The 69,748-nt window shown below is 49.5% G+C and overlaps 3 protein-coding genes across 15 annotated transcripts in view; 2 read left to right on the forward strand and 1 right to left on the reverse strand.

The window, feature by feature from the left end:
• Window positions 1-4,073: 4,073 nt before the first annotated feature.
• On the reverse strand, window positions 4,074-25,246 carry MRPS5 (mitochondrial ribosomal protein S5). 2 transcript variants are annotated; one of them, XM_062209858.1, is made up of 12 exons: window positions 25,019-25,246; window positions 22,410-22,490; window positions 19,217-19,354; window positions 17,639-17,764; window positions 16,072-16,305; window positions 14,452-14,486; window positions 11,873-11,963; window positions 10,736-10,782; window positions 10,235-10,292; window positions 9,542-9,604; window positions 6,608-6,744; window positions 4,074-4,417 (listed from the first exon to the last, which is right to left on the reverse strand). In XM_062209858.1, the coding sequence occupies exons 1-12, from the start codon at window positions 25,074-25,076 to the stop codon at window positions 4,193-4,195; spliced, it is 1,293 nt and encodes a 430-aa protein (XP_062065842.1). In that variant the 5' UTR covers window positions 25,077-25,246; the 3' UTR covers window positions 4,074-4,192. The 2 variants fall into 2 exon arrangements, with proteins under 2 accessions (XP_062065842.1, XP_062065843.1); XM_062209859.1 differs by lacking the exon at window positions 25,019-25,246 and adding an exon at window positions 22,743-22,776.
• An 8,100-nt stretch (window positions 25,247-33,346) lies between these two features.
• On the forward strand, window positions 33,347-59,317 carry ZNF2 (zinc finger protein 2). Of its 8 annotated transcripts, none has more exons than XM_062209868.1 (6): window positions 33,353-33,405; window positions 34,483-34,572; window positions 51,965-52,035; window positions 54,385-54,511; window positions 56,889-57,002; window positions 57,486-59,317. In XM_062209868.1, the coding sequence occupies exons 3-6, from the start codon at window positions 52,003-52,005 to the stop codon at window positions 58,487-58,489; spliced, it is 1,278 nt and encodes a 425-aa protein (XP_062065852.1). In that variant the 5' UTR covers window positions 33,353-33,405; window positions 34,483-34,572; window positions 51,965-52,002; the 3' UTR covers window positions 58,490-59,317. The 8 variants fall into 8 exon arrangements, with proteins under 8 accessions (XP_062065857.1, XP_062065853.1, XP_062065858.1 ...); XM_062209871.1 differs by having other exon boundaries at window positions 33,386-33,405; window positions 34,487-34,572; XM_062209870.1 differs by having other exon boundaries at window positions 33,401-33,418.
• A 5,197-nt stretch (window positions 59,318-64,514) lies between these two features.
• ZNF892 (zinc finger protein 892) overlaps window positions 64,515-69,748 on the forward strand; it is a 10,552-nt gene continuing 5,318 nt past the window's right edge. Inside the window, exons 1-6 of one of the 5 annotated variants that reach the window (XM_062209862.1) lie at window positions 64,515-64,591; window positions 65,181-65,236; window positions 65,325-65,440; window positions 65,615-65,788; window positions 68,466-68,568; window positions 69,080-69,166. In XM_062209862.1, coding sequence (XP_062065846.1) covers window positions 68,484-68,568; window positions 69,080-69,166 — 172 coding nt within the window. In that variant the 5' untranslated portion in view covers window positions 64,515-64,591; window positions 65,181-65,236; window positions 65,325-65,440; window positions 65,615-65,788; window positions 68,466-68,483. Of the gene's footprint in view, window positions 64,592-64,895; window positions 64,976-65,180; window positions 65,237-65,324; window positions 65,441-65,614; window positions 65,789-68,465; window positions 68,690-68,714; window positions 68,827-69,079; window positions 69,167-69,748 lie in introns of those variants that run through there. The other 4 variants (XM_062209861.1, XM_062209863.1, XM_062209864.1 and 1 more) reach the window with 4 other exon arrangements.

Here is a 69,748-nt window from a genome sequence, read left to right on the forward strand (position 1 = left end):
GGTGCTTCTTCCTGGTCTCCCATGTGGGTGCAGGGCCCAAGCACTTGGGCCATCCTCCACTGCACTCCTGGGCCACAGCAGAGAGCTGGCCTGGAAGAGGAGCAACCGGGACAGAACCGGCGCCCCAACCAGGACTAGAACCTGGAGTGCCGGCACCGCAGGCGGAGGTTAGCCTGTTGAGCCATGGCGCCGGCCCCAGTTACTATAGCTTTTAAAGCCTATTCCACTCAAGACAGTTTTTAATTTCCCCTTTTAATTTTGGCTGCTTCTCATAGTTTCTTAGAAGTATGTCATTTAGTTTCAAAATACTTGAATTTTCCAAGATATTCTAATTCAAACCCAGTGTGATCAGAAAATATGCTTTCTCTGATGTGAATCCTTTTACATTTACTGAGACTTGTCTCATGGCCCAGAACACAGTCCACCTTGGAAAATATCCTGTGAGCCTTTGAAAGCAGTAAAGATGTCATTGGTGGTGGAGCTCCTGTAACGCCAATCAGGCCAAGCTGGATGGTGTTCAAGTCTTCCCTCTTCTTACCAACTTCCTGTTTGTAGTAATTATTGACAGAGGGATATTAAAGCCTGATTAATAATGGATCTGTATTTTTCACTGCAATTCTACCAAATTTTCATGAGTTTTGCAGCTCTATTTTTAGGCACCTAAATGTTTAGGATTGCTGTGCAGTCTTGATGAATTAAGCCTTTCTTAGACAATGGCCCTCTTTCTCTCTTGTAATACTTTGTCCTGAAATCTACAGTGTATGATACTCACACACATTCCTGCATTCTACTAACTGCTGTTAGCATGGTTTATTATTCCAGCCTTCCACTTTTAATCCAACACCACTAGTCTTGACAGTTGCAGCGGGTCTCTTGTAAGCACACAGCTGGGCCTTGCTTTTGTCACTGTGTTCCATCTACTTGAGAGGCAGACAGAGAGAGAACACATTCATCTGCTGGACCGCTCCCAAATGGCCACAATAGCCGGGGCTGAGCCAGACTGAAGCCAGGCCCCCAGAACTCCATCCAGGTCTCCCCAGGATTTCAGCCAGCACCTGCTGCTTCTCCCAAGGGTGCACAATAGCAGGAAGCTGGAACTGGAAGAAAAGCTGGGATGTGAACCCAGGCAATATGGGATGCAGGAATTCCAAGTGGTAACTGAACTGCGACCCAAATGCCCCCTCTGTCAGTTACATTTTAGATATTTAAATTAGGCAAAAGGGTAAAAGCAATCCTTTATGCGTATAATGGTGACTACCTAGTTACTGTTGCCTGTGTTCTTCGTTCCTCTGTGCATGTCTGGGTTTCCATCTGTATTCTTCTGCTTGAAGAATTTAACGATCTGTGTAGTGCCAAATCTGCTCATTAAATGCTTGCAGATTCTATGCAAAATCCTCCATTCTGCATTGACTTTAGAAAGTGATTTTCAGCACGCAAAGAATTCCAACTTGGCAATTCTCTTCTTTCAGTACAACAGCCACCTCCTTGTCCATGATTTTGCTTGCTAGTTCCTAGTTACCCACTCCCAACTGCAGTCCAAAAACATTTAAGAAACCACTTCAGAAATGCACAATTGATATAAATTTTAAATAGCTTTTATTACACTATAGTTACAATTGTTTTATTATTATTGTTAATCTCTTCCTGTGTCTAACTTGTAAATTAACCTTTATCAGGCACATTTGTTTAGGACAAAACACGGCATATAACTGGTTCAGTACTGTCAGAACCAGTACTGTTTTTTTTTTACTGTTTTTTTTTTTTTGTTTTTTTGTTTTAAAACAAACCTTCATTTATTTGAGAGGTAGTTACAGAAAGAGGGAGAGAGGGAGAAAGAGGTCTTCCGTCTACTTGTTCACTCCCCAAATGGCTGCAATGGCCGGAGCTGCACCAATCCAAAGCCAGGAACCAGGAGCTTCTTCCAGGTCTCCCACAAAACTGTAGGGGCCCAAGCACTTGGGCCATCTTCTATTGCTTTCCTGGGGCACAGCAGAGAGCTGGATCAGAAGAGGAGCAGCTGGGACTCATATGGGCAGCAGTGCCCATAGGGGATACTGGCGCCATAGGCAGAGGTTTAGCCCACTACACCACAGTGCAGGCCACATGTATTCCTATACTGATCATTGTTCTAGAACAGTTATTTGGACACACTTATGTTCCAGTGTGGACATGCTTTTAAGCACTGTGACTTGGGGCAGGAGCTACATTCAGTTCCACCACTAGGGTGAGACGCTCCTCAGCACTCTGTGTCACCTGGGTCACGTCTTCCACGGTCCTGAACACGGACCCTCGTTCCAGCTCCACCATGTCCTTCTCGTGTTTCCCCGTCTCGGGTACTTTCCTCATGGCCCTGCAGCTTCGTGTGGAACGAGCACTTGCAGGAACTCTGCAGATCCCACTGCCCTGTGCAGCTCTCGTCTAAGGCGTTCTGTGAACACACATCACCTTGACTGCCCTTGACTCCTGACTCCGTGTCAGCTCAGGCAGGCCACCAGGTCCCGGAGCCAAGACATTCTCCAGGGACTAAGAAGGGAAGTTTGTTTCCCTTAAAAGGATCACTGTCCTTTGTTCTCTCAGGTTCATTGTCTTCCTGTATGTTAGATGTGGAAGGGAGGAGGGAAACCTAGCAAGACAGAACACTTTTAGATAACAACCGTCTTATTCTGGCAAAATAGGACAGAGGAAAAATGGAGCCCCTTCCTCACCTAATGATGTCACGGGCCGAGAACTCTCACCACCATCCCGCCTGACGTGGCTTCTCCATAGCCTGGTGCGTCACCGGGGCTCCCTTGCCACCTCCAGGCAGAACAGTACCAGTGGAAGTCTGGAGAGCAGCTGAAACAGGGATCCTGGACCCCACCCACCGTGCCACTTAGGCAGCACACTGTTCTACAACCAAGGCACTTAGAGGCCCGCTCAGAGGTTCCAATAATTTCTAGATTTCATAATGATGAAAATATCCCAGCTATGCCAAAATCACTTGTCACACTGAGAGCCAGGGAAGTTCCACTGTGCATGACGACACATGTAAGGGCATCAACACCAAGGTGACAGGTGTCTGAGCTGTATGACAAGGGCTTCAAGGAGCCCTCAGAAAGAGGCTGCAGCAAGCCATTACTCACTGTTGAAATCATAATAGAAAAGAAAATCTCGGCAAGGAAATGAAGACATAAAGCTCAAACAGAAATCTTAGAACTGAACACACAATCGCTGATACATAAATACTGAACGGGGGGCGGGGGGGGGGGGGCTCAGAGCAGAATGGAAAGGGTGAACTGTGCACGTGAAGATAAAACGGCAGAATTACTGAACCTCAACAGCAGAAAACAGATGGGAAAAAATCAGCAGAGCCGCAGGGGCTGGCGGGCTGTTTCCGAACTCACACGTGTGTCACCACTGCCCCAAAAGGAGGCTATGGATGGGGATGAAAAAATCTGCAGAAATGTAGAATAATAGTGAACTCCACAGAATGGGAGGAGACTTTTACAGACTATATATTGAACAGGGGACTTGCATCTAGGATATATGAATAACCACCGCAACTCATTAATAACACAAATAGCCCAATTTTTAAGATGGGCAAAGGATCAAATAGTAATTTCTCAAAACAACCAAAAAGCAAATGAAAAGATGCTTAACAGTATTAGCCATTAGGGCGATGCAAGTCAAAACCACAAGGAGGCAGCACTCCAGACCGAGACGGCAACACGTGGAGAGGAGCTAGAGACAGCCGCACACACCACCAGTGGGAACGTAAAATGGCACAGCCACGGGGGAATGTCCGGCAGTTCCTCAATGTAGTCGACTTAGCAGCTCTGTAAATGCAGTTAATATTTATTCATTTCGGATGAGTTGGTATTTATATATATATATAAGCTATATATATATTTATATATATAAATACATATATATATATACAAGCTATAATTATTATTGTAAATAATGATATATATTATTATTGAATGGCCAGACCATTAGCCCTAATTTGCTAGTTTAAATGAACATATAAAGTAGTTTTCAACTGAGATATGCACGTAAAGTTCCCATCACACTGACTAGCATATACCATGTGCTCCATAAGCCAAAGACATTTATTTTCAACAGAGGAGTTAAGGTAAGCGATGCCCTCCCCCTGCCAAGGGGTGAGAGGCTGAGTCTCTGCACTGGCGCTGGCACACAGGCCAGGAGGAGGCTAGGTGGCAGCTCGCTTTAAATTCGACCACACAGAGCGCTTCAGCTCCTGTGCGGCCTTCACTTCTTCCCAGTCCAGTTTGATGTCTGGAACCTCATCCTCGGGCTCTGGGTCCTTTCTCAAGGCCCCCTGCGGGGAGGCGACCACAATGGGCAGAGGGCCACATTCTTCCCGGAACTCCACAACATGCAGACCCTTCTTATCAGCCAGCTGTTGATGCGTTTCCTAGGCAAGATGGAATTGAGAACACCAGTTAGGTCTAGGAAGTACGTCCACACTTGAAGAGCTGCAACTTCAATCAGCCAGGGGCAATGAGCAGTAAGGGTGAGAAGAGCCCGCGGGAATCTCAATATCACTTCAGCTGACGCCGACAACGCACTGTGCGGCTCAACCACAGTAACTGCTTTGGGTGGAATTGCCTCGGACCTACCTCCCCATCCCACTCCTGGGATGGACAAAGGCCTGGGCCTCTGATTTCTCAACTTACAAACTCCTAACTACATGCCATGCTATGTCCAAAAGTGAGCATGAATGTCACCAAGCCCCTAGAGCTACCTTCACCACGCCCTCAGATCTACCCACCAACTGACAGGGAAACAGGGAGAGAAGACACTGGGGGCGCCGCAGGCACTCAGTCAGCACCATGCTGGGAATTCTGGGATAAACCACCTGATTTTTTCAATTTAAAAAATTGCAAGAAAAATAAGGGAAACCACAGATTAAGAGACCTAAAAAAATTAGCAAAAGCTTACAACATATTTACCTTTGCTGCAAATAGTGTAGAATTTTTAAAATCTGATAAGTAGATCGTTTGCATAAACACTGATAAGACATTCGGTGACACTGCGTTACTGTTAGCTATTTTTGGCATGGTAACAGTACCGTGGGGGTGCCTTGTAACCTTTATCTTTTACCAATACATACTGAAGCACCTGTGCATGAAATAGAGTGATGGCTGAGATCTGGCTCAAAATAGCTGAGCCTGAGTAGGAGTGGTGAGGAGAAACACAACTCAATCTGGGTCTCCCACGTGGGTGGCAGGCACCCAAGGACTTGAACGATCATCTCCTGCCTCCCAGGATGTGCATTAGCAGGACACATGATCAAAGTGAAGAAGCCAGAACGCAAACCAGGCACTGACATGGGATATGGCACCCCCAGCAGCAACTCTACCACTAAGCCAAACACTCACATAGCACGGCATTTCAGAAGAGACGATACACGGTAGTTACATCAAAAGGCTCAAAGCACCATCAAAAAGCAAAACAAAACAAAAAACACATAAAACGTATCTGCTGTATCATAAATACGTACTAACAACTTAGTCACATACATCAGTTAGAACTCTAACAACAAGCTTGAATTCAGAAGTGCTTTGAAGGGTGTTTTAGATTAGTATTTTCTTGAATTTCTCTATTTTAGAGACATGTAGTTAAATTTTTCCTGGCATCATTTCATTCAAAAACAGCCATCACACTCTGTACACGTCAGCCAGCCTGGGGAAGGCCTCCAGGAACAGGCCTCCCCTGCAGGGCAGGCGGAAGGGCTGCTCAGGAAGGGGCTACAGTCACTGTCCTTCCCTCTGCCACCGACTGACCGTGCGCCAGGCCCAGCCTGAGGTGGGCAAGCTGGGCAGCAGCCCCGGGCTCCCACCTGTCAGGGGAGACAACGCGGCATATTCAATGTTCACAGCTCGCTACCGACTCAGATGTCAGCGGGGACCAGCTCCGCAGGTAACGTGGGATCTGACCGCTTCTGCCGTGCAGGTGCCCTGAGGGCTTTCCCCTCGCCCCTGACTGAAAGGGCTACAGTAGGAAGGGCCTGTCTCTTCCTACTTTATGTTTCCATAGTGCTGGAGCTCTGCCACAAGTATGTGTTCTTTCTGTGAGAAGCAGCAGACTGGAACAACCACCTTTTAAAAAATACTGAATTTTGTGGGGCGCATGTTTGACGCAATGGTTTGTTTAGATGACACTTCAGAAGCCCGCATTCCACATCAGAGTGTCGGCGTTCAAGACCCTGCTCCATCGGATTCCAACTTCCTGCTCACGTGCACCCCAGGAGGCACCAGGCCTCTGCCACCCACATGAGAGAACTGGGTTGAGTTCCTGCCTCCCAGCTCTGGACTGGCCCGGCTCTGGTTATTGTAGGTGTCTGGGGAGTGAACCAGTGAGGGGAGATCTTTCTCTCTCTCTGCCTTTCAAATAAATTTTTTAAAAACTTTGAAATATCAAACTTTGAAGCTTCAAACACGCACAGAGTACCGGTTTCATTAACTAACTCTTCAGGGGATGAGACGAACCAGATGCAACCACAGAGGGCAAAGAAGGCCCCAGTCCTGCAGGGGGCTCGGCAACATGGGGGTCTCAACACATACCACAGCCACACTTGTTTCAGACCCTGAGCCAAGGTTACCTGGCGGGAGAGCCCCTGGAAGAGGCCCCGGGTGAGGTTGAGCATGTTGACGGACCCGGAGACCTTGGCGTACATGTCTTTAATGCCAATGAGCCGGCAGATGGTGATGATGGCCCTGTGGCAGCGGAGGCCGTACCCTGGAAAAAGGGGAGAACCGAGTGAGACACCCACCACTGGCTTCCATGTGGCTTCCGCTCTGGGTTTGGGGAAACCGGTTCACCTTCTGGCTTCACCACTTCCCACAGCGTGACCTTTGACAACTTATTTAAATGGAATGCTATAGGGATCAAACAGATAATACAGATATTCTCTTGAACACAGTTGGCTAACAAATAGGGCTGTGCCCAGGCATAGCAGATCCTGAAAATCCCTGGCACCAGGCCCCCATCCCTGAGGACGCAGGGACACCTGTGCTCCCCTCCTTGACTGCTCGTCTGTACTCCAGGGATGTTCACCTCCTCCCCCGGAAAACGCTCCTGGTTTCAGTAACACCCCCTCTCCTGGATTCTCTCCTGCTCCTCTCCTTGCTGACTCTACCATGTGGATGGTCTCTCCTCCAGCCACCTGTCCTGCTCTTGAACCCCTGGAATCCCCTCTCCAGAAGAGCTCTAAAAACAGACACCAAGCACTTCGCTCCCCACTGAAGCCCTCCATTCTCACTGTTCTCTAAATTAAACCCTCCATTCCTGAATCCTGCCCACCTCCTTGACCTCCCTCTTCCTGCTGGCCTTCTGTGTTTGAGACCTCCCTCAGCTTCTTGGCTGTCTCTCACCTTCTAGGCCTCATTCGCATGTCTCCACCCCAGGGTGGCATCTCCTCTGTAGAAGCTAGGCTCCCTGAGGGCCAGGACACTGCTGGTTAACTATGGCATCCCCAGAGCCTAGCTCAATCTCCGCCAACATGGCAGGGAGGGACGGAGAGCAGGAGGCCCCAGGTTCAGATTCTAACATTGTCATTTGCCAGACGTGAGACTCAGCAGATCTATTATTCTTCATCACTCAGTATCTGTGTGTAAAGCACTTGTACGGATACAAGTTTATACCATATTCTCACCCACACCTGTCCCTTCTATTTGAAAGCCAATTAACTGGAGACTCCATAGCTATGCCAGATCAAGCACTGGGGACTGCAGAGGGGAGCTAAAGGCAGTTAACAATGGCGTTTCTTGTTCTGCTGTGTGCAGTTGCCCACATACAGAACCGAGTCCACGTGTGCACACATGCACCCATGTGCAGATGGGCACTGCTGCACACACACCGAGAGCGGCCCACAAGAAAGGGGTGTAGGGCAGATTCTGGAAAGACCTGGGAGGCGGCTCTTCTCTGCTGCTGCTCGCTGGATGACCCTGGGCAAGACCCCCTCCTGTAACCCCTTCTTGGCAGAGCTGTGGTAAGCATGAAGGGAAAGTATGTAGAATACCAGGCACCAGACGGCGGGGGACTCTCGTGAATGGTGGCTGCTGTTTGGCACATACACAAAGAGCCAAATAACAGTGACCCCGGTCCTACGGTCATTAACATACAGGCTGGGACTATGTAGAACAACTCTTGTTAAACAAAAGGTAAATCGATGCACGTGTGTGGACTGGTACAGGAGACACGCTGCAGTGCTGTGTGAGAAAGTGAATATGGTCCCATACCCACGGAAGAAGCGTTCCATGGTGGGACGTCTGGGAATGTCCCTCAGGAGAGTCACAGGGTACAGCAGTGCAAGTGAGACATCATGTGCTTACCAAGACACACGATGTTTTTTGCATCTGCCACTTGGCACCCTTTTTGAAGAATTATTATCTCCTCACCGAAAGGCACAGGAACAGGGCTCAGAAAACGTCTACTTGTATATTTATATAGGAAATGTCTATAAATGTCTGCTTAAGCTTCAAAATCAGGATATTCAACCCCAATACGTAATGCTTTAAACTATAAACCTGAAAAATGCAACTCTGATTAGATGATAGATCAAAAAAGTAACTCCCGCAATTAAATTAAAATTACAGATGTTCAAAAATCATTCAGATATCATTCAGTGCAAATGAACACTGTCCAACAGATATATGTAGTGAGCCATAAATGGTAGCTCTATATTTGTATGCAATTTAAAATTGTTCTCATGAATGCATTTTTTAAAAATTAAAGTAAAATTAATTTTAGTAATAGATTTTATCAAGCTAACAGGTCCACTTTTTAAAATGTACTCAATTTAATAATATTTCTTAGATATTTTATGTTCTTTTTTTCACACTAAGTCTTTGAAATCTTATGTGCATTTGATGCTTATGCATCTCTCTCAATAGCAATTTGAAGTGCTCAGTGGCCACGCTGGCTCCCAGATACCACATAGGAAGCACAGGTCTAAGACTGATGTCTAACTGTTCAACTCAATATTTTTTCTGGTGACAAAATGAATGGCTTGTATCAGGCATTTGAATTTTAAAGTTCTATGAAGTCAGAACATTTAAGAGTCCTATACCCAGAGTCTACTGGGCATGAATGCCACAGCCCTGTGACCCTGAGCCCTGTCTCTACTCGTCCACCAGACAGGAAGGGCCCCTCTGCTCGCCTGCTGTCCAGTCGATACTTGGTGATGAGCACTGAGTGGCTGGTACTGAGTACGCTATAGGCAAAGAGCCGTCTGACAGCGTCAGCGAGTGAATGCTCTGGGAGAACTCCTTGGCGGCGGTTCCCCACACTGTGCTCCTCCCACCTGGAACCACCCTGAAAGGCGCTTGTGCTCACGGGAGCCTGTGTAGCACGACTGTTCCATATTTCCCCAGGAGCCTCATCCTTCTGAAGCTTAACTTGGGACTTTTCATTTCAGTGTTTTCAGGATGAGTTTAAGTGAAGGTGAGCAAAAACGGAGGCGGGAGGCAAGGATGAAACTGCCACAAGTTCTCTACTCTATCTTCAACAAATAGTCATGAGCTTTTCACATTACCTCTGGGTTGCTTCTTCATCCTGATATGTGTCCTTTTAAATCTTAAAGAAATGTCATGGAATACTGGAGGAAGAAAACATAAACACAAGACGGATTAAGTGTGCGGCTTTGACGCCCGTGCAATTATCAAAAATGGCAACACATGCTATCCTCAGCGGCCAGCAGCCAGCAGCCAAGGAAGAATGGCACACTCCCACACACTCATTTCCTAACTCTCCAGCTGTAGTTTGTTTCCAGCTTGTCACATATTTCTAAGAATGCAATAACAAAGAAGCACAAACAAACCCATAGAGATACACTGCCACACATATTTACTTTTGCAAGTAAAATCCTGCACATTTTTAAAAGAAAAGACAAGACCAGGGAACTGGCACTGTGGCAGAGTGGGTTAAGCTGCTGCCTGTGATGCTCTTGTGGGTGCAGGTTTGTGTTGTGCCTGCTCCACTTCCTATCCAGCTCCCCGGTAATGGCCTGGAAAAAGTATGGGAGATGGCCCAGGTTCTTGGACCCCTGCCAACCATGTGGGAGACCTGGATGAAGCTATTGGCCTGGCTCAGAGATGGCTATTGTGGCCACTTGGGAGTGAGCCAGCAGATATAAGACCTCTTTCTGTATCTCCCTCTCTTTCTTTAACTTTCAAATAAATAAATGTATCCTTAAAAAAAAAGAAAAGAAAAAAAGACTAACACTCACTTGTATGGTCTTCGTATCGTTCTATGTAATGCAAATAGTGAATTGCTTTGTTTTTAGCCTGAAAGAAAGAAGGAAAAGTTACTTAAATCTCTTGTCGAAATTGCCATTTTCACAGATTCCAAAGTACTTTTTATAAAATATAGTTCACCTATGCAAAGATTTTAATATATACTTCTAAAAGATAGTTATTTTAAAAAAAAAGTAACCACAATATCACAATCACACCTTAAAAATGAACAATTCCTTAGTATGCATGAACATGCGGTCAGTATTAAAACATACACAACTGTCTCATAAATTTAGTATGTAATCACAAATCTGATAAAAAATGATGCAAAAAAAACCAGTTGTTTCTGAAACAGCTTTTTATGAGATAATCTTTGCCAGCAAGCCTCATGGGAAAGTTGTGGACAAATAATGATTTTTCTGCAATTCCCATGGTGTCTAGCACATAGCTTATTGATCTTTTACTGGGTGCCTACAAAGGAAAAATGTACCTACTTTTCTGAAAGCATCTATTCGTTCAGTGGCTTTCCCAACAGCAAAACCTTTAAAACAAAGAGCAAAAGCATGAGAAAGGAGACAGAGTTAGCATGGAATGTGTCTGTTACCACAGCCCAAGTTTCAGCTCCTGCAATGTTTCAGAGCACTTCATGTATCTACTTCCTACCAAAAAAGGGCCATCCCAAACCGATGAAGGTACAATACTTGCTTGTAAAATGGTGCCCAAATTCTCACAACGAAAGAAATAAACACATCTTTTAAAAAACTGGGATTGTGTGCAGGCTTATTTAAGGTCTCCCTCTTTCTTTCTTTTTTTTTTTTTTTTTTTTTACTTAGCATGAGTAGTTTTCTCATTTTAGCATACATGCTGACAAAGCAGTACTGTAATTTTCCACAGTTCTTTGAAAGCTATAGAATATTATTACACTGTATGGCTATACTATTTTTTAACCATGAATCTATTGAATACTTAGTGCTTTGTCCCCTAATTTTTCTCTAGTGCTCATAATACAATAGTGTCTCAAGCCTTTTAAAACATCCAGTGTTGGGGCAGGCATCTGGCCTAGTGCAGGGGTGGGAACTTCTGGCCCACAGGCCATATAAGGCACGCAAAATCATTGCATCTGGCCCTACCAAGGCAACCACAGGCAGGACTCAAAATTCAGTTAATCTATAGCAGGCTAATTTTTAAGTTGATAATTCTGTACGGCCTGTGAATGATGTTATAAATACCGAAGACGACCTTGGCAGAAATGGGGTTCCCCACCCCTGGAGTGGTCAGAAAGCTGGTTAAGATGCCTGTGTCCTAGACTGGAGACTGCTGGCCCTGATTCCCAGCTCCAGCTTCCTGATAAAGCAGACCATGGAGGAGCAGATGATGGCTCAAGCGACTGGGTTCCTGTCACTCACGTGGGAGATGTGGATTGTTCTGGGCTCCAGCCCAGCTGTGGTAGGCAGATGGGGAGCAAAGCAGTGGATGGGAACCCTCTCTGTCTGCCTGTTCCAAGTGAATGTAGGAGGATTTTTGTTCTAAGAGATTCCATAGCTTACCATAGGTTAAACCACACTGGTTAAAGCTGGTTCAAGCCCCAGCAACCCCCCCCCCCCAAGCCCATGTACCATCACACCCCTCACCTGCAGCCCCCTTTCCATTCCCCACAGCGACCAGCACCCGGACGGACTTCTTCCTTCCTTCCTTTGCCGTCATATTAAAAACGTTCCTTACCTAAAAGACAGAATGTCTCTCTACCATCACACCTTCATAAAGCTCTGAAGGGACCTAGCTTATTCTCTCTTGCACACACGCGCGCGCACACACACACACACAGCGACTTGGCAATTACCCTCCAATTCCGTGAGTACAAACAATAAACTTTCTCCAAAGGAAGCCTCCCCCAGACTGCTTCTTCAGCAATAATGTGAAAAAGACTTTCTCTTCCTATTTCACAGAGTTATTACAAGGCTCAACTGAGATAACCTCACAAGGAATGTGGAACTATACAACTCAATATATGTTATCTTTATGAATGTACCGCAAGCAAGAAAACAGGTGCTGACTGAATTCTGAAACCATTTACTACTGAAAAGACATGTTCCAGTATCAGAGATGTGAAAATTATGAAAAACTGGGCATCCTGGAAAAGATGGAATACAGTCTATGGAAATAATTATACAGAACTGCACCTTGGTTAAGGAGGCTCAACTGAGAACAGAAAATCTGAAGTATCCGCTCCGTATGAACGAGAGGAAAATCCGAGCTTCCTGTCTATTGTAAGGCAGGAGCTATGAAGCTGCCAGTAGCACGGCTCACGCAGCAGCCAGCTCTCTGGTTCTCAGTGGCCCCTCTCCCATAACATGGGGTTAAGGGAACAGGGAGCTGGAGTCCACTCCCGTGGATAATCGCACGGGAAATCACTCACATGGTAAGAATTCTTCAAAAGGATTAACTTCCAAAACCTATAAGCTAGGATACCAATGATGTAAAAGGACACATATTTTAAATTCTAGAATGCAATGATATTGATCAAGCAGGGTATGATAACACAAATTCAATAATTATTCCACAGGCATTTAACAATTTAAGCAAGCAGCACCAGCTCAAGAGGAAGCTGACTGTTTTAGGTTAATGCCCTAAAAACACTGAAGACAGGGAGCCAGTTTTGAGGGTCTACAAGCAGCCACGCGAGCCTGCCCCATCAGGAACTGAACAGCCACCATAACACTGAGCTTCCTACTGCTGCTCCTACTCCTCCCAATCTCTGCTCCCTAAATACATTTAGTTTACAATTCACAGATTGCTAATGCTACTTAGCTTTGGGAACAAAGAAGTTGAAACAAATCTCCAAATTTTGCTATAAGCCTTACACTGGGGTCACCTTGCCATTAGACCTCAATTTGGCAGTGCCCCTGGAAAAGGCAGCAGTGGGGCCAGCACTGTGGTGCAGTGGGGTTAAGCTGCAGCCTGCAATGCCAGTATCCCACACTGGAGTCCTGGCTGCTCTGCTTCCCATCCAGCTCCCTGCTAATGTGCCTGGGAAAGCAGAAGATGGCCCAAGTGCGTGGGCCCCTGCCACCCACGTGGGAAACCCAGATGGCGTTCCAGGATCCTGGCTTCAGCCTAGACCAGACCTGGCCATTGCAGCCATCTGGGGAGTGACTCAATGGACAGAAGGTAGATAGGTGGGTCTTGGTCTTTCTCTCTCTATCCCTCCCTCCCTCTCTGTCACTCTGCCTTTCAAATAAAATACACAGGTCTTTAAAAAAAAGTTTAATTTTAAAAAGGGCAGCAGTTATAACAGTCAATATCAATAACTAAAATTAGTTTCATTATTCCCTTATAGAAATCGGCTCTGGGGCTGGCGCTGTGGTGCAGTGGGTTAACACCCTGGCCTGAAGGACCAGCATCCCTTATGCGCACCAGTTCGAAACCTGGCTGCTCCGGCCGGCGCCGCGGCTCACTAGGCTAATCCTCCGCCTAGCGGCGCCGGCACACCAGGTTCTAGTCCCGGTCGGGGCACCGATCCTATCCCGGTTGCCCCTCTTCCAGGCCAGCTCTCTGCTGTGGCCAGGGAGTGCAGTGGAGGATGGCCCAAGTGCTTGGGCCCTGCACCCCATGGGAGACCAGGAGAAGCACCTGGCTCCTGCCATCGGATCAGCGCAGTGCGCCGGTCGCAGCGCGCCAGCCGCGGCGGCCATTGGAGGGTGAACCAACAGCAAAAGGAAGACCTTTCTCTCTGTCTCTCTCTCTCACTATCCACTCTGCCTGTCCAAAAAAAAAAAAAAAGAAAAGAAAAAGAAACCTGGCTGCTCCACTTCCAATCCAGCTCTCTGCTGTGGCCTGGGAAAGCTGTAGAAGATGGCCCAAGTCCTTGGGCCCCTGCACCCGTGTGGGAGACCCGGAGGAAGCTCCTGGCTCCTGGCTTTGGATGGGCGCAGCTCCAGCCATTGCAGCCAACTGGGGAGTGAACCATCGGATGGAAGACCTCTCTCTCTCTCTCTGCCTCTCCTCATCTCTCTCTGTGTATCTCTGACTTTCAAATAAATAAATAAAATCTTAAAAAAAAAAAAAAAAAAAAAAAAAAAAGAGAGAAATTGGCTCTGGGCCTTGAAAATAGTTATGCATCAAAGGCCTGCCCCAGAGATACTGCCCTACCCCTCAACCCCACCCCTGCCTCCCCAAAGGCTTAAGCAGCTATTTAATTCAGCATGCCTACCTCCAGTACCCGGGTATCAAAATCTTCATACGTTTCTGCAGGGAGAGAAGAAACAAGTACACAGATAAAGGTATCCGTATCACCAATGGATGAAGGCATTTTCCAACACACGTGCCATCACAGACTGTCAAGCGAGGGGCTCAGGTCTTTGGGTGCCACTGTCAAAGCCACCCCCTGGACCCCATCATTACTGAGACTGCTCTGCCAGTAAGTTCATAAACTCAGCTACTGCCAGCCCGGCCACGCCCTCCTGCCACCCGCGCACTCACTCTCTTGGGCTGCCAAGGCGACAGTCCTCGCAGCTCACCAGCAGCCCCAAGACCCTGGCCACTGTTTTCCCTCTGGTCCCCGGGGGTCCTCATAGCCTCTCGCACTCAGCCAAGGCACCAGAGTCCTACAGTTCCACCAGAGCCTGCCAATCTCCTCAGCTTCTCACCCCTCCCTCCCTGCACCCCACTATCCAGCCTGGACTCCAAGCAGCTCTCTGGCCACGCCTGGCTGCTGGGGGCAAGAAGTGAAACACAGCACACACTTGGGCCACAAAAATTCGTGGTGCCCAGTTCCACCGGGGCCTCCCCACTGTCTGCTGGCTTTTCTGTTCTCTTACTGGGTCTCTCTCCGCTCACCACAGCAGCTATTTCATTTTCTTTTATTTTTCAAAGCTTTTTATGATAGACAATGTCAACTGTACAAAAATAGGACAGCAGAATCAAAGTCTGTGTACCCATCAGTCAGCTTCAACAAGAATTCACCCAGGGTCAGTTTTTGCTCTAAGCTCCGCCCAGCTCCTTCCCCTCTGTGTAATTCTGAAGCCACTGCCAGCTCCCCCACCTCCACACCACAGAACTTTCCAGGGGCCAACGTCACCAATGCCCTCTCTCACAGCTAACTGAAGCCACCAGGCAGCACACGATGGCCACCTGTTTCCTGCCAACACAGGCTCACAGGAATCTGTGCCTGCCTCTGCTAACTCACACTCCTAGGCCCTGGGCCGGCCTCGCCCTCCGCCAGGCTGGCCCTGTTCACCTGCATCTTGTTGTCTCCACCTCTCCCTCCCTCTGGAAGCCAAACTGTTGTCCACTTCTTCTACTCACTGGCAAGAATGGGCTTTCCAGATGACCTTTACTTTTTAACACACTCAAGAGGGAGAAAAACTTTTATTTATTTGGCTTAAAGATCACCACCTTGGTTTCACGTGCACTTTTATGAGGCTTAACGAGAGCTATCAGGTTTGTTGACTTTTGTTACTGCAGACAGCATTCGCAAGCCCTGAGATTCCAGAGGGACCCCTTCGGCCAACTGTGTTGGGAAACCTGCATCCCATAGGCAGCTCCTCCAGACCCGTAATGTGCGTTACCACATTTAAGGCTCCGAGAAGCCACATGATAAAGACTCTGAGAACCCAGTGTCTGCCAACTTTTTGGGAGACTACTCAGTCATGAGCCTCTAGCATTCCATAAGGTGCCGCTGAGATAATACTGTGGTCAATTATCTCAAAGATGCACAGATCATCTTTTGGAAAAAGGTAATCGAAACGGAGAAGCAAGTAGTATAATTTCAAGAGAATTCTGAACCACAAGTACTCTGTCACAAAGCCAAGCAAAACCAGAACTCTGCTACCTCCGTTGGGACCAGGGTCAGGGGGCCCAAGACTGACGCCTCCCCACGTGTTGCCGCTCCATCCTCGCTCCCGTTTAACCTTCGTCTTCCTCTTGCGGTCCCACTCTTCTCTCTGCTGGATCATGTCGGCCTCCACCCTCGCCTGCTCTTCCTTGGTCCTCTGGGTAATGGTCTGCACTGCTCCATTTTTCATAAGAGGCACATTCAGACCAGGCCACAGGAAACCAGAGCGCCCTGAGGGTTCAACAACACAGATAAGTAACAATTTCTAAAGGCATTTTTTTACGTGTTAAAATGCCAGGCAATGTCACTCATACATAGACAACAAAACATTGCTGGTGAGAGAGAGCTCAAGCTAATTTGATGCCAGGTCATTCAGCACCATCCAAAATACTGTTAAATGCACCAACCACACAAGCTAGTAACTCCACTTCACAGTATCACCTAGAGAAACACTCACAAGTAAGTGCAAGGCCCACGTGTGCCGACAGGAAGTCCACGGAAACATTATTTATAAAGGCCAAAAATGCAAGCACTCTAGATCTCCATCAAAAGGGAAATGGAAAGTTCTAGAGAGCTGTGAAGTGTAATTTCCAAGATGTGATACTGAGCAAAAAAAGTAAACTGCAAGCCAGCATATATACCATATGATACAATTTAATTATTTTTAGAAAAGGGGAAAAGTCTTATTTCCTTTGGTGTATTTAATGCATATAAAAGCATTATAAATACTGATGGAAAAACCAAAAAAGGCCAGGGGTTTCCTCAGGAGAATGGGATTGGGGGAGACAGAAAGGAATTGAGGGGAGTTTAGGCTTCTCTATAATCTTTGCATTTTCTTTGGAGAAAGTATACCCACATGGTTTTTATAACTCAAAAGAAGATGCAGGTAACTCATAAGGGAAAACATCCATGTAGACACCAATGCTAGGAAGTTCAGTACAAGGTGCTTTATTCTGGAGAGACTGCTACAGCTGAAGATGGCGTGTCAACAACCACAGCACGACACGGATCAGATCAAGTACACAACACGATGTGTATTCCCCAGAAAGCACATGTATACACAGTCGTGTTCTAGGGGTTGGCAAACCAAGGTCTTCAGGCCACTTGCTTTTATAAATAAAGTCTTATTGGAAACTGCTGTGTCCATACTACCACATTTTGGCTACAGCTGTCTTTGTGCTGTCACAGCCAAGATGAGTAGTAGCAAAAGAGATCATGAAAGTCACAAAGCTGAAAATATTTACTATCTTTCTTTTGCAGAGAAAAAACTTGCCAACTCTCCATTTATTTCATCTTCCAGCATGAAGTCTAAGCTCTTGGAAGTCAGCAACTGTCACAGGAAACTCCACACAGGGACACTTAATATTCGCTGAGTAACTGGATGAATCCCTTCATAGGGATTTTTCTCCCCAGAATCCCAAGGCAATGAGTAAGCCATCCAGCCATACCCTACAGTTCTTCATGAGAAACGCTTCGATGCTTCCAGTTTGTAAAACATCCCTAAAATGGGAAGTTGGGGGGGAAGATTTTCAAAAGCACTGTAGCTTCTTATAAGTGACTTTACCTTCACCAATGATCTGACCCCTGTTCAAATCCTTTCTTCTCTTTTTCTTTGTTCTTTTGCCTCTTCCTTTTCTTGCTCCAGCGCCAGTCTCTGCTAAAGCACCTTTCCATAGCTCGTCTGCTGTCACTGTAATGAAACAGGGCTTTTAAAAATTCTATAGTTTTTGAGCAATGGTCTATGATCTCCTGTTGAATGAACAAAGCCAGAAGAGGCCAGCTTCCCCACATCACTGAGAATGAAAGCAAGACAGAATCATGGTCTGCACGTACCGCATGGTTACACTTGGAACGCCGGGGGTGGAAATCCCATTACTTTCCCCCACAAGAGATGACCAACAACTAAATCCTACTCTCTTCCCAGTAGATTTGTTTTCCTGACATTTTATCAATTGATACAGGTCTCTTCCCTGTCCTCTTTGCCTCCATTGAGATAATGAGTAACTTTCCTAAATACAGCTTTCAAAGTCCAAATGCAAGGCAATATTTTAGTCTTATCCCAGATATCTTAAGGATTTAGACTGTTTGCTATATTCCGTAAATGCCTGAAATATGTTTGCTTCAACACAAGACATTCAATTCACCTTGAACTCTCCTGAAAGTCTACCCAGTATTTGGGTAAGAATGAGTATTTAGGGGGCCGACGCTGTGGCGTAATGGGTAAAGCCACCGCCTACAGTGCCAGCATCTCATTTGGGTGCTGGTTTGAGTCCTGGCTATTCCACTTCTGATCCAGCTCTCTGCTATGGCCTTGAAAAGCAGCAGAGGATGGCCCAAGTACTTGGGTCCCTGCACCCATGTAGGAGACTCAGAAGAAGCTCCTGGCTCCTGGCTTTGGATCAACCCAGCTCCAAACCGTTGCGGCCATTTGGGGAATGAGCAAGCAGATGAAAGACCTTTTTCTCTGTTTCTCCCTCTCTCTGTAACTCTACCTCTCAAATAAATAAATCTAAAAAAAAAAAAAGAGTACTTAGGGGTCTACTGGTTCATACTTGTATGTACTGCTTGTTGTCTTTTATATTATGTATGGACCGTGGCACTGCCTAATTACGGTGATTCGTATCCATATAATGAAACTGCTCAGGGGACGGCCACGGAAAAATACACAGGACACTGCTGCGTAAGAAAAAGAGCAAACCTGGTATTTCACCTGTAGGAATAAAGGGGATTGTGGTCATTTTTTTCTATATTTACTGAATAACCTGAAATGATCATGAACTATCTTTATAATCCTAATTTCTTTTTATCTCCCTAATGCTGAATTGTGAATTCAATCCAAAGTTCATGGCCAGCTCAACTAAGGCACAACTAAACAGCGCATGGGTGCGTCTGGGTGTGACTCTAAAACAGCAGGGGGTCTGGGCCACGATCAGGTGCCTAGTGAGCGGATCAAAGGAAACCAGTGTTCTTCAAGTGCAACTGGCAGCACATGACTTCCTTCTAGGAATACCTTCAATGGCCCATCATAAACTAATCACTGAAATACTAGTTCATTTATGAAAGAAGAAGAAAAATTAAGAGACGAAAACACCTTTCCATTTCCTGTTTCCTGAAGCGGGGAGAGTGTGGCCATTCTACGTACATTTGGTGAAGAAGCTGTAGGCTCTGTGCTGCGGGCCCGTCCAGGCGCTGGGAGAAGAAGCCCAGCACTGTGTCTGCAGCGCGTGGCTCAGGCTGGCGACTCCACCGCCGTCTCTGCTTCCCCGCGATGACACCAGGCCTGTGGGCACATGGAGCACAGCTGCTGACTCACGCACGCCATGGCGGTGGAGAAACTGCCAGCACCAAGCATCACCAACAAAAACAAGTCACCAACACCCTGCACTTCTAAGAGTCAGGACAGTCTTTCTTTCGAAACTACAACAAACTGTGGCTGATAACAACATAAATGCCCATCCCAGAGAAGCTGTAGTGCCTCCACAGAACAGACACAGCTGTCCACGCAGACGACATCCACACCAGGGTTTCTACACAGGCCACTCTGGGCAAACAGCGCCCTCTGCTGTCTGCAAATGACCAGGTTAGAGGTACAAAGTGAGAGCAAAGCGCACAACAGTGAACGGAGTACCCCATTTTATGATTAAAAAACAGAACAGAAGGTAGGAGTATAGGAGTACATACAAGAAACTGGTAACGGTGGATGCCTGTACAGAAGAAATATGCATTTAAGGCTGGCTATGAGGGGCTTGCATGTTTCTAGTTTTTGGAATTCTTTTCACCAGACATGCACACGTGACTTTTAAAAGCAGCCCTATGCTGGAAGCAGGCACGTGATCAATCCCACAATGGGGGTGTCCTGTGGGGAAGGGGCCGGTGAGTGCAACAGGCAGACGCCAGGACACGGGAGCAATCCGACAAGAACAGCACGCACTCCCCAGCTCTGATCTCGCCAGGAGGCCGGAGGCTACAGAGGAGTGACGAAGGGGTGAAGACAGCTCTTGGGACAAGAAAGCTTACTCGGGAACAACAGTTATGTTCAAGTCTAAGTAAAGTTAAGAAGATAGCAACAGCTGCTCCTCGCCACAGAGCCAAACCCCAGAAAGGATCTTCAATGGCAATCAAACAATTTGGGTAAATATTAGGGGGAAAAGGTTGCACTAATTTATCAAAACAGCTACACTGCATGTAGATACTGAAAAAGATAAAGATAAGATCTTTTTAATCTCTAGCGATCACTTCACGACACCCTTTTGTTTCACAAAAGAAGGAGCACATAGGCCCATGAAGCTAGGGACTGGCCCAGGGTCATGAGCCTGCTTAGTGGATGGGACTGAAACACCAATTTCCACGCCAGATGAACTACTCAAGTGCATGGAGGCAGAGCTCAGATGACACACTGAGGTCCTCTGGACCCACTGGCTCACTTAATAAATTACTCAATAGAAGGTAGTTAGAGGGGCCGGCACTGTGGCGCAGCAGTTGAAGCCGCAGACTGCACTGGCTGGCAGCTGCTCGACTTCCAGTCCAGCTCCCTGCTAATGCGCCTAAGAAAGCTGCCGAAGATGACCCAAATCTCGAGGCCCCTGCACCCACGTGGGAGACATGGAAGAAGCTCCTAGCTTGCAGTCATTTAAGGAGTGAACCAGCGGATGGAGGATCTATCTCTCTCTGTTTCTCCTTCTTTCTAACTCTGCCTTTCAAATAAATAAATCTTTAAAATTAAAAAAAAAAATAGTAGCCAGCACCGCAGCTCACTAGGCTATTCTTCTGCCCGTGGCACCAGCATCCCACATGGGCGCCAGATTCTGTCCGGGTTGCTCCTCTTCCAGTCCAGCTCTCTGCTGTGGCCTGGGAAGGCAGTGGAAGATGGCCCAAGTGCTTGGGCCCCTGCACCCGCATGGGAGACCAGGAGGAAGCACCTGGCTCCTGGCTTCGGATCGGTGCAGCACACCAGCCGTAGCAGCCATTTGGGGGGTGAACCAATGGAAGGAAGACCTTTCTCTCTCTCTCTCTCTCTCTCTCTCTCTCTCTGGGGGGTGAACCAATGGAAGGAAGACCTTTCTCTCTCTCTCTCTCTCTCTCTCTCTCACTGTCTAACTCTGCCAGTAAAAAAAAGAAAAAAAAAAGTAGTTAAAAAATACTGCTTTTCTTCCATACGCTGGTTCACTTCCCAAATGGCTGCAATGGCTGGAGCTGGGCTGATCCGAAGCCAGGAGCTTCTTCCAGTTCTCCCATGTGGGTGCAGGAGCCCAAGCACTTGGGCCATCTACTGCTTTCCCAGGCCACAGCAGAGAGCTGGATCGGAAGTGGAACAGCCGGGACTCAAACCGGCGCCCATGTGGGATGGCGGCACTGGAGGCAGCGGCTTTACCAGCTACGCCATAGTGCCAGCCCCAGTTAATAACATTTTAGCCTATAGAGATCCAGTTGTTAAAAGCAGAAATTAACTTCAGAGTTGAGAAATACCCACTTCAATACACTGCTGCTCCCAGTAACTTTACAGAAACTCCGTTGTGATATTCACAAGAGGTGCCAGCTGCTAGCGCTAAGTCACTTTCTGAAGCCCAGCTGCAGGCTGTCGTCCACCACCAAGCGGAAGCCAGGGCCTCTTCGGGGCTAGCCCCTCCATCAGAGGCTCCTCTCGGCCGTCCTACACAATCTCCTCTAGGCCCCACAGCAGCTCAGATGGACACAACACCTGCCTCACAGTGCAGGGCAGGGTGAGCAACTCGGGCGTGAACGGCCCAACCCACAGGCCTGCCGGGATCTCTGAGTCACACGCGCCTGAGATGGAAAGGCGCCTCTGGGGGTGAACAGGAGGAGGACGACAAGCAAAGCCCAGCCCTCGAAGAGCTCCGGATTCAGGGACACATGAGGTTCCGACTCTGCTCCGCGTGGAAGACTGAGTGACCACAGCACAGCCTGGGCTCAGCAGGGGCTGGCTCCGTCTCTGTGGAGAGTGAGCGGCCCACGCTTGGTGAGCTCGAGGCCTGTGGGACGTGCAGCTACCACCAGCTTACGTCCCATCCCGCTCTTACTGGCCGTGTGATCCTGACCAGGTCACTGAAGATGCGCTTCCCCACACAGGAACGAAGACTCCCTCAGAAAAACCGCCGTGAGGACCGACCAGGACAACGTGCTTACCACCTCACAGGCGGGACTGTTCCAGCAGCGAGAGCCTGGAACTCTGATCACAAAATGCTTGAAAAACACTCGGGACTCCAGGCCCCTCCATTACAAGCAGTGCACTTCATTCACTGACACGTTTACAAACTACGGAAACCACGCTCACCCAGGATCTCAGGAGAAAAGGCAGTTGGATAAGTGAGCCTCACCATTGCTGAGAGCAGTCTTCAACGCCAAAACAGAAGCTGCTGGAGAGGTGTGTAGGGTAAGCTGCCTGGACCATAAAAGACCTGTAAATTGAAAAGAAAACATTTGAAAGATACATTTCTACATGAGGAAAAAGAAAGCCTTTAAACTGTAACCCACAAGATTAGTATGGACAGGATACAGGAAGCATGCCAACTGAATGAGTGATTTCTGGGCGCCACGACTACTGGCCAAGTGCCCGGCATCACACCTCATCCTCTCCCTTCACCCCCACATCCAACCATCTACCAAGCCCTACAGTGCCTCCTCAAACACCAGCCCACCCGGCAGCTCACCCTGGCTTAGGGCCTGCATGCTCCCGACGTAGGGCACAGGCCTCCCCTCTCAGCCGCACAGTGGCAGTCTCCTAACAGGTCTTCCACCTGCTTTCGAGCTCTCCCCTTCTAATCTGCCACCTTCCTGTAACAACAGCTTGGTCACTTCAAGCTCTGATAGATCACTCTTGGGCTCCCTACTAACTGATGAACAAAGTCAACACTCCTTGGCGCAACCTGCAATGGCTACACAGCCCCAAGCACCCACACCAGCCTCCTGTCTCATGTCTCTTCTCACCACTCTCTCTACAGGCCAGGCCGGAAGTGCAGTCTCAAACCCACTCTGCTCTTGGCACTTTTGCATCTCTGCCAGGCTCTTGTGTGAAATGTCACCTCCTGGGGACAGCTTCCTGATCCTGCAATAACTCCTTTCTCCCTCTGAGACAGAAAGTTTGCAAATCATGTATCTGATAAGGAAACTGATCTAGAAAATACAAAGAACTGTTACAGTTTCACAATGCATTCTAAAATGGGTAAAAATTTGAGTAGACATTTCTCCAAACACACACAGAGACCAATAACCATGTGAAAATCTGCTCCCTTTCCACCAGGAAAACACAAATCAAACCGGCATACTGATCCTCCGTATCCACTAGGATGGCTATAATCAAAAGCACAGAAAATAACAAGTGTTGGTAAAGAAATCGGAGCCCCCAGACGCTGTTGGGGGGATGTCCGGTACTCGGGAAAACAGCCTCACGGCTCCTCAAGAAGGTAAACATGGAGTTACAATTTGACCCCACAATTCCACTCCTAGGAATCTACACGAGAAAACATATGCACGCAACAAGGCATGGCACACAGATGCTTACAGCAATAGTAGGCACGATTGCCAGTAGGTGGACACAACCCAGGTGCTCAAGCACCGATGAATGGATAAACGCAGGTGGTATGTTCCTACTGACAGAGTCACTTGATCATGGAAAGGAATGAAGTACTAACACAGGCTACGTGGGCACAGATGAAACTTGGAAACAGGGAAGTCCACCACTGAAGAACGAATGTTCATTTACATAAGATGTCTAGAATCAGAGAGCTACGTATAAACAGTCGATGGGTGGTTGCCTAGAACGGGGCCACAGAAGGCCGCCAGGTGATGCACAAGGTACACATTTTCCTTGTGGGGGGATGAAAATGTTCTGCACTTGGGCTTACGACTGCACAGCTCTGTGAATATACTCTAAACAACCTGAGCTGAGGGGCCGGTGCTGTGGTGTAGCGGTAAAGCCACAGCCTGCAGTGCCAGCATCCCATGTGGGTGCTGATTTGAGTCCCGGCTGCTCCTCTTCGGATCCAGCTCACTGCTATGGCCTGAGAAAGCAGTAGAAGATGGTCCAAATCCTTGGGCCCCTGCACCCGCGTGGGAGACCCGGAAGAAGCTCCTGGCTCCTGATCAGCGCAGCTCTGGCCATTGTGGCCATCTGGGTAGTAAACCAGCGGATGGAAGATCTCTCTCTGTCTCTACCTCTCCGTGTCTCTCTCTGTGTTACTCTGTCTTTCAAATAAATAAATAAATCTGGAAAAACAAAAAACCTAAAACCCTGAGCTGAACACTGTCCAATGCTGCCGCAAGTGAGTTACAGAAAAGGACTCTGTGGTTTCCAGGGGGGGGGGGGGGGGGTCTTTGGATTCCAGAATTCCAGAAAGCTGGATCGTGGGCCTAGGGTAAAATGGAACAGGGAAGGCACAGATGATCACGAGGCGGGTCCTAGAGGTCAAAGTTACGCACTGCCCTTCCCCGGGCTGCACGCCCCCTGCCCCCTGCCCCCTGCGTGGCGGGCAGGAGGGTGACAGCCAAAGGTGCTGATGTACCAACCATGCCGTCCGTGATCATCGGAAACCGACACTCTGCCCACCCGACCCCAGCCGCAGGGCGGGCGCTCTGTGCTCCTGCAGCCTCGCTGGCGGCCCCTGCCTGGAACCCCACGTCGGCATCACCAAAGGAACCTGTGGGTCGCGGTCGCCGGGAGGGCGACGCCCGCCAGTTCCCATCCCCTGCGCCGAGCACGCACAAAGGAAACCCGGTGAGGGGTGTCCACTTTACCTTCGTTTTACAGGCAAGGGCCGCGCAGCCCAGAGAGGGAGCGGATGCGCGCAAGGTCACACAGCGGGCTCGGCGGGATGGCAGCCCGGTCTGAGGAGCCGGGGGCTCTCTCGCTTCCCTCCCCTTCCCAGGAACCGGGGCCCCCTGCTACCGCCCCGCTCCGAAACCGCGCTCCCGGCCTCCCGGCGCTCACCCGCCTGCACCCCACACAGTCCAGGGAGACAGCGCGCGGCTAGCACCGCCGCCGCCATGCTGGAGCCGGACTGGAGCCACTGCCGCCGCTCCGGGCAGCCTTCCTCACCGCCTATCGCGACTGCTCCTCGACAAACGGCGAGGCTCGGCCCGCGGCTGAATTACTGCGACCCGAGAGCCAAGCCTCAGCGCAGGCGGGGGTTGGAGGAGGACTGTCCTGATCAGCCACGACGTTGGCCGAGTCCGGCGCGCCGCGGACAGCCCGAGAGGGGTCCTCGCGTTAGGACCCGAGGGCGGGGCTGGGGCGTGGGCGGGGCCAGCTCCCGCCTGTCTCGCCCGAAGGGGCGGGGTCAGCCGGATCCGCCCACCGCAGCCCTGGGCTGGGCAGACAGGAGCCAGGAACACAGTCTCTAGGTCTCCCACGTGGGTGGCAGGGACCCGGGTGCCTGAGCCATCATCCCAGGTGTGCATTAGCAGGCGGTTGAAGCTGGAGTCAGCCAGTCCGACCGGGGACGGCCCCGGGCAGCACAAATTACTTTCCAAGTTACCACATGGTTAATGAGCACCTATTCTGTACACACTTCTAAATGTGAGCTGTGAACTGAAGCAGCGGGTGGTCTGGTTCAGGAAACAAGAGCGTGTAAGATGATCAGTGAAGAAATATGTAAACAGATCAAGACAGGGAAGAGTTAGCCCAAGTCTAGATACACGTCCTTTCAAAAGTTACCTACACAAGTGCTCTTATGATTGGAAATAAGAAGGGCATTGGCACACAGTTCCGATTAGGTGGGCTGTAGGTAGGTAGGGAATGCAGTTCCGGCTGATGGGACAGCCTGGGGAAGGGTGTGCAGGCTGGGAAGGCTGAAGGCATGTGGGAGGGTTGGGAGGAGAGCCAGTCTGTTTGCAATGGAGGCTCCTGTCAGGAGCAACAGAGCTTGGGCAGATGGAGGAAGGCCCCAGATGACAAGCTGAAGCATGGGGGACTGTCTCCCAGCAAAGAGTTCGGGGGAGAGGAGGATAAGGATGGTTAACTCAACAGGGATCCACGTGACAAAGGGGCAGATGTGGGACAAAAAGCAGCGACAGAATTGTAAGCGTGCAGGCGTGGTGACTTGGGTAGGTGCTGGAGAGGGGCCCTGGGCAGAAAAGGAGAGGTGGAGCGAAGGGAGCTGTGAGTAGTGTAAAACTCTTGCTGTTCCTGCTTCTGAACCTGTCCAGAAAGACATCCTTGTGTGACTTTCAGGCCGCAGGACCGGCATGCTGACCTCAGCTGTCCAGCTGCCTGGGACAGTCTGCGTGCACCCACTTCGAGCTGATCCCTCATTCTGGGCTCAGGGCTCTTGTGGACTTTAAAAGCACTGTCCTAACACGAGCTCTTTGTCATTAGGCAGGACTCCTGTGGTCCCGTACCAGCTCCTGATCTTGGCTTCTCCACCTAAGCCACAGAACCAACATGGCATGAACTTGAAAGAATAGCCTTACAAGGTTATGATACCCTGTAAATTTAGTAAATTGCAAAAAAATAAAAAGTAATAGCAGGGCCAGAGCTGTAGTACAGCAGGTTAAAGACCTGGCCTGAAGCACCAGCATCCCATGTGGGAGCTGGTTCGAGTCCCAGCTGCTCCACTTCCCATCCAGCTCTCTGCTATGGCCTGGGAAAGCAGTAGAAGATGGCCCAAGCCCTTGGGCCCCTGCACCCACGTGGGAGACCTGGAAGAAGCTCCTGGCTCCTGGCTTTGGATTGGCGCAGCTCCGGCCGTTTCGGCCATCTGGGAGTGAAACCAGCAGATGGAAGACCTCTCTCTCTTTGTCTCTACCTCTCTTCTGTAACTCTTTCAAATAAATAAAATAAATCTTAAAAAAAAAAAGTAATAGCAAAGGTGCATGGGTGGCTTAAGTAACAAGATAGAAAAATCAATTTTGCAATAGTTGGTGTATCTTTGTAGTTTATTTTTAAAAATTATTTTATTGAGGTGGAATTTACATATCACCAAATTCACCCATTGTAAGGGTACAACTCAATCATTTTAATGAGTTTACCAATTTGTTCAGTTATCACTATAATCCAGTTTCACGACATTTCCATCACCCCAGTAAGACGACTCCTAACATCTATGGTCACTCCCACTTGTACCACGAATCTACTTTCTCTCTGAAGATTTGCCTTTATTGAATTTTCTAATAAACGAAACCATACAATATGTAGTATCTGGCAACTGCCTCCTTTTACTTAGAATAATATTTTAAAATTTTGATTTTTAAATAATATCCCTATCTTAGTGGTTTTTATGTTTTCTGAAGTCCTCTACAAAATTTCCAAATCCAGTAGCATGAAGATGCTCTGAAACTTATGTTTTGCTCAAATGGAGACCAGTTATTGCACCATAGAGAAAGGCAGCATGTGACACAGAGGGACAAGTGCACAGGGGTGCAGGTGTACAGGAAAGGCCTTCAGGGTCTCACTCCCCAAACCACAGCTGTGAACCAGAGGAAGGAGGCCTGGCCCTGGCGGGTGTATAGGCCAGAGCGTGGCACTCTGTTAGACTTAAACTGCGGATGGGCTAGATCACTGGTGCCCCTCCACCTTTCTCACAGTCCATCTCCTCACCCACTGGGGATATCCCAACCCTATTATAGCAGGAGGGGACACAAGGCACAAGTGCAATTATAAAAAATGGCCCCCACCAGGTAGATCACAGGACAAAGTGATTCCTCAGCCTCCTTCCAGCCCTAGTTTTATAAATCTCAAGTCTGAAGGAACTTTCCTTACATACATTAAGCTCCCAGGTTTCTCTTAGATGACTACTCAATGCTGAGGCTTGATCTGTACTATTGGGCTTCCCCAGTTTCCTTGCATTCAAAAACTCAATTCTAGTACGAATTCTCTCATGTGCAAAAGGGTGGAATGTCAACCACAGGCTTTTCCACATGCACTACATTCCCAGGGTATCTTTTTTTTTTTTTTAAGATTTTTATTTATTTATTTGACAGGTAGAGTTACAGACAGTGAGAAAGACAGAGAGAAAGGTTTTCCTTCCATTGCTTCACCCCCCAAATGGCCACAATGGCCGGAGCTATACCAATCCAAAGCCAGGAGCCAGGTGGTTCTTCTTGGCCTCCCATGAGGGCACAGGGGCCCAAGCACTTGGGCCATCTTCAACTGCCTTTCCAGGCCACAGCAGAGAGCTAGACTGGAAGAGGAACAACTGGGACTAGAACCCGGTGCCCATAGAGATGCCCGCGCCGCAGGCGGTAGATTGACCTAGTGCGCCATGGCGCCACCCCCCCGCTCCCCACCAGGGTTTCTAAATAGTAGGAAGAGTTCTCTGAGCTTGACAAAGGGATGAGATTTGGCTGAGGGCTCTCCCACACTCACTACAAACAGAATTTTTGCTATAACTGATGGTTTTGCCATACTTGCCACACTTTTAGCATTTCTCTCCAGGAGTTATCTGATTTTTTTTTTTAATGGAACAGCAAATGATTGGAGGCTGTTCCAAATTCATCAGGCTGATAAGCTTCTCCCTAGCGTATGTCGATGTTGAATAACCTATGTCTTCTCACTGAAGCCTCTCCACATTTGTCACATTCACATGGTTGCTCACTAGTATGAATTCTCCAGTGTTTGGTAAGAGATGGAGTATGAATGAATATCCACCATCTCTCTTGACATTACAGGGCCTCTCTTTAGTCTGTCCTTATCTGATGCAAATGACAGGTGTCTTCCCACATGCATTGCACTTGTAGGATCTCTCCAATATGAATTCTCCTGGGTCTGGTGACATGTATACTCCAGCTAAAAGCCTTATTACATTCACAGAATTCATAGTGATTTTTTCCCCCCAGCACAGCTCTCCTGGTGTTTAATAAGGGATGCAGTGTGAGCAAAGGCTCTCCCATGTTCATTGCATTTGTAAAGTTTCTCACCAGTATGAAATCTAGAATGTACAATGAGAGATGAACTCTGGCTGAAGGTTCTCCCACATTCCTGGCATTCATAGGGCTTTTCTCCAATATGAGTTCTCTGAAGTTAGTAAGGGATGACGTATGACCAAAGGCTCATCCACACTCATTACATTTGTAGGGTTTCTCTCCAGAATGAATTCTGTAACGTAAAACAAGAGATGAACTCTGGCTGAAGGCTCTTGCACATTCACCGTGTTTGTGACTTCTCTCCAGTATGAGTTCTCTGATGCTTGATAAGGGATGAAGGATGACCAAAGGCTCGTCCACTCTCACTGCATTCAAAAGGCTTTCCCCCAGTGTGACATCGCTGATGGCGCCTTAGTTCTCACTGGACATGGAAGCACTTCCCACATTCATCACATTCACAAAATGTCTTGCCTGGATGGCTTCTCTGAGAGTTATTTCCCCCAAAGTCTGTGTGAGTTCTGTATCACATGTAAAGGGTACTTCTCCTGGGGGGACACCATGTTGCGTAACAAGGACCAGTCTTCAGCTTAAATTCTTCCACATTCATTCCACTCATGATCCGTCCTAGGGTTGGGAGCAGATGTGTGAGTGATTGACATTTCTTTCAAGTGGCTGTCTGGATATACCTGCTGCATTCCCACGTTGTCATCACCGTCACAGGCTGCTTTCAGTTTGGTGGACCAGTGCTCATCTCGAGTGTATTTTTCCATGATGCTACCTGCAGTTATTCTCCTTTGGAAATTCCCTGACTTGGCAATGATTCCTGTCTGCAGTGCTGGCGTCCCATAGGGGCACCGGTTCAAGTCCCAGCTGCTCCACTTCTGATCCAGCACCCTGGTGTCACTGTGGCTATGACACTCTTTTTAGTGCCAGGGTTCTGTCTCATTACTTGGCCATCACCACAGTGCCCATTATAGAAATAAACCAGAGCAAACCCAACGGTCCCAAAGGAGTGCATACTGAGCAGAGGAGAGGGCCCTGGGCAGGAATCAGGAAGCCACCATCTACCTTTATGGGATCAGCCTCCTGCAAAGCCTGAATTGGGTGGGTTCCCACTGGTGAACATAGAGGCTCTAGAGAAAAGGAGGCAAAGCTGTCCAGAGTTCAGGCATTTAAGGGAAAAGTAAGAAAACCCCAACTCATCTGGGGCCTGGCTTTCAGGAACAAATTGATTATTCCCTTTTCTCCTGGGCATCTCTCTGGATGGAGCAGGGTCCAGAGAAGGGAGAGCTGGGAAGGTAAGAGGGGCCACAAGGGAGACTAACGAACCCCAAGGGCACATACAGCTCCCAGACTAGCTGGAGACCCCTCCCCTGCTCTATGAGTCACCCCCATGGTTCCGGAGACACTGATGGGTCTGCGGGTGCAGTCTCCGGCCTGCCCACATCAGAGAGAAATCCCCCAGCACACAGCTGCAGGGGGCTTCTGCCTGATCATAGGCCTACAGTAGGTGGCTGCAGTTTGCTCACCCGTCCGGCCACTCCTTTGGAGAGAGATTTGCTAGGTCTCCTAGATGCAGCTCCTCTATTGGGCCGTTTAGGAACAGAAAAGATCTTTCAAGAACTTTAAATCTAGACTGCAGGTATAAGAGAGGTTAAGGCAAGGCCACGGAGGGCTTTCAGGCTCTAAGGGGACCTTCTCCCCTCATCCTTGAGAACCCAGCTTGGTGGCCAGTTCTTTTTTTTTTTTTTTTTTTTTTTTTTTTTTTTTTTTGACAGGCAGAGTGGACAGTGAGAGAGAAAGAGACAGAGAGAAAGGTCTTCCTTTATCGTTGGTTCACCCCCCAAATGGCCGCTGCGGCCAGTGCACTGCACTGATCCGAAGGCAGGAGCCAGGTGTCTCCCATGCAGTTGCAGGGCCCAAGCACTTGGGCCATCCTCCACTGCCTTCCCGGGCCACAGCAGAGAGCTGGACTGGAAAAGGAGCAACCGGGACAGAATCCGGCTCCCCAACCGGGACTAGAACCCAGGGTGCTGGCGCTGCAGGTGGAGGATTAGCCTATTGAGCCACGGCACCAGCCACCAGTTCTTTCTGAGAAGCTGCCTCCATGTCTGAGAGGCCCTCTATTTACAGGGTTTTCTATCATATTGTTTTTGAAGCCCTAAACAAAAAAGGAACCAAGCCATGCCAAGAAGTAGTTAAGCCGAACGGTAACAACAAATCAACAGAAGTAGGCAAGCAACTTAGCACAGGACATACAAGTCAGCGCTTCTCAAACTTTAATGTGCGTATGGACCTCCATGAGCGTGTTAAATTCTGGCTTGTCAAGGCTTGTTACAACTGGTTCAGTGGGTATGGAGTAGGGCCTGAGAATCTGCATTCTAGAGAGCTTCCACATGATGCCTGCGCTGCAGGTATACCAGCTACACTGGGGAGCAAGGGCAGAAAGGAAAAAGAGAGATGGGAGGCCCAGGGATTCAACCAGCTTTGTGAGCTGCAGCGCGTGCCCTGAAGAATGAATAGTCAGAATGCCACCTGGGGAAGACTGGGATGTCCTAAACTTGGACGGTTTAACACCTGCTCCAAACCTTGCTGGAAGGAGGGGCTCCCGGGATGTGCCCACCTGGGACACTGCTGACCTTGTCCATGGCTGAGCCAGAAGAGCTGAAGAACCTCAGTGGAGTGATTGAGTGCCAAGGCTCTCAGTAGTCCTGTTGCCCTCTCATCCTTGGCCAAGGGCCACTCTCCCTCTCGCCTTTGTTTGCGGAGGGAGACAGCAGATCCTGTCCTGCCCTGCCCGCTCCCCTCTGGCCTTTGAGACATCTTCTGTGGCCAGCTATCCAAATTCCTGACCACAGAATCCACTGGCTAGTAAAGTCGATGCTGTAAGACACTGAGTTTGTTACATAGCAACAGTGGCCACGATATCCTGCAGTTTGGCAGAACCCCAAGTTGGTGGGCCGGGGAGACACCTGTCATTCTAAACAAGATGATGTCTGTCAGTTCCTGGCTGTTTAGGTCACATATGCTCTTGCTAACCTTTTTGAGAAAATCAGCTAAAATTCTCTCAAGCTTCTCAGTAACATGACACAATCAGCCCGAACAACCCCTCTTAATTGGAAAAACTAAAAATGCTGAAAACTTACAAAGACCTTTATAAACAAACATACTGGTAGTTGGTGAGGAATTCACAGAGATTTTTTTGAAAAGAAATGAAGCAAGAGCTAGAAATCTGAGGAGTGAGCAGTAACCTGACTGCACTGCTAATCCTGGAGAACATACACTTCCACTGTGACAGCTTCCTGGGGCAGTAAGTAAAGCCTTGGGCCCAGGGCCTGTCAACGGTTGGAGAATTCTAGAAGGAAATCCATTTAGAACCCCAAATTTCCCACTGTCAGTATAAGACGAAACGAATAAAAACTACCAGGTAGATGGGAGCAGCAAAATAAATAGATAGATAGATAGATAGATAGTCCTGGATGTCCTGACTTTTAGAAAGGCCCAAATCCAGTGTGGTATAGAATTTGCTAGAACCTTGCCCCAGGGTATTATGTTCAGTCCTTAAACCTGACCCACCAGCCATTCATCTTGCTGTAATTCTTTGCATTGCGTTTTTGTCCTCTGGTTTATACTTTTGCACGTGCTATTCTTTCAGATCACTTTTCTTTCTTCCCAATCACTCATTCTTCAAGCGTACCAGTTACAGTCAGTCTTTTCCACGTCTCCAAGCCATAGTTAACTGCTTCCTCCAATGTACTCCCATAATATGTTCAACATGATATAATTACCGAACACGCTGCATTATATTCAATAATTTTTCATTCTGAATTTTCCGTTAGCCCGTGAGTTCGTTTAGGGCAGTGACTAATGTCTTGCTGTTAGTTGTTAACTGCGCCACGCTCATGGTAGGTTAATTTAAGATTTCTGAATGTGAAAGTGCAGACTTGCTCCTGAAACAGGATTTTATATTCTTTGTGTAAGTTTTGGTCTCCCCTGAAGTTCTAGCTCCGTAGTTAGCGCCCGCTGTACATCAGGATCACTTGGGGATGCTTTGGGACTCTCGGTCCTTGACCCGGACCTGGGCGTCACTCTGCTTAAAGCTCTCGGCGATTCCCGCGATCCCCAAGGGCTGAAACTCCCTACGGTGTCCGCAGCCCGGGCCCTTCCGGCGGCTCGGAGGAAAGCAGGCTGCCGTGCGCTCGCGGGGTCGGAGACTGGAGGGACGTGACATCACACACAGGCAGTGCTTCAAGGAGACCGTGACGTCCCCCCCGCCGCCACATCAGACCTCGTTCAGCACCACCACCCAGTTCCTTTCTCCCGAGCCGGAGCTGGCGCAGGTTTTCTGACGTCATACTAACGTGCGCCGGCTGCTGAGACTTCTGGGAAATGGAGTCCATGCGAAGACAGCGCATTGATTGGGAGCGCGGACGCCAGGGCCCTTTGCGCAGGCGCACTGCTTTCCCGAGCTGACGAGGCGCCGTCTTTCCCGGTCCCAAGCCCTCTGTGCCGGAGGTGAGGGTGGCGGGTGTGTGTCTTCGAGGAGCGGAGTGAGCGCCTCGGCCGAGAGAAGGGGACGCTGAGCACTTGGGGGAGGTGCTGTGGGAGCAGGTCGGGGTGACGTGGGCGGAGCCAGCCTGCAGAGTGTGTGTGGCGACGTCCCAGCTCCGAGCGGTGCGACGCCAAGTTGTCGCCCCTCCACCCGGTGCGTGCGTGTGTTCCGTGTGCGCTGGGCCGTTACCCACCGCGGGTCAGGTCCCGTACCTTCAAGTGGGAAGTCTGGAGTGTTCCTTCGCTCCCCACCCCCTCCCTCTGCCCGTAATGGTACTTGATGACCGTAGGGGGATTGGCACTAAATCTAGGGTGCCACCCACTCCGGCCCCTCCCTCTTTCCCAGGAAACGCCTGAGGTTGCCTCTTTGAGCTCCCCGACCTGGGCCTCTTCACGGATGCTCTTCACGAGGGCTGCATGGAGCAGTGAGATTTTATGGGAGATGGGGGGAGCCCAAAAAAGTAGCGTTGGGTAGATTTGAGAGTTTCTACTGCACTGCAGGAAGAGCGGATGACAAGCATGAAAAAAGAACGCTGGGGCCAGGGCACAGCGTATGGGGACCCACAGCAGGTGGCTTGTAGGGGTTGATCCCGGGCCTGTTATTCGAGAGGTCAGGTTCAAACAAATAGAGGAAGGGAATGGGGCAGGGAGCCAGCTAGGAATATGTGATAGGTAGGTTTTTTTCTTTTTAAAGATTTGTTTTATTGGGGTTGGCGCTGTGGCTCAGTAGGTTAATCCTCCGCCTGCGGCACTGGCATCCTATATGGGCACCGGTTCAAGTCCCCGCTGCTGCTTTCCTCTCTGCTGTGGCCTGGGAAAGCAGTGGAGGATGGCCCAAGTCCTTGGGCCCTGCACCCGTGTGGGAGATCGGGAAGAAGCCCCTGGCTCCTGGCTTCGGATCAGCGCAGCTCTGGCCATTGTGGCCATCTGGGGAGTGAACCAATGAAAGGAAGACCTTTCTCTCTGTGTCTCCCTCTCACTGTCTGTAACTCTACCTGTCAAATAAATCTTTAAAAAATATTTATTTTATTTATTTGATAGGTAGAGCGACAGATCTTCCATCTGCTGGTGCACATCCCAAGTGGCTGCAATGGCCAGGACTGAGGCTGGGACTCCACCTGGGTCTTCCAGGTGTGTGACAAGGATCCAGGTATTCGGCCAGGCCACCTGCCTGGCCGTGTTAGCAGGGCGTGTTAGCAGGGCGGCACGGCTCCACCTGCACAAGATCGCAGGCAGTGTCTGAACCTGCAGTGCCACAGCACCGCCCCAGGTGCTAGTTCTTGCTCGGCGCCGTCCTCGTCCAGCAAGAGACAGAGACCGAACACTTTGCACGGGGTTCCTTTATTGCTCGGCAAGCAGGAGATCCAGCTTCGATCTCTTCTGGGCAGGAACTTCCCTTACACCCGCGTAGCAAGGGTTTATATGCACAATACACGTCACAAATCAGGTGATAGGCTAGAAGCGCGGGGATAGGACAATCTCGTGGCAAGGCGGGAAGGAGCGAGCTAGAGCGGGAAATCTAAGGCGGGAAGGAGCGAGCAAGAGCGGGAACTCCCTGAGATGAGGAAGAACCCGGAAGCAGGGAGTCGGCGCCATCTTAGGGGCACGGTTCCTCCGGTCTGGTTCCCTACATCTCCCTCCTTTTGTTTTTGCACAAATCACATCCCCGACGGCCCTGGCTCATGAGGGCCGGGAGAATATTTACTAGGCAGAGAGTAGAGGTGCATACCCAGCGTGCTTGTGATCCGTTAGTTACGGAACTTCAAGGGCCTGGCCACAACCCCTGATGTCTCCGTTAGGGATCAGTTTTTATTCCCTTTTGCTGGGGCAGGCTGGGAATTGAACCTGCATGCATATGCATATGCTCTCCCAGGACCCCCGGAACCCCCGGGTGGACTCCTGCTGCAGTACCTTTGGTCTCGCATACCCAGTTTTCGCTCCCCGTCAGGGATGGGTGATACAGCCCAATGAATGAGAGGGGGAACAAGACAACTCGAGGAAGGTGTGTGCCTGATGGAGGCATTGTCCATATGTGAGGCGTGAGTAGGGATGGGGGGACGAGGGTTTTAATCGCTTTGTTAGCTGTTGGTGGCGGAGCTGGTCCTGTGGGCCTCCGCCATCAGAGATATGCACGGGTGCCGTAGTGCGCCAGCACGCCCACTGTCCAGGCGTACCAACACAGGGGGCTGAGAGGTAGGGGGATGAATGGACTACCTGTGGCAAATGGTCAGGACTAGAGGACCTGCGAGTACTTTGTAACTGGGTGGCATAGTACGACTGACCGCCAGAAGTGCATTGGAAGTATGAGGAATCGCAAGAGCTGTGCATGGATTCTTGAAAGGTCGAGCAAGGACAGGAGTGGTTTTTGCTATGGGGATCAGAAACGCGGGGTTTGGGCACACATATGTAGCCGCGTGGTAGGCCGGGGATCCCCTGGAGGGGCAGATATGCAGTTTTGTCCCCACAATCAGCTGTGGCGATGTGAGTACGCTGCAGTACGGTGTTGCTGGTCCCCCCCTTGCAGTCGCAAGGGTTGCCTACGTTCTGCAGTAAAGCAGTGGGGTTGGAGTTAAAGCCCGCATAAGAGCCAGGGAGCAAAGCCGCTGCCAGTATGAAGAAGCGGAAGGGGTGCATCTCACGTCTCGTTGTTTTGTTGCAATTTGTCGTCCTGTGAGAGCGTGGTAATCTCGGTTATCTCGGGGGAGATGTCGTCCGTAGGTGATAGAGGTGTATCTTGCGGCGGCGGGGCTGTTTTTCTGACCAATCTTTCCGGTATCCAGAGAGGTTCTCTTCCAGATTCCTGTGGGAAGACACAGACCGCGCCTCGGTTCCAGCATAATACCGGATCCGGGCCGTACCACTTTCCCGTGAGGACATCTTTCCAACGGACATAGCCTCGTGAAGATGGCTCCTTTAACATGTGTCTCTCAGCGGGGGACATAGAATGATCTGTCAAATTCAAAAAGTTTATAGTAAACAGTGCAAGGGAGAGGCGCATTCGAGGGGTTTTGCCCGTGGCAATTCCCTCCTTTTGTTTTAAGAGAAAAGCCTTGAGGGTTCGATGAGCCCTTTCAATTATGGCCTGTCCCTGAGGGTTATAAGGGATTCCAGTTTTATGTTGTACCTGCATACGGGTGCAGAAATCTTGGAATGATTTACTTGTGTATGCAGGACCATTATCTGTTTTTAAAGTTTTTGGTTTGCCCCAGGCTGTCCATGCAGCAAGGCAGTGATTAATGACATGGGTGGTACGCTCACCCGTCTCCAGAGAAGCAAAAATTACTTGGGAACAGGTGTCAACTGACACATGAACATACTTTAAGGTCCCAAACTCGGATATGTGGGTGACATCCATCTGCCAAATATGTCCTGGTAGTAATCCTCGGGGATTAACCCCCACCGAAGGCACAGGGGTTAAAGTAGGGCATGCGGCACAATGGCGAACAATATCGCGAGCGGCAGCACGAGAAAGACCGAATTTGGCGGCAAGGGTTTTTGCGTTTACATGGAACTCTGAATGAAACTGGATAGCCTGCTCTTCTGGGGAAGAAAATTGGAGTATCCAAATGGGGCGTGTGGCTTGATCAGCTATAGCATTGCCTGTGGTCATGGGTCCAGGTAAGGAAGAATGAGCTCTAATATGAGTAATAAAGAAAGGAGCAGACCGATTCCAAATAGATTTTTGCAGGGTGAGGAAAACTGTCGCTACGGAGGATGAAGAATTGACTAGTCCTGCGGCCTCAAGGATAGACACAGAATTAACCACATAGCGTGAATCAGACACAATATTGACAGGTCCGGGGAAATCAGAGAAGACTTGGTTAACTATAAGAAGTTCAGTTACCTGGGGGGAGTTAGTAGCGAATTGGAATGTTTTTGGCACAGATCCTGAAACAACATATGCACCGACTCCTGTTTTAGAACCGTCGGTATACACTACTGGGGCTCCCTGTAAGGGCTTTTGGGATGTGGACTTTGGAAAAATAACTGGGTGAGACTGAACAAAGGTTAGCAAAGGATCAGAGGGTGTTCTGTTTGTAATAGTTGCGGAAGTGGAGCAGACTAAAACCGCCCAAGCATCAGTACAAGCGATTAGCACACGTACCTGTTCCATGGAATAGGGGACAACAATGGTGGATGGTTCGCGTCCAAAATGTTGGATAGCCCTCTGAATGGCTAGGAGAGTTATCTCCGCCACTGCCACGGGATAGTAACTAATAGATCTAGTAGATGACATTGAGGGATGGATCCAGAGGAGAGGCCCATCCTGCCATAGGACCGCGGTGGGCTGTTTAAGGGTGTCGAGGACCCAAAGAGTAAGGTCTCCCGCAGGGTCCCAACGTTTTAGGGCAGCTTTACTAAGGGCATCGTTGACAATTGACAGTGCTTGTTTGGCCTCAGAGGTGAAGGTTCGGGGGGAAGCAAGATCCGGGTCTCCTTTAAGTATATTAAAGAGGGGCTGCAATGCAGCATTAGGAATGTTAAGGTAGTGCCTAATCCAATTGATATCCCCTAAAAGTTTTTGTAAGTCATTTAGAGTGGAGATAGCATTGATTTTTATTTGAATTTTTTGAGGTCTAATTTGAGTAGGGGCGACTATAGCCCCAAGATAAGAAACTACAGACGACAATTGCACCTTATTAGGTGCAATATGCAGCCCTGCCCCTTCCAGCACTTGTTGGAGTGTACTGTATAAGGCCAGGAGCCTCTCTGCTGTGGGGGCTGCACACAGTAGGTCGTCCATATAATGTAGGCACCTGCAGTCGGAATATTGGTCTCTAAGAGGTTTTAGTACTTGGGCTACATAGACTTGACACATGGTGGGGCTATTAGTCATACCCTGAGGCAAGACTGTCCACTCCCAACGCTTGTCCGGTTGTTCCTGGTTCTGGGTGGGGACAGTAAAAGCAAAACGTGGGGTATCCTTTTTGTCCAATGGAATGGAAAAGAAACAATCCTTAAGATCTATTACAATAACAGGCCATTGGTTGGGAAGTGCCGAAAGCAGAGGAAGACCACGTTGCACAGGGCCCATAGGCTGCATCTGTGCGTTGACTGCCCTAAGATCATGTAAGAGTCTCCATTGACCTAATTTTTTGCGGATGGCAAAAATAGGCGTATTCCATGGAGAGGTGGATGGGATCAAATGACCAGCGTTGACCTGCTCCAAGACCAGAGTGTTGACTGCCTCCAGTTTCTCCTGAGATAGGGGCCACTGTGGAACCCAGACGGGTACGTCCGTTAGCCACGAGATGGGTAAAGGCTCCACTGGTTTAGGAGGCGAAACAGTGACCCCTAGGAAAAACCCAGGCCAACTTTACTTGGTCTTTGTTTTGGTTCAATGGGGGAAGGGTGGCCCTGGAGCTGGACACCGAGTCCCTTGCCTGGGACGTAACCCATATTTTGTAGCATAGATCGTACTGCAGGGGAAGTGGTGACCAAAGCAACATCCATTTCGGCCAGGACGTCTCTCCCCCAAAGGGAAATGGGTAGAGGTAAAATGAATGGAGAAAACTGTCCTCTATGACCCTCGCTATCCTGCCATGACAACAAGGCTGCACTGATTTTTGGGAAATGAGCAAAACCAAGTCCTTGCAAGGTTTGTTCCGCCACATTTGTAGGCCATGTACTAGGCCAGTCCTTTGTTGCTATAATGGATTTGTCGGCTCCTGTGTCTAAAAGTCCCTTAATGTCCTTGCCATTAATCTGCAACACTAAAGTGGGACGTTCATTTAAAAGCATATGTAAGCCGGTAAAATTAATGCCAGAGGACCCAAAGTTACCAGCGCCGCGAACGTGGTTTTTAGCTGGGATTAAAGAGTGAAGACTGGGCAGTAATAACATTTGTGCGATACGGTCTCCAGGATTGATTACTAAAGGTCCCTGAGGGGCCTGAACCATGATCTTTACTTTACCAGTGAAATCAGAGTCAACTACCCCGGGGATCACAGCTAGCCCTCGGAGGGCGGCGGAGGACCGACCCAACACTAATCCAACCGAATCCGGGGGCAGAGGACCGGAGCAGTCGCTCTCCACTAATTGTACCCCCATCTCCGGAGTTAAGAGGAGAGGGGAGGTGGCGCGGAGGTCCAGGCCTGCGGACCCGTGAGTGGCACGGGCTGAGGGTGCACTGGGTGTAGCGCAGACACGGGAGGTGGAACCTGAGAGTAGATTTGATTTTGGGGGCTCCTCGCTGGGTTGGGGAGCCCCCTCTGGCCGTTTTTTGGCCCCTGGGCGCTACCTGTAAGTGGGTTGCCATCGATATCGAAAGCAGAACGGCATACCTCTGCCCTATGAGGGCCCTTGCGGCAACGGCGACAAGGCTCTATGCCTGAAGGCTGTGCCGTGGAATACCCGTGGCTGAGATTGGGGCAATCGCGTTTTCTGTGACCCGGTTGATGACATTGGAAGCAAAGTCCTGAAGATATGGGGGGTCGGGTCGATTTAGATTTTGGACTGTTTTCTTTGACTTTTGCCAGCATCGCAGCTAGGCCCGCATTAGTAAGTGGCCCACCGGTATCTCTGCAGTATTTTAACCAGGAGTCCAGAGATTTATGTCTATATTGTCGAAGAATGTTTTTGCACTCTTTATTAGCCTGCTCAAAAATAATTTGTTTGACCAGTGGCTGAACGTCAACCTCGGAAGGGAAAATACGCGACGCAGCCTCAAGTATGCGAGCGACAAAATCAGCGAAGGGTTCGGCCGTGCCCTGAACGATCTTGGTGAGGTGGCTAGCTGAGTCACTTGGATTGGACGCCTGCCTCCACGCACGTTGGGCACAGTTGGAAATTTGCCTGTATACTTGTCTAGGGAATTGGGTCTGGTCAGCCTGATAAGGTCCACGCCCTAAAAGCATATCAGCATTCCACGTAGGGTGGCCGTCCTCAGCATTTTCATCTGCCTGGTCATGACAGCACTCTGTATTCATAGATTGCCACAAAAGAAAGCCGCCTGGACTTAAACAGGCCCGAGCCAATTGGGTCCAGTCGCTAGGTGTTAAAATGGACTGGCCGACTGATTCAAGGAGTGACAATGTGAATGGGGCTGTGGGTCCATAGTCATGGACCGCAGCCTTAAGTTGTTTTAATACTGTCATGTCCAATGGTTCGTGCCGGGCCTCTCGCGTGCCCAAAGCCAAAACAGGGTAAGCCTGAGCGGGGGCAGCGGGAGCGCCAGTTCGCAACTGTTTCCAGGCTTGTTGATGAAACTGTCTGCCTGAAAAAGGTGGCACATTTGGGACGTTTAATGGCCATGGCGGCACGGGTGTTAGATGGGGCTGAGGCACGCCTACATGACCGCCAGTAGGAGGCGCTGCGTCTTTAATCTGATGGGCGGGCACGACATCGATAGGAGGAGCCGTAGGCACTAGAGGGCGTAAACAGGCATCTTTTAACTTTTGCCGCAGCTGCGCATACGTAGGAGGCGGGGATTTAGGATCGCCGTCCCCTTCCCCCTCAGACTCAGAGGAGGCGGAGCCACATTCGGAGCCTGAGGCCAGTGAGGAAGTCTGGCATCCCGTGTCCTTAAATTGTATGAGGTCCCGGGCGCCGTCCGAGCTCTGAGAACGAACTTCCTCGAGAGCCTCGCGAACCGCCGTAAGAGTCGGGCGGTCCGCTCCCACCGACCTCTCCTCTTGGAGGCACGCCCGCAGTAGTTCCCATAAGGGGAGAACAACGGGGTCGATATCGGGTTCCTGGGGATCGTTAACTGTGCGCCGGAGATCCTTTCCTAATTTCTCCCAAGACTCAAGAGTTATTTGGCCCTCGTGGGTGAGCCACGGCGCAAAGAAATCAACACTTCCAAGGAACCTGACAAGTGTGGTCTTAGAAACCTTAATCCCTTTGCTACGCAATAATGCTTTTAACGGATTAAGCAACATTGAATGGCTAGATGAATTTCCCATTTTCAGTTTAAAGCGGGAAGACACGTCCGCTATCTTATTTTCAGTTTAAAGCGGGGGAACAAGTCTGCTATTCTTTCAGTTTAAAGCGGGGAAACACGTCCGCTATCTTAGGGTGCGTCCACCCTCCAACCACGAGATATACCTCACTCGCGGGGCCCAGACGGTAAGACTGACCTCGCTTACCTTCTACTTACCGGGCAACGTAGAGGAAGCTCCCCGTACGGGCCACCAGCTGCTCGGCGCCGTCCTCGTCCAGCAAGAGACAGAGACCGAACACTTTGCACGGGGTTCCTTTATTGCTCGGCAAGCAGGAGATCCAGCTTCGATCTCTTCTGGGCAGGAACTTCCCTTACACCCGCGTAGCAAGGGTTTATATGCACAATACACGTCACAAATCAGGTGATAGGCTAGAAGCGCGGGGATAGGACAATCTCGTGGCAAGGCGGGAAGGAGCGAGCTAGAGCGGGAAATCTAAGGCGGGAAGGAGCGAGCAAGAGCGGGAACTCCCTGAGATGAGGAAGAACCCGGAAGCAGGGAGTCGGCGCCATCTTAGGGGCACGGTTCCTCCGGTCTGGTTCCCTACAAGTTCTAAACCAAGCCGTTATGGACATGCATTAAGGTGTTAGTGGTAGAGAAGGATCCAAATGACGTTGCAAAACAAAAAAGGAGCTGCTGGCTAGAATTGGGAGGAGAGAGAGTGAGATTAGAGTTTGAATTTGGAACTCTGGGGAAAATAATAGAACCTCTGATGGAAACAAAGCTGGAGACCGTAGCTGGTGAGGGGAGTTGCCTAATTCAAAACTTCCAGTCATTTGGAAATGCAAAGTGTATTGGGAAGAGGAGTTAGAACCGGACTTGGGGACCGTCTCTGGAGAGGCGGAGAACGGACACCCGGATGCAGACGTATTTTGTGGGAGGGGCTGCGAGAAGAACTGTAGACTGAGCCGAGGGCAGCTAGCACGTTCCTGGGGCAGAGTGGGAAGAAGGGTTAGGGCCGTTGTAGTGGAGAAGAAAGGCTGGTGCAGGATCGCAGGTACCGTGCGTGCTTGAAGAAGTAGGATCTAGGGGCAGAGAGAGACTGGGTAATGCAACGCACACGTTCTGCGAGGAAGCAATAGTGGGGGAGAGGCAGGGCTCTGGATGGAGGACACGGAGGCCTGGAGACAGACAGTCGGAGCTGTTTAGTTGACCTCACATCTCTTGCTGCCTTGGGCACAATAGATACTCAGTGAATATTCACTGAATTGTGGATTGGCCTTTGGCAGTAGTAAAGAACTTGGACTTTTTGAACAAACTATGATAAATGCATTATGTACCATACTTGCCCTATAGGAACACCCTGGGAGGTGAGGGTGCTCTGGAACTTGCTCAAGGCTTTGCTTACAGCAATTCCCTGTCTAGAATGCTTTCTGCCACATAGATTCGCCTCCCATGAAACTCTCTCTTGTTGATGCTCAGGTTAGTCGAAGACAGGTGGGCTGCATGGTGGAAGAGGTGGCAGGTTTTGTTACCAAAAGTCCGATCCTTGTCAATGGTGCCAAGCCAGAGGAATGAAGACACGTTTGAGGGTAAAGGAAAAAAGAAAGCTGATTCTGTCGCTAGAATGAGGAGTAGCGGAGTTAGCCATCCTCCCGAGTGAAGGTGGTTCAGGTTTTCTGAGGAGTTCAGAAAGGGAACTGTACCTGGGAGCACAAGGTGAATGACATGTCAGGAGTTAGCGAGAGGGGCTCGGGAGCACGCAGCCAATACCAAAACTGGTGGTTTTCTGTAAATCTGAAATGGCAGTGCAGTTTCTCGAGAAACCTGCTGAAGGAGAATTGCTGGCTTGGTCTTCGCACAGTGAGACGTGACGGCACGTTTTGCCTGGGTGAGTGCTGCAGAACCGTGTTTGGCTGGCACCCGAGAGAGGCACGGTGTTGTGTGCATTAGTCACACCGAGGCCCACGTGCCCCACAGTACGTGGTCAGGAAGGTTTATTGGGCCTTAGTCACCCGTACCCCGTTACACCCTGTTGAGGGAGCCACAGCCTGTTAAGTTTGCAATAGCTGTGTAGCTAAGAAGGGAGCAGTAAAAGTTTTCGGGCCAGGGTAGGGGCTCATCTGAAGATACAGATGTGCGGCCGGCGCCGTGGCTCAATAGGCTCATCCTCCACCTTGCGGCGCCGGCACACCGGGTTCTAGTCCCGGTCGGGGCGCCGGATTCTGTCCCGGTTGCCCCTTTTCCAGGCCAGCTCTCTGCTGTGGCCCGGGAGTGCAGTGGAGGATGGCCCAAGTCCTTGGGCCCTGCACCTGCATGGGAGACCAGGAGGAAGCACCTGGCTTCTGGCTTTGGATCAGCGCGGTGCGCCGGCCACGGCGGCCATTGGAGGGTGAACCAACTGCAAAGGAAGACCTTTCTCTCTGTCTCTCTCTCACTGTCCACTCTGCCTGTCAAAAATAATAATATAATAATAATAAAAAAGATACAGATGTGAACTTGCAGAATGCTTTCTCCAGTGATACTTTGAGATCCAAGACTGGGAAAAGAAAAAGCGAAAGAGAAGGTAACCCCCTGCTGGCAGTTACTTCGTGTAAGTTTAGTGGATCTGGGCTCGGCTGAGTGGTGAGAGCTTACTGAGAGACTGCTGATGGAGTTTGACCCTACCGAGGAGTGGAGTCAGCCTGGCAGGGGGCCCACAGACGATGAGTGCCTTGAAGATGACATCTGGTCGTCTCATGGCCATGAAGCTTTTATGTTCACTACCCTTTGAGACTTGTGCAGTGCTCAACTTATTAAAGTCATAATCTAATAAACAGAACTTGGAGAATTGTCTTTAAGCATTTAAACACTGAGCAGTTCCAACTACAATTTCAGATGTGGTTTGATTTGTTCAGAAAGTTTTAACATTTTAAGACCAATACTTTGATTTCAAAGTTATTATTACACTTTACACCTAAGCATACTCTAAAACAATAACACTGTTTATTTTAATTTATTTTATTTATTTGAAAGAATTCCAGAGAGAGGTAGAAACAGAAAGAGAAAGGTCTTCCATCCACTGGTTCATTCCCCAAATGGCCACAATGGCTGGGGCTGAGCCAATCCAAAGCTAGGAGCCAGGAGTTTCTTCTGGATCTCTAACATGGGTGCAGGGACCCAAGAATTTGGACCATCCTCCACTGCTTTCCCAGGTGCATTAGCAGGGAGCTGGATCAGAAGTGAAGCAGCCAGGACTTGAACCAGTACCCATTTGGGATGCTGGCATTGCAGGCTGGGGCTTTAACCCATTGTGCCACAGTGCTGGCCCCAACAACAATGCTGTTTAATTAATTATTTTCATTATTTCTGCCTGCCTGGGATAATAGCATTACTTTTAGCTGATCCTAACGTTTACTCAGCACATTATTCTAAATGCTTTATGTGTATCATCCTATTTAAACATCAGCATAAATACACGAGATAGGCACTCTTATTCTGATTTTGCAGTTGGGCACACTGAGACAGGTTAAGGAACATTGCTAAACAGGTATGAAGAGACAGCTGGATTTTTATTTCAGGCAGTCTGGCTGCAGAGCCTGGGTCTTAATGACTATGCCCTCCTGCATCTCTAAGTATTAATTTTGAGGTCTTTCTAGGGCCCAAGAGTAAAATTTCCTGGGATGGAGGAAGCTTAACAGATCAAAATGGAAAGCAGCAATGTCCTACAGGTACAGGTTGCAGGCCCTGGTTGTCAGTTTTGTTGAGATCTTTGTTTCTATTTGTGTATGCATTACTCTGTCTCTTCCCAGCAAAATTCAAGCCCTGCTCTGTCCTCCTCAGATTGAGTTGTTTGTTTTTAAATACTTGTACTAAACTTGTTTTTCCTGTTGGATTTCTTTTCTTTAGTTTTTGCCTTTCACATAGGTTTTAGTTTTTGCAAAGTGTTCGCCCTCAGGGTCTTTGAGGTTTTGCTTGGCCAGTGTTAGATGATCTGGGAATGTCTGGCAACTTTTAACTCAATGCAAAAAAGATTGATTTTTTTGAAAAGATAGCCCCACAGATAATAGACCAATAGAGTTAAAAGCTGTCAGACAAACCAGTAATTATACTGTGATCTGGTCTTTGAGTGTTTTTTAAAAAAGATTTATTTATGGCCGGCGCCACGGCTCAATAGGCTAATCCTCCACCTGCGGCACCAGCACACTGGGTTCTAGTCCCGGTCGGTGCGCCGGATTCTGTCCCAGTTGCCCCTCTTCCAGTCCAGCTCTGTGCTATGGCCCGGGAGTGCAGTGGAAGATGGCTTGGGCCCTGCACCCGCATGGGAGACCAGGAGAAGCACCTGGTTCCTGGCTTCGGATCAGCGCGGTGCGCCAGCCGCAGCGCGCCAGCCACGGCGGCCGTTGGAGGGTGAACGAACCAATGGTAAAGGAAGACCTTTCTCTCTGTCTCTCTCTCTCTCTCTCACTGTCCATTCTGCCTGTAAAAAAAAAAAAAATGATTTATTTATTTTTATTTGCAAGAATTACAGAGAGACAGGGACAGAGATTTTCCATTTTCTGGTTCACTCCCTAAATGACTGCAATGGCCAGGCTGGACCAAGTGGAAGCCAGGAGCCTGGAACTCCACCCAGGTCTCCCACATAGATGACAGGGACCCAAGCACTTGGGCTGTCTTCTGCCTTCCCAGGCGCATAAGCAGAGAACTGGATTGGAAGTGGAGCATCCTGGACTCCTACCTGTGCTTTTATGGGATGTCAGAGGCAGCAGCTCAACCTGGTGTACCACAATGCCAGCTCCCCTTTTAGCATTTTTTAAAAGTTTGCCGGATTAGGGTCTTTTCTCTAGGAGCAGGTTGGCTCATTGTTAGAACAGCTTTCTGCCTGATGTAGCTGGTGTAGGGTACTTAGTGCCTGTTTCTGGAGTACTTGCCTTATCTCCGTTCCCTGGGTTTCCTTTTTACACTTGTATGAATGGATGCAAGCATATGAGGGCACTGCGAAAAGTTCATAGAAAATGAAATTATTTTGATGCAAAAAATTTTGAAATCACTGCATTCTTTTTCCTTTTTTTTTTTTTTTTTTTTTTTAAGATTTATTTATTTGAAAGGCAGAGTTGCAGAGAGGGAGGAAGGCGGAGAACAAGATCTTCCATCCACTGGTTCACTTCCCAAATGACTGCAATGGCCAGAGCTGGGCCAAGCTGAAGCCAAAAGCTTCTTCTCCCACATGGGTGCAGAGGCCCAAGGACTTGGGCCATCTTCCGCTTCTTTCCCAGGCTCATTAGCAGGTAGCTGGATTGAAAGTGGAGTAGCTGGGATTTGAACCGGCACCCATATGGGATGCCGGTGCTGCGGGCAGTGGCTTTAGCTGCTACACCACAGCACTCGGCACTAGTTTTTTTTAATACATATTCTCCTTGAACTTTTTGAAGACCCCTTTATATATCCCAAAAGATCTATGTTCATGAATAGTCATATAGTTAATAGGAAAAAAGTACTTAGCTATATGAATTAAAGGCCTAAAGATTGCATTCTTTGTATTATTATCAGTTTTTTGCGTGTACTTCATATTAACTTTTCTATTTTGATTATGAAACCCATAGTCTTTCAAAATTCCTATTATTTTACTTAACAATAATAATTTTTATTTGGCTCGTAGGAGGCAGAGTTACCTGCGTTTTCCTACTCAGAGATGTGAGATCAGCTCAAATTCTGAGTGTTCAAAACCGACCTCCTTAGCTTTCCGTTGAGTCCCCTGTGGCTCAGCTCCGGGAATGGCGTCGTTATCCACCCTGCCGCTCAGATCAGTGACCTGGGAGTCACCCTGGCTCTCCCATCACCTCCCACCCCCATTTCCCATCTGTCTATTACCTGTTCTTCCTGTCTAGATGGTAGTTCTTTTCTGCTGCTACTACTTTTGTTCAGCCCTTCAATTTCTAGTTTAATTAATTATAACATCTCCTCACTTGTGTGCTCAGCCCATTCATGCCCTCCTCCAATCCCATCCCGCCACCGCTGCTCCCAGGGGTTTGGCTGCCCGTGTTGAGGTCTCCAAGATTGCCCCATATTCAGGGATTGGCCAGAGGGTTGGAACTCAGCCTACTGTTGAACTACTGGCTAAGATTAGGACCGTGACCTTAACATGGATACACAGCCTGATCAGAAGGGGAAAAGACACAGGAATCTATGTGTGGGTTTGCTTGTGTTCTGTCCTTCCCGTGAGGGTCACACAGAGCACCCTCCTCCCCTAGCAGCAAAAATGCAGCAACATGTACGCAAAGTTTCTGCCTGGGGAAGCCCGTTACAGACCTGGCACCCAAGTTTTTTTGTTGAAAGTTGATCACAAAGCACCCTCTGCCTAACACATACCAGAAGTCCAGGCCCTGCAGAAGTGAGGCAGGTGTTCAGCCTCAGCCATGCGCATTGGCTGGGCTCAGCCATCACCCTGTCTCTGAGGGAACCCTCGGACAACTGAAGTTTCCAGAAACCAGCCAAAGACCAACCTTGCGAGCAGAACTTGCGGGGAATAACAGTCTCAGATCTGCTGTAACTTTTCTGCACACCGCTCTTCCTGTTACCTTTTTCCTGTTCACCAGAGTAAATATTTATGCTTTTTTTTAAAGGAAAAAAAATTATTCATTCATTTGAAAGCCAGATTTAGAGAGAGGCAGAGGCAGAGGCAGAGACAGAGGTCTTCCATCCACTGGTTCACTCCCCAGATGGCCCCAACAGCCAGAGCTGAGCCCATCCAAAGCCAAGAGCCAGGAGCTTCCTCCGGGTCTCCCATGCATGCAGGTACAGGGGCCCAAGGACTTGGGCCATCTTCCACTGCTCTCCCATGCTATAGCAGTGAGCTGGATCGGAAGTGGAGCAACCAGTTCTCGAACTGGTGCCCATATGGGATGCTGGCACTGCAGATGGCAGCTCCACCCACTATGCCACAGCACCAGCCCCTATGCTTGTTTTTAAAAATCAGAAAATATAAAAAATTAAATGAAAATAAAAATCACTTGAAACACTACCATTCAAATTTCATTTACATTTTAATATATATTCTTCCTTTTCCCATACAAATGTGCATGCCCAAATAAGTAGTTTTAAAAGTCTGTAAATTTTTATTGTAATATTTTGTGATTTATTTTTATTGGGTTTTTTTTGTTTGTTTGTTTTTTGTTTTTTGACAGGCAGAGTGGATAGTGAGAGAGAGAGACAGAGAGAAAGGTCTTCCTTTTGCCGTTGGTTCACCCTCCAATGGCCGCTGCGGCCAGCGCATCGTGCTGATCCAAAGCCAGGAGCCAGGGCTTTTCCTGGTCTCCCATGGGGTGCAGGGCCCAAGCACTTGGGCCATCCTCCACTGCCTTCCCAGGCCATAGCACAGAGCTGGCCTGGAAGAGGGGCAACCGGGATAGAATCCGGCACCCCAACCGGGACTAGAACCCAGTGTGCCAGCGCCGCAAGGCGGAGGATTAGCTTGTTAAGCCTCTGCGCCGGCCTTGTGATTTATTTTTCAAGAAAGTCAATCGGCAGTCAATCACAGGGAGAGACAGAGAGAGAGGGATCTTCATCTGCTGGTTCACTCCCCAAATGGCCACAACTGCTGGAGCTAGGCCAGGCTGGAGCAAGGAGCTTCATCCGGTTTTCCCATGTGGGTGCAGAGGCCCAAGCATTTGAACCATCCTCCACTGCTTTCCCAGGCACATTAACAAGGAGCTGGATTGGAAGTGGAGCAACCCAGCCTTGAACTGGTGCCCATATGGGATGCCAGTGCGGCAGATGGCAACTTAACCCATTATGCCACAGTGCTGTATTTTGTGAATTTTAATTAATTAATTAATTAATTAATTATTTTGACAGGCAGAATGGACAGTGAGAGAGAGAGAGACAGAGAGAAAGGTCTTCCTTTACCGTTGGTTCACCTTCCAATGGCCGCCGCGGCTGGCACAATGCGGCCGGCGCACTGCGCTGATCTGATGGCAGGAGCCAGGTGCTTATCCTGGTCTCCCATGCGGGTGCAGGGCCCAAGCACTTGGGCCATCCTCCACTGCACTCCTGGGCCACAGCAGAGAGCTGGCCTGGAAGAGGGGCAGCCGGGACAGAATCTGGCGCCCTGACCGGGACTAGAACCCGGTGTGTCGGCACCGCAAGGCGGAGGATTAGCCTGTTGAGCCACGGCACCGGCCATTTTGTGAATTTATTTGTGCTTTTTCTTCAATTTGTTTTTGTTTGAGAAAACATTACATATAAAGCTGGAGTAATCTGGGGATCCCTCCCTAGTCTAGTCCCACGTCTTCCCAGATAAACTCACAGTTTGGTACTGATTATCCTGTACGGATTTTTGCCGATAGTGTTTATATATTTTTAATTGTATATAAATATCATAGTAATTATATAACCTTTTTTACTCAGTAATTATGTTTTGTGGTTTAATCTCTTAACGTTCATTATATGTTTATTATATATATCATTATATATACATATATGTGTGTATATATCTGTTTATGTATAAAGCCACAAGTTGGCCATTATCCAGTTGATGACTGCTGGAGTTGTCGGCAGTTTATCAGTGGCGAGCTTGTCCCTAATGATTTATGACACTACCCCAGTCATTGACCAAGCTTCCCTAAGTGTGCAGATATGTGTGGGGATTTTCTTCTCCAGGCTGTTGGTCTGCTGTATGTGGCTATCTTATAGGGAAATACGTTATTATAGTAGAGAGTTAAAAACCACCAGGCAAGTTGGGTGCAACCTGGATGCAAATTCTATGTCAGCCTCTCACAAGACCTAAATTTCCTGATCTGTAGAGTAGTACCTACCTTACTGATTTATGAGGATAGAATTAAATCGTCCATGTGAAAAATACTCAGCATACCTGGTAAGTAACACAGGCTCAGTGACCCAAATCTCCTGCTTTAGAAGCTGAAAATATTTCCGATTTTTGCTGCGTTACGTGAGATGATAATGTGTAAAGTACTGGGGAAATTGCCCGGCACATGACCCTCCGTGAGGTTAGTGTTGGTGACGGTTAGTAGAAAGCACCGCACAGGTACTGCCTTCCTGAGCGTAAGCTCCTAGGAGAGAATTGCTGAGCGCAGGGACATGTTTCACAGCCTGCTGTGAGCCACAGTGGTCGATCCCAAGCACAGGTCCGGTGACGACACGCGCCTGCTGAAGTCCTTCAGTGACCTCCACGCTCTGGGACAGGGGCCTTGCTCCTTGACGCGGTGGGCACTGCCTGCTTCTCTGGCCTCCTCCCCCCAGCCCTGGCCACAGCCTGGACTGCACCTCTCTCAACAGATGCTGGTTGTTCATTCTTTCTGTCTAAAGACTTGCTTCCTTATTTGTGAAAGCCTGGCGCTTCTCCCTGCCTAGAATGCGCCCTGTCTCCCAAATCACGACTTGCCTTAGATCCCACGTCTGCCAAGAGGGCTGCCGTGTTCCTCCCGCTCTGCAGGCCGGGTTAGGTGAGCCTCCGTGGCACTCAGTAGTTTGCTGTGGATGTATCTCTTTATAGCAGCTGCCCGCCTGATAGTGAAGCACTATTCTGCTTGCATGTTGGTTCTGTGAACTAGCCTGTAGTTTCTGGAGGCCGAGAGCAGGGTCTTAGAGTGTTTGACTCGGCGTCCCTAGTTGGTCCTGGGAAATCCTGGTTGAAGAGATGAGTGAATGAGTCACAGGAGCAGTGGCCACATGCCCTTGACTGCAGGAGCGCCTTCCTTCCCCTCCCAGAGGACAGGATCTCGCGCTGCTGCAAATCCCAGGGGTGCTTGACTTAACACTGCTGCTTTAATTAGACTCTAGATTGTGACAAACGGCCACTCAGCCAACTCAAGTGAAGGGGTGAGTGATGAGGATTCACACAGAGCCGAGGAAGGGTAGAGTCTTAGGGAAATCCAGGACTCAATGAGGGAAGTTGGTACTAGGCGAGCTGAGGGGCTGCGGCGCCAGGGACTCTTGGGTCTTTGTCTCCGTGTGTCCTCACTAAAGTGCCTGAGCTGCTCTTCCCTTTGCCGGCATCTTGTCCATCCAGGGTCTCTCTTGCGACCTCTGGTCTGCCTCATGCCTCCCGCCCACCCCTGGGTCCGGCCACCTTGTGATGTCCTTTCGCTCATCAGCTGTGTGTTGCCCTCACACTTCTTAGTTCATGTCCTCCGTCTACTGCTCACCTGGGCATTGCCCACCCGTTACCTAATCCGTGCGGCTCCAGGAATGAGATGGCGAGGAACAAAATGTGGCTGCCTTGGGGCCGCTTCTTTGGCAGGGGCTGTGCATGGGGTATTTTTCCTTTGAAATGAAATGGCTATCGATTTTGCTTCACTTGTCTTGTCCATAGAGTCACTTACAAAATTGCTGAGGGTTTTTGCCCCGTCATCATTCAGGGCAATACTGCACGTGACTGTATAAATACTGTGTGAACTGTGCTTGTGAATTCTGCCTGCAGCGTCTTGGTGAGGCAGGCACCGCATTTGCAATGTCTGTGGCCTTTGGCTCTGATTCTGGAGTGGGCTGGGGCTGCTCCTGCCTCTGCTTTACTTTGCCTGCCCTTTGCCTAGGGCATTGGGGGTGGGAGTAGGTGCGCATTTCACTGGAGAGTTTTAGTTTCACGGCCGGAGCAGGACTGGTCATTCTCATACCTTCTTTCTCACCCCACACCCCTGCCTCATTAGGACTTGCCCTTTTCTACCAAGCGAGCTCACAGGAGGGAATGGCTGCTGCGCCTGTAACTGCCAGATGCCAGGTGAGGGGACTTCTGTGTTTCTGAAATGTTCCACGCGTCTCCATGAGGTAACCACGTTGCTCTTTCTTGGAGCTTCTTTGATCAGACCCAACCAGGCAGGTGGAAGCCTCGCGAGGGAGCACCATCGTGCCACCATAGCCACGGACAGGTTCCACATCAGTAGATTGAACCACCCCTGGGTTGAAAATATTTGGAAAAAATGTTTTTGTCTGTACTGATCGTGTATGTGCTTCCTGTCTTGTCATTCCTTCCTAAACAATACAATACAACAGTTGTGTTCATGGTACTGCTGTTGGGTATTTAAGTAGTCTGGAGACTACTTGAAGGATACAGGATGTCTGTGGGTTATATGCAAATACTGTGCTGTTTTAGATAAAGGACTCGAGCATCCACGGATCTTGGTATCCATGGGGACACTGAGGAATGACTGCATTTCCTTCCTTCCTATTTGACTCGAGGGATCCTTCAGTGCCCTGTCCTTGCCTTGAGCTTGCGCCCACTAGCCTGTCGCCAGGAACACAAAGCATGTGCCTTTGCACCAAGTATTTTGCCTAAAAATGGATGGTATGGGTCTGATTGGAAGGTTTGGAGGGCAGCGAGTTGGTTCCGGTCCTGACTGTTCTTCAGTAAGTCCACCTGGGACCCGGCAGTAGGCCCAGCGGGTTAGACTGGGGCATGTGATACCTACTGTATAGCTCCTCCAGAAGGCACTTGGAGCCCTGAAGAGTCATGCCTAGAGACACTTAAGTTGTTCCTTTTGTGAATGCCATGCTCCAGCCTAGAACTGTGGGTAACCAGAGACTCACCTGGAGTTTTAGAACCGAGGATAACGTTGTAATCTTACAGAATCACAGAGCATTAAAGCAAAACAAGAAGGATCCTAAAGACGACCCAATTAACAACATTATCCTGAGGATTTGTAAGTAAATAAAAGTAAAAACGATTGGTGGGCTGGCACTGTGGCATAGTGCGTAAAGCCACTGACTACAGTGCTGGCATCCCATATGGATGCCGGTTCGAGTCCCAGTTGCTCCACTTCCAATCCAACTCTCTGCTATGGCCTGGGAAAGCAGTAGAAGGTGGCCCAAGTCCTTGGGACCTTTACCTACGTGGGAGACCTGGAAAAAGCTCCTGGCTCCTGGCTTCAGATTGGCCCAGCTCCGGCTGACGCGGCCATTTGGGGAGTGAACCAGCAGATGGAAGACCTCACTCTGCCTCTGCATCTGCCTCTCTGTAACTCTGCCTTTCAAATAAATAAATAATGTTTTTTATTTATTTATTTATTTTTATTTTTTATTTATTTATTTTTTTGACAGGCAGAGTGGACAGTGAGAGAGAGAGAGAGAGAAAGGTCTTCCTTCTGCCGTTGGTTCACCCTCCAGTGGCCGCCACGGCTGGCGCACCACACTGATCCGAAGGCAGGAGCCAGGTGCTTCTCCTGGTCTCCCATGGGGTGCAGTGCCCAAGCACTTGGGCCATCCTCCACTGCACTCCCGGGCCACAGCAGAGAGCTGGCCTGGAAGAGGGGCAACCAGGACAGAATCCGGCGCCCCGACCGGGACTAGAACCCGGTGTGCCGGTGCCACAAGGCGGAGGATTAACCTATTGAGCTGCGGTGCTGGCCAATAAATGTTAAAAAAAAATTTGGCACAATTTGAATAAGTTCAGAGATGAAGCAGTAATATAATATCAATGCTGTTTTCTTGACTTTTATAATTAAAGTGTGATAATACCAAAGAATGTTCTTGATTTTACAAAATATGAGCTGAAATATTTAGGAGTAGAGGGACGTGATGTTTGCAATTGGCTCAAGAATTTCAGGAAAAGACAGGAGAATGTACGAGGATACTTCAAATAGTTTGTGAAAATCCATGCATGTGAGGAATCTTCAGCAGAGTTCTTGGGAAATGTGTATTACAAAAAAAGTATGCATGGACTTCAAAATATTTTGCACCCAAATTTATCTTTTGATTCCATTTTCCACAAGTGTTTTTGTATACTCTGGAATATGCAGACACAGAAAGATAAGGAAAATTTGAAAAATGTTAGCACTGGGGAAGCTGGGTGAAGGCTCTGTGGGAATTCCTTGTTCTGTTCTTGCAAGCTTTCTGTACGTCTGAAGAAGAGCCTGCGAATGCCAGCTGTAAATATGGCGGTGTGGCGTCGTGACCAAGAACTTCACGCCTAGGGTGATCACGCTGCTCTCCCCAAATGCTTCAAAACCCTACTTTGTCAGAACCATTCCCTCCCGCCCTCCACACTCCCTCCAGGGTTGTCTTTATGACTTTCTGTCCTGGTCCACATCCAAACAAGGGTTTTGAGTAAGAGAAAACGTGGCTGTGTTTGCAGGGGTCAGTGACGTTTGACGACGTGGCCGTGGTTTTCACTGACGAAGAGTGGCGGCACCTGGTTCCGGTTCAGAGGGCCCTCTACAAGGAGGTGATGCTGGAGAACTACAAGAGCATTGTCTCTCTGGGTAAGGACAGGGTCCTGTGGGGAGTGCTCTGCGGGGCTGGGGGCCCGACAAATTGAGACTGCTTCTCTCCACACCTGAGCTTCAAGCCCCCTGAGAGACAAGATAGCAGGTGTCAAAGGATGCTGCTTAGGTCTACAGAACAGTGGCTTCACTGTTGCCCTGGTAGTAACAATGCTTAAGCCCCCTCGCTCAGCAGCTTGCTCCTGTGCGAGAGGGCCGGGCCAGAGAGTAGAGTGTGCACTTGACACAGGGAGCTGGCTCTCCCGAGGGGCAGGCAGGGGAGGCTGCGTCTGTGGGCCCCGCTAATCAGTCAGGGGGCTTATTCACCACCCTCAAGAGGACTCAGTGCCGAGGCACGGCCCGTCTTGAAGAGGGGAGATCTCTCACGGGAGCCCGAGGAGAGAGGAAGAACCTTTTCCCTTAAAATGATGGCGGTAGGAGTGTGGATGTGCAGAGCTGGGCCTCTGAGTAGGTCACCAGAGTATGTGAGTATGTGTCTAGATCAGTTTAAACTCACCGAATGGTTTCTGAAACAGACTAGAGTGTGTGGAAGTCGTTACGGGAGGCTGCTGAGCCTATGTGACATATCGGGGGGCACAGAACTCCTGCCAAAGTCAGAGACGGGAACCGCGGGGAGGTGATGGGTGTGGGTCTTAGGCCCCAGAGGCAAGTGCCTCTGTTCCCCCCGTTGGGAACCCATGCAAAGAAGGTTTAGCGCTCAAGCCTATTTCCAGGCATAACTGTTTTCTGTAACCAGAAATAGATGGGTTCATATCCAGGAACTGATCCTAAGGAAATAATAGCACATGTGTCCAATGCTTAGTGTATTAAGCTACTGTGGCCGTAGCCCTAAGCCACATCCTCAGATTCTTTTTATCTTGTTTCCCAGGTGCCTCAGAAGCAGGTGTGGCGAGGAGAGGTCCCAATTTCTGAGCCCCTCAACTCCACACTAGCATTTGATATAGTAATACTCACACACCATTGTTTGTTAATAGCAGAACGTTAGACGGAGAGTAATATGTCTATTCAGGAAATTCATGAAGTTACGTTATTTTATATAGTATAATATCACATAGCCATTAAAATGATGTGGATCTGTGCTAGCTGAAATAGCATTTTAAACTTATTATGTGAAGAAACATAGCTTACAAACCAGCATAATTTCACTGTCCATTTTTTAGCAGATCTATTGGTATCTTTCAGTATCAAAATGAATAGAAGGAAAGAGGAAACAATGAATACAAAGTATGAAATGTGATTTTTCTTTTTTATCTGTATCTTTCATTTTCCTACACTGACATGACTGACTTGTTTCAATAAAAGCAGAATATCAGGGCTGACGCCATGGCCCACTTGGTTAATCCGCCACCTGCAGCGCCAGCATCCCATATGGGCACTGGTTCTAGTCCCGGTTGCTCCTCTTCCAGGCCAGTTCTCTGCTGTGGCCCAGGAGTGCAGTGGAGGATGGCCCAAGTGCTTGGGCCCTGCACCCGCATGGGAGACCAGGAAGAAGCACCTGGCTCCTGGCTTCGAATCGGCGCAGCACCGGCCGTAGCGGCCATTTGGGGAGTGAACCAACGGAAGGAAGACCTTTCTCTCTGTCTCTCTGTCTCTGTCTATAACTCTACCTGTCAAATAAAAAAAGCATAATACCAATAATACCAATGGTAAACAACCCTAAATAGGCACCGTCGTTAATACTTTTATTCAAGATTATTCTTTTTCATTCTCATCCCTCAAGCCAAGGACCTTCATCCAGCCAGTGTTAAACCTGGGGGCTTCCCATTCATTTTACAAGGAAGAATAAACACTTGGATTCAAATGAATTCTGTTGGGGCCGGCATTGTGGTGCAGTGGGTTAGACCACTGCCTGCAACACCAGCATCCAGTTTGAGTACCAGTTTAAGTCCTGGCTGCTCCACTTCCCATCCAGCTCCCTGTTAATGTGACTGGAAAAGTAGCAGGAGTCGGTGGCCCCTGCACCCATGTGGGACACCCAGATGAAGCTCCTGGTCCCTGGCTTTGCCTGGCCTAGCCCTGGGCCGCAGCCATTTGGGGAGTGACCCAACAGATGAAAGGTCTCTCTCCTTCTCTTGGTCACTTTGCCTTTCAAATAAATAAATAAATCTTAAGAAAAAAAAAAAATCAAATGAATTTTGTCAGCTTTCTGAATAAATACTGCTTGTTCTTTTTTAGAACCGAAGTCCTGAGGTTTGTTCCAAGGTTTCACTATTTGGTACTCTGTATTCCTGGCCTATGCCTTCTGCCTTTGGCATTTTTCTCTCTGAAAAACTTAGGGGTCGGGATTAAGCTTTGAAGTGATTATGTCTTCTTCGTCAGATGCAGCAACCTGGCTTGTTTCTTTCTCCACGCGCAGGACTTCCAGTTCCACAACCCGATGTGATTTTTCAGTTGAAGAGAAGAGACGAGACCTGGATAGCAGATCTTCATGGCCCTGAGCAAAGAGAATGGCCAGAGAGCATCTCTCTAGGTGAGTATGAACAGGATGCGGCAAGGTTTTGTTTTGTTTGTTATTTATGGGGGAGGATGGAAGATACTGGGTGTCATGTACTCAAAGCCTTCTGCTTAAACATTTATTTTATTTCACCCATTAGCTTATATTGTTTTTTTCTTCCACATTTTAAAGTGTTATTCATCTGTGGTCATCAAATGCCTGTTCTCTCCCGTGGGTCACATGCCCACTCCCACCCTCACGTTCCGGTTCATCACCATGCTCTCTGCTCAACCTACTTTCCTGATTATCCCGGCCATATTCCTAGTGGGCAGTCTCCTAGTCACTGCTGTGTCGCCATCAGTTCTCTTTCCCACCACCATCCTCTTTCCCAGGTTTCAGTCTCTCCAAGCCGTGTAGTGATCGAACCTAACTTTCTGATTCATCCTAGTATCTCCTTCTACTGTTTAGAGGTCCTAGCCCAGAAAAGAAACTGAGATCTATGTTTTCCGTTTGTTCCAGACTGGGAGACTAAGCCTGAGATCCAAGATGCTTCAGAAGAGCAATCACAAGGAGCGTGGAAGGAAAGATGCGGGAGACAGAGCCCTCTGCGTCCTAAGTTTGACGTTCATGCACCAGAGGCTGGCTTGGAAACAGAGAAGAGGAGCTCGGCGGCGGCGAGCTGCAAGAAACCCCTTTCCCGGGAGAAAAGCTTGCGGCACGGGTCAGCCCCACACAAAAGAGTGGCCACCAAAGAGAGAGATCAGGCGTGCAGGGACTGCGGGAAGACCTTCTTTGACCACTCGTCGCTGACCCGCCATCAGCGGACTCACACTGGAGAGAAGCCCTACGACTGCCCCGAGTGTGGGAAGGCCTTCAGCCACAGGAGCAGCCTCAGCAGGCACCTCATGTCCCACACCGGCGAGAGCCCCTACGAGTGCAGCGCCTGTGGGAAGGCCTTCTTTGACCGCTCATCCCTGACCGTGCACCAGCGAATTCACACGGGCGAGAAGCCCTTCAAGTGCAGCGAGTGTGGGAAGGCCTTCTTCGACCGCTCATCCCTCACGCGACACCAGAGGATTCACACCGGAGAAAGCCCCTACGAATGCCACGAGTGTGGGAAAGCCTTCAGCCAGAAGAGCATTCTCACCCGCCACCAGCTCATCCACACCGGCAGGAAGCCCTACGAGTGCACCGAGTGCGGGAAAGCCTTCTACGGCGTCTCGTCCCTGAACAGACATCAGAAGGCGCACGCCGGGGAGCCGCGCTACCAGTGCAGCGAGTGTGGCAAAGCTTTCTTCGACCGCTCTTCCCTTACACAGCATCAGAAGATCCACACCGGGGACAAGCCGTACGAATGCAGCGAGTGTGGCAAGGCCTTCAGCCAGAGGTGCCGGCTCACGCGGCATCAGAGAGTTCACACAGGAGAGAAGCCCTTTGAATGCAGTGTGTGTGGGAAGGTTTTCAGCTCAAAGTCCTCCGTGATTCAACATCAGCGGCGTTACGCCAAACAGGGCATAGACTGAGTCAGACAGAGGACCTCCACGAAAATTCAGCTCTTCCCCATCTTCAACAAGGACGTCGTTAGCGCATTCGAGCCATGCTGGCTGCTGGGCTCCTGCCTCCACTTCACAGTTCTGAATAAACACTGTAGTCTCCTGTGTTACAGAGCTGACGTAGGCTGCCAGAAGGTAGGAAACTAAAGATTGGAAGTTTGGGATGGGTTTGTCTGGCAATCGGATAGATGTTAGGAGGAGAGCCTCAGACACACTGTAGGTCTGGGAACCCAGGTCCCGGGTATCACACAGCACTTTACACAGCTGACGGCTGCGACAGGAGAGGAAAGGCAGAGTGACATAGAGCAGCACTGTTTGCTTTGTTTTCTCAGAACAGTTGTTTTTATAGCTGTTAGTTCCTCTCTCTTGGAGCTTTTCTGGGCACTGTCCCAGCGTTTAGATCTCCTAGCACTACTACTAATAGCTAGCACTTGTTGAGCACTGACCATGGGATCAACACTCAGCTGAGTCCTACAAGGAACAGATTGATTCCCTCACCAGTGCTGCGAAGGGAGTACTGTTACTCCGGGCTTACAGATGAGCACACTGAAGTTAGCGAGATTACATACCTTGCCCAAGGTGACACTGCTAGAAGAAGGTAGAGCCAGGTCTGGAATACAGTTCTACTTTCCAAGTATATTCTCTACCGTTATGCCACGACGTTTGCTTATTTCATAATTTATGTACATGTATTCTCTCCTCAACTAGATTGTAAGCACTTGGAGGTGTGGCTTACAGGTCTTTGTATCGCACACAGTGCCTTGCAAATAATAGGTGCTCAATAAATATTTATCTGAATGAGTGAGTTTTCTGTTTACAAAGTTCTCGCCATTCAAAACACCTCTTGGACTCTCGTCCTTTCTCTGAATTTCCACGGCCCTGCCCACACCTGTTATGCCAGGCTCCCACGACAGCAAGAGCCTCATTCTTCATTATCGAAGAGGAGTCTGCTGTGCAGCCACAAACCAGCCCCCAAGTAACACCTGTGTCTCACAGAAACTCTGGTGCTGGCCAGTCTGTCTGTCTTCATCCTCACCACTCAGAACGTTTAGCTTCCAAAGTCACCATCAAGGAAGAACAGGAAGCTAGAGGGATTTGTGAGACATTTTTAAGGGTCAGGCTTATGTCGCTTCTGTCCATACCTGACATGCCAGAACCTGGCACTTAGTGGCTAGGGAAATAAATAAGCACCTCAATATTTGATTGACAGCAAGAGCCATTGTCATGGCTTACATTTTGCATATTATTGTTAGGCCAGCAATTCCCCTTCTTTCCCACCATTGCCTCCGAGCGTCTGGTCAAACAAGATGCAGACCAGTGCATCCCCTGGCTCCACAGAAACTGCTGAGATCTGTCTCCCTGCCCCAGATACCTCATAGTCTTCAGTCTTCACAGGTGCCGCTCCCAAATGCAGACGGAATACTAGACTGGCATTTGCCGGGTTCCAGAAGTCCACCCTGGGTGTTGCTTACGAAGTCAGCAGCCACCCTGGCATCATTCCGTGGATTTTTCTGGACTGCTCTTGGTAACAGCCCTTCTACCCTCACTGGGACTCCTCCTTCATTCCGATGTGGCCAGAAATTTCCCATGCCCATCTCTCCTACTCTAATATATTAGAGTTCTTTAAGGACCTGGCCACAGATCCTAAGGAATCTTGAGGCTCACAAAGACACTAATGCATTTTCTTCCTTGAAAGTTTTGGTGCTTGGACCAGAGACCCTCTATAAATTTCTCTCCCAGTGGCTTCTCCAGGCTCCTCTGCACTTGATCCAGGTCTGTGCTCTGCCCTCATTGCCTGGTCTACACTGCTCCTGGTTCCACCATGTGTCACTGTTCATGACCCACTGTTCTTGAACCAGTGCTGTCAATGTAGGCAACAGGGGCACAGATAGCCATACTCCCAGAGCAGGCCTCCATTCCTGAGAAAGCAGAGCTGAGGCAGGGAGAAAGAGCTTTGAGAGGTGCAGACCTAAGGTAGCAAAGGTGAAGAAAAGGACGTGAAGCAGGGAGGCGTGGGAACAGTAGCAAGGTGAGCTACTGTTCACTGGGCTTTACTTCCTGAGCTGCTATGAGGTTATTCAGCAAATGCATCTACCTGGTTTTGCATGAAGTCCTCAGACATCCTACGTGGAGAAACCATGTCTTAGAGCAACAGATGTGCAAAGGGAAGCGTAAGGAATTTATCTGATTGTATCCCTCGCTCTTCCTCACCCACCTTCCTTTAGGTTGCATTACCCAATCACTCATAGGGAAGACAGGTCCCATGACCCATGTGTGACACTCAACAAGCCTGAAAGTGGCAAGAAGAGATAGACACGTGAGCTGTGCAGCTGTCTGGCTTGCGGCAGTTAAGGAGGGGCAGATCCTGGCACTCCCAGTCAGGAAACTGGGGCCACCGGAGGTGCACACAGCTGAGGTGGAACGCGCTGAGGGTCTGGCAGAGGCCTGAGATGACACCTGTAGGGATGACACACATGCCTGACGTAGCCTCTTTATGACCTCACTCCAAGTCTGACTTCCTCTCTCGCTACCTGGCATTTTCAGCACCTCTCTCTTCTGTGGAATCCCATGTCCCTCAAACTTTCACCTGTTTGCCACCAAAATCTTTCCTTTACATTTTCGGTTTTGTATTCTTCCATGGTGATTAAGAGATTCCTCATTTGCTCTGTTTAATATCAACTGTCACACCAAAGGATGCTTTCCTGACATGATGTTAGGCAAAGACAGACGAGAAGAAAAGATGTCTTCGCTAAATGTGGAACTCAAGGACAACGCCCCTGCAAGAGACAATGGGGACTCATTAGGGACCAATGGGTTTTTATTCCAAGGGATCCTGATTTATGTGCTTGGAGGAGAGGTGGCTGCCGGTTTTCAGGGCCACATTATTTTGAAGTAGAGCCTATGTAGATAACAGCAGAGCTGTGAAGGAAACACAGTTGTGTGTCTTTTACAAATAAGGTGTGCAGATATTTGGCTGCTTGGCACTCAAAAGGAAAGCCAAGAAAAGTAATGAGGGTCATTTTAATTTCAGGTCTTTTTAATTTCTCTACAAAGTACAGAGAAAAGTATGTTGCCATTCAGTTACTGACCATCAAAATAATATTCTAGGGCTGTGCTTTGACCCATAAAGCTTGATCTCTGGTGTGTGTGGGAGGACACCCAACAAACAAAATACAACGATGCAGAAGACAAACAGCCGAAGTAGAATGTTCAGAGCTGGCCTCAGGGAAGGTGAACAAAGGCTTGGAGGAGGGGAGAGAGCAAGCCTCATGGGTCATCTGGGGAGATAGCAAGGCAGAGGGGACAAGCACAAAGCCTCCATGGTGGAAGCATGCGTCACTGGATTGAGAATGACCAGGAGGCCAGTGTGGCTGCTGTAGACAAGTGAGGGGAAAGTGGTAGGAGAGGAGATCAGAGAGCCACGGGGGTACTGAGTATGAAGGGCCTGTGGGCCCCCTGCAAGCCTGGCTTTTGTCAGATTGGGGAGGGATTACGTTGAGAATACAATGTACAGGGCAAGAGTAGAGGAGTGGGACTTGCAGCCAGCATTTGCAGATGGACACTGGAACAGGGTGGTAGTGGTTAAAGCAATGAGGAGTGGTCAGGTTCTGCAGGATTTACTGAGGAATTGGGGGGTGGTATGAGATAAAGACAGGAATGATGATTTCAAGGTGTGTAAACCCAGTAACTAGAAGGATATAGCTGGCGTTTATTGATGTGGGGAAAAATGACAGGTGGAAGAGGTATGGTTCAGTTCTGAATGTAGCTACATTAGAGACCTTTCTTAAACACCAAATAAAGAGACAGGGGGTGGCTCAAGACTAGAGATGTTAAATTGGGAGTTGTTTGATATTTAGAGCATCTAAACTAAGCAAGAGGGGTTGGTGTTGTAGGTGTAGCCGGTGAAGTCGCTGCTTCCCATATGAGTCCCACTGCTCCATTTCCAATCCAGCTCCCTGCTAAGGGCCTGGGAAAGCAATGGAAGATGGCCTAAGTGCTTGGGCCTCTGCCAATCATGTGAGAAACCCAGATGAAGCCCCTGGCTGGATGGAAGAGCTCTGTCTCTTCCGTTGTCTCTATAACTCTGACTTTCAAATAAATAAATACATCTTTAAAAAATTAAAAATAAACTTAAAAAGATCACCTAAGGAGTAATGATGGGAAAGAAGACAGACCCAAAGTTTGAACTCAGGGGCATTCTGACATTTAGTTGATGCCCAGATGAGCAACTTGTGCATCACCAGGAAACTTGCTGGAAATCAAAGTTCTCAGGCCCCACCTCAGATGGCCTGAACGGGAGTGCGGTCCAGGACTGTGTTTCAACATGTCTTCCAGGTAACTCTGTTCACCACATAGTTTTTGTTTGTTTGTTTGTTTTAAGATTTATTTATTTAGTTGAAAGTCAGAGTTACACAAAGAGAGAGGTCTTCCATCCAATGGACCACTCCCCATTTGGCCATGATGGCCGGAGCTGTGCCAATCTGAAGCCAGGAGCCAGGAGATTCCTCCAGGTCTCCCACATGGGTGCAGGGGCCCAAGCACTTGGACCATCCTCCTCTGCCCTCCCAGGCCATAGCAGAGAGCTGGATCAGAAGTGGAACAGCCAGGAATCGAACTGGCACCCATATGGGATGCTGGCGCTTCCGGCCAGGGCGTTAACCTGCTGCGCCACAGCGCCAGCCCCCACCATATAGTTTCAATACCATGCAACTAGTTTAGAGACTGGTGAAGAGACTAAGGGGGTGAGGAGCGGCCAGTCAAGGAGGCAAGCCTGGGCTATTTCCCAGAGCAGAGAGCAGTCAAGTTCCACTGACTGCTCTCCAGAAGTGATGGGACATGAACACCGAGAGCTGGTGGTTTGGTAACTAAAGGAGATGTTGTGACGGGGACGATTAACAACAAGAAAGGCATTTCCTGGGATCTCATACACATCAGCTGGTGGCACCCTCCATACACACCATCTTCTACCGAAAGCTGCCCACCCCGTGTCCTACTGACTCACAGGGTGGGCAGACTGGCTGGCTGAGCTGGCAGGAAAGGTCTCTCTCACACGCTCCCTCTCCTCCCAACCTTGTTCAATCTACAGATTAGGAGATGAGTGTGGCTCCCTGACAAGTGGAAACCTCGAGCAATAGTGACTTACACAACATCAGAGTTTACAACCATGCTATGTCCCAATTTTAGTATATGCGCTGCCGACGCCAGCACCAACTACGCTCTGTTAAAGCCCAAGCCCCGTTCCAATAAACTGTCAGGAGCTGAGTTGCTCCTACCTTGTTGGCTGGCCATTCCCCCGGGGTTCAGCTTTCCACCATGACTTACTATCTGTGTCCCAGCCAGCAGGCAGGAGGGGACAAAAGAAAAGCTTTTCTCTTTCCCGTAATAACCACTTCGACTCAGTGCCCTGGCAAGAGGCAACAATGCCGAGACGTGGAATCTTTCCTTGGGGTTGGATATTCTACCGTAGAAGAGGCCATCGGACTTTGTGGTTCGATCCCAGACATGGTTAAACTAATCAGGGTTTCTCTCGTGGAACTGTGAACTGGATAGAAAATTGGCTGCTTTATCGCGGGATGATCAGCACGAACTTGCACCAGGCCGCGGACCCCCGACTCCTGGAGCTCCCGGGCAGTCTGCAAGGCTTTCCGCCCCAGTCTCCTTGAGGTCGGCAGTGCTGGTGGCTGGTTCTTAGGGTCTGGCTCTTCCTGGGTAGATGTGATCGAAATCCCACTCTTCCTTATTTCGAGGTGCAGCCTGCAACAAACACCCCTACTCACTCGTGGTAAACTGGGGTAACCTGGGCCACAAAGGGAGGGGCGGCAGCAGAAGACGACGCAGGTGGGAGAAGCAGCCCTCGGACCGCGGGCGCTTCTCCCCCGGGGGAGCACAGCGGTCAGAAAGGCATCCCGCGTGGTCGCGGCGCCGTCCTGGGCGGCGACAGTGGCGGGGGAGGATGCTCCACGCGAGGCGGGGTCTGGCGCGGCCAGCGCTCGGCGTCGGCATCTAGGGAAGCGAAGACTTCGAGACCCACGCGCACGCACTTGCCTGGAACCGAACCCACCCACCTGACAGGTGACAAGGAGAAAAGCTGCCCGAAAAGCGGGCGCGCCGCAGGGTCCTCTGGGAAGGGGCGTGAGGCGCGCCCTGCGGAGGATTCTGGGAGTTGTAGTTTATTCTCGAGGTCGGCCGGAGCCACTGGGCCTGGGTGCCTCTTAGATGCCATTGTTGGCAGTCCCCTACTTCTGTGTCCGGCCAGAGGTGGAGGAGGGCGGAGGGCCGGTCCTTCCAAGTCTGAGTGCACGGACAGAAGGCAGGGGGGGGAGGGGTCCCCGAGTTGCAGGGTGCTGGGCCGCCCGGCGAGGGGCGCGCGCGTTCCCGGGTCTCTGGGTGGGCCCCTGCGGCTGTGGTCTCCGCTCCGGCCGGAGGAGGGAGGCGCCATGGAGCCCCGGGGCAGAGGTGAGAATTGGGAGTGACGCGGGCGCTGTGCCCGCTAGGGAGTGACCAGAGAAAGGCTGCCCTCTGGCTGGGGCGCGGAGTCCTTTGCGGCTGTGAGGAAGCCGGCTACCTCCATGCCCACCTGCTCGCGGGGTGATGGAGTCCCTCTCGCCCCCACTCCCGGGATCAACAGGTCTGACAGTCGGGCTTCCTTTTGTCCTCACAGGAGCCCCACAAGGCAGTTCTGGGAGACGATCTCACCTATTGGGCGGATAGAGAAAGGTAGGATTGGAGAAGTCATGAGATCTGTGGAGAACCCTAATGTCTGTGTGGGTTTTGATGGTGGTTTTCCCACGGACTCATTTTTCAGAGACAGCCAGTATTGCATCTGAAAAGCCGGTATGCAAAAATAATGTACCTGGTTTAGTCTTCATCCCCTGGGCCTGGAATGCTACAGTGATGGCCCGCGGTTGATACGCAGGAAAGGTGAGTTTGCCTTTCGCCACTCAGCAGATGAGACTTAGCAATACTTGTCCGAGTTATAGATCCAGATTCTCATAGCTCAGTGCTAGTGGTTAAAGGGTGCAGAAGCACAGGAACTGGCCTGATGCGAAGACGTTGTGAGACTGTCCTCTGGTTCCCTGTGTTGACCCCCTGTAGATGCCAAGTAGCTGGTGAGTGGCCAGTTGTCCGAGTCTACTGCAAGGCCAGAATAATCCGGCATGGCTCCTGTCTCCACTTCTAGGATCACCTTCCGGGGACTCAAATCTTTCCGGGGCTGGAAATCCCAAAGAAAATGGCATAACCCCCATAGTGCCGCCCCCTGGTTCCCAGGTAAGTTTAGACTGGTTTTCTTCTTCTTTGTTTTTTTCTTTTCTTCCGTTCTTAGACATAGTTGTATTTTCTTCCTTTGTTATGGAGTTGCTGATTCCTGGAGGGCTGGGTTCATCCTGATCCACTGATACCGACCTCTCCATGCACAGCAATGCTTCTTTTAACCCAGTGTTGGCTGCACACTTACTAGCCATTCAGTACTGTAACTGGGTTTGTGCTGAGATGTAACACCGTAAAAGCACTTGCCCTTGAATTACGGTGTTTACTAAGACAAGATATAGATAAATAAAACAGTTGAACAGCACAAAGAAAAATTTTTTTTTTTAATTTTTGACAGGCAGAGTGGACAGTAGAGGGAGACAGAGAGAAAGGTCTTCCTTTGCCCTTGGTTCACCCTCCAATGGCCGCCGCGGCTGGCGCGCTGCGGCCGGCGCACCGCGCTGTTCTGATGGCAGGAGCCAGGTGCTTCTCCTGGTCTCCCATGGGGTGCAGAGCCCAAACACTTGGGCCATCCTCCACTGCACTCCCTGGCCACAGCAGAGAGCTGGCCTGGAAGAGGGGCAACCGGGACAGGATCGGTGCCCCGACCGGGACTAGAACCCAGTGTGCCAGCGCCGCAAGGCAGAGGATTAGCCTGTTGAACCACAGCGCCGGCCTGTTTCTCCTAATTTTCATTCATTGCTTCCTTCATTCATTCACCTAAAAGATGGATGTTTACGGAGTTCCTGCTCTGTGTGTGGTACTCACTGAGCCAAAGCAGACCTGGCCTTGGCTCTCGTGGGCTTTGTGTGGTCACGGGGACAGAAAGACATTGATCACCAAGCCGCTCAGTGTGTGTAACCAAAGAGCGGAGAAAGCACAGGGTGCTGTGCTACCACCAGAGTCCCGAGGTGGAACCTGAGCTGGGAGGTGTGTGGGACGGAAGTAAGTGAGAGCACCCCGCGGGAGGGAGCCACTCAGGAGCAGGAAGTGGTGCAGGCGACAGGAGCAGAAGGGAAGCAGGCACACGTTTCCAGCTGCCAGGAGCGGGTGCTGCCTGGGCAGAGAGTGAGAAGGGAGGGACTTGTGAGGTGGAGTAGAGGCGGGGCCGGACAGGGCTGTTGTGAGAAGTGACAGGACACTCAGCAGTTTGCATAAGGATTTGAAGCTGACTAAATGCGTGTTCTGTGGCATGTATAGCAGACATCTTAATTTTTTTTTAAGATTTATTTATTTTGAAAGGCAGAGTTACAGAGAAGCAGAGGCAGAGAGAGAGAGAGAGAGAGAGAGAGAGAGAGTTCTTCTATCCAATGGTCCACTCTTCAGATGGCCGCAATGGCCAGAGCTGGGCCGATCTGAAGCTGGAAGCCAGGAGTTTCTTCCAGGTCTCCTGCGTGGGTGCAGGGGCCCAAGGACTTGGGCCAACTTCTACTGCTTTCCCAGGCCATAGCAGAGGGCTGGAGCAGAAGGGGAACAGCCAGGTCTCAAACCGGCACCCATATGGGATGATGTCACTGCTGGTGGCAGCTTTACCTGCTATGCCAAAGCACTGGTCCCTAAACATCTTAATTTTTATATTGAACAGGTTTTATTTACAAAAGAAAAGAGAAAAATGCTTTGCATCTCATGAACCCCTGATATTTTAAAAACTATACCATAAATAAAATATTATTCTTTTTTTAAAAGATTTATTTACTTTTATTTGAAAGTCAGAGTTACATAGAGAGAGAAGGAGAGGCAGAAAGAGAGAGAGAGAGAGGTCTTCCATCTGCTGGTTCACTCCCCAGTTGGCTGCAATGGCCAGAGCTGAGCCTACCTGAAGCCAGGAGCCTGGAGCTTCTTCCTGTCTCCTATGCAAGTGCAGGGGCCCAGGACTTGGGCCATCTTCTACTGCTTTCCCAGGCCACAGCAGAGAGCTGGATCAGAAGTGGAGCAGCCAGGAATCGAACTGGCACCCATATGGGATGCTGGGACTACAGGCAGTGACTTTACCTGCTACACCACAGTGCCAGCCCAGAAAATATTATTTTTATCATTGTATTTTTTCATATATAATTAGTAAGGAATTCTGTAGTTCTGTAACTTAATCTATTAATACATAAAATAAGAACTCACTAATCCTCCGCTTTGCGGCGCCAGCACACCGGGTTCTAGTCCTGGTCGGGGCACCGATCCTGTCCCGGTTGCCCCTCTTCCAGGCCAGCTCTCTGCTGTGGCCAGGGAGTGCAGTGGAGGATGGCCCAAGTGTTTGGGCTCTGCACCCCATGGGAGACCAGGATAAGTACCTGGCTCCTGCCATTGGATCAGCGCGGTGCGCCGGCCGCAGCGCGCTACCGCGGCGGCCATTGGAGGGTGAACGAACGGCAAAGGAAGACCTTTCTCTCTGTCTCTCTCTCTCTCACTGTCCACTCTGCCTGTCAAAAACAAACAAACAAACAAACAAACAAACAAAAAAGAACTCACAGCTTCAGGTTTTCCATTGCAAGTGCTTTCCTTCCTACCCATGGCATCACGCAATTCTGATGCAGGGGGCAGAGTGGACTATAAGATACACAAGAGCCTCTTAGTGTGAGAAGGGAGGTCTGAGGTTGTTCATCCTGCACCTCTCCTTCCTGTCCTCCTCTGGGACAGTTTTAGTCCTTGCCAGAGGCCTCTGGGAGGAGGCCCAAGGGTGAGCACTGTTGTGTTTGGTTTTCAGGACGCACTGGTCAGGGGCATGGCGGAGACTCTGACCCAGTGGGGGCAGCTGGATCAGCCTCAGGGCGATGAGCCAGAGAAGCACCGGAATCTGGTCTTGCTGGGTAAGGACGACTCCCCCGCTTGCTGGGAGTGTCCCAGTGTGATACCTTTGCTTTGCCAGTGCCTCGGAGCTGTGGGGTCCTTAGATTCAAAGATGCTTCATTCCTGTTAAGCCCGAGACAGGTCATTTCTGCTCCTCCCTCCTCAGATGGAGTTTGATACTCCGGGCATTAAAAGTGAGCACCTTTATGTTATGGGCCTGTAGCATTCTCTACTCCTTCACCAAGGACACTGAGACAATGTTCTAATGGAAACAACAGGTAAAGAGTGCGTGCTGCTTCTTTTGGTAGGGAAAGGTAAAAACGTGCAACTTAATTCTTGTGAACTCAAAACCGCATATTGATCTTCCTCCCTTCAGAGCACTGTTGAGAAAGGAATCAGAACTGACACCCCCTCACACACACGCGCGCGCGCACACGCACACGCACACGCACACGCACGCACACTTCTCCCTCAAGACCCAGGAGCTAACACTGAGCTCTTTACCGGACTCTTTTTCCCTTCCGTGGACAGGGCTTCCAATTTCCACGCCTGATGTAATCTTTCAGCTGGAGCGTGGGGAGGAGCTGGGGGCCGAAGTCTCGAAAGCAGCCGGTGCAGGTGAGTGATTGCCGGAAGCAGCGAGAACACAGCCCGGTGGGTCGTGGAAACGTGGCGAGGGGGCCTCTTGCAGGTTCCGGGAGGCCCAGGAGGAGGCTGAAGTCTGACCTGCCCTGGCCACACCAGCTCTCTGGAGGATGGTCTGTTTATAAAGTCAGAGTCTCATATTGTTACAGGGTAAATACTTTTCACGTTTTCAAACCAACTCTTTCTCCAGCGTAAGATGAAATGAAACCAGCATTTTAATGTTTGTTGTATAACTTGCCTGCAAGCAAAGCTTTAAACTAGACTTTCCCGCATTTGCAGGATAAGGCAATTTTTTTACATTGCAAAATTATTATATTTTAGTAATTTTGTGTATTTTATTATTTTAACTTTATAAGTTGATTTTTGCCTTACTCTCTAAGCAGAGGCAGCATAGCCTGTGAGGTTAAAAGCACAGATTTTAGGGGGCGGGCATTGTGGCATAGTGGCTATGGGGGCTGCCTGCAATGCCAGCATCCCCTATGGGCACCAGTTCAAGTCCTAGCTGCTCCACTTCCAATCCAGCTCCCTGCTCGTGGCCTGGGAAAAGCAGTGGAA

Source organism: Lepus europaeus, chromosome 13, assembly GCF_033115175.1.
Source record: "Lepus europaeus isolate LE1 chromosome 13, mLepTim1.pri, whole genome shotgun sequence".
In the NCBI taxonomy this organism is placed as follows: Eukaryota; Metazoa; Chordata; class Mammalia; order Lagomorpha; family Leporidae; genus Lepus; species Lepus europaeus.

What these genes read in the sequence shown, in the direction of transcription:
- ZNF2 (XM_062209867.1), top strand. Translation starts at nt 50,671, where the DNA reads ATGCGCCCTGTCTCCCAAATCACGACTTGCCTTAGATCCCACGTCTGC. An exon ending in CGCTCTGCAGGCCGGGTTAG is followed by an intron (nt 50,762 to 51,964) that starts GTGAGCCTCCGT and finishes CTGCCTCATTAG; the next exon opens with GACTTGCCCTTTTCTACCAA. An exon ending in CAAGAGCATTGTCTCTCTGG is followed by an intron (nt 54,512 to 56,888) that starts GTAAGGACAGGG and finishes CTCCACGCGCAG; the next exon opens with GACTTCCAGTTCCACAACCC.
- MRPS5 (XM_062209858.1), bottom strand. Translation starts at nt 25,076, where the DNA reads ATGGCGGCGGCGGTGCTAGCCGCGCGCTGTCTCCCTGGACTGTGTGGG. An exon ending in GAAGACTGCTCTCAGCAATG is followed by an intron (nt 19,355 to 22,409) that starts GTGAGGCTCACT and finishes ATGTGCCCACAG; the next exon opens with GCCTGGTGTCATCGCGGGGA. An exon ending in TGACCCTGGTCCCAACGGAG is followed by an intron (nt 14,487 to 16,071) that starts GTAGCAGAGTTC and finishes CTCTCCCTGCAG; the next exon opens with AAACGTATGAAGATTTTGAT.